At 46.2% G+C, this 71,294-nt stretch overlaps 3 protein-coding genes across 3 annotated transcripts; all 3 read right to left on the bottom strand.

The window, feature by feature from the left end:
- Window positions 1–2,308: 2,308 nt before the first annotated feature.
- On the bottom strand, window positions 2,309–13,023 carry LOC144151333 (uncharacterized). The gene is made up of 3 exons (XM_077682342.1): window positions 12,668–13,023; window positions 7,945–8,302; window positions 2,309–2,601 (listed from the first exon to the last, which is right to left on the bottom strand). The coding sequence occupies exons 1-3, from the start codon at window positions 12,735–12,737 to the stop codon at window positions 2,337–2,339; spliced, it is 693 nt and encodes a 230-aa protein (XP_077538468.1). The 5' UTR covers window positions 12,738–13,023; the 3' UTR covers window positions 2,309–2,336.
- A 13,350-nt stretch (window positions 13,024–26,373) lies between these two features.
- LOC144151693 (uncharacterized) lies at window positions 26,374–29,771 on the bottom strand. The gene is made up of 3 exons (XM_077682815.1): window positions 29,603–29,771; window positions 27,865–28,222; window positions 26,374–26,666 (listed from the first exon to the last, which is right to left on the bottom strand). Exons 1-3 carry the CDS (start codon window positions 29,670–29,672, stop codon window positions 26,435–26,437), a joined length of 660 nt encoding a protein of 219 aa, XP_077538941.1. The 5' UTR covers window positions 29,673–29,771; the 3' UTR covers window positions 26,374–26,434.
- An 8,785-nt stretch (window positions 29,772–38,556) lies between these two features.
- On the bottom strand, window positions 38,557–53,555 carry LOC144151698 (fatty-acid amide hydrolase 2-A-like). Its single transcript, XM_077682819.1, has 7 exons — window positions 53,323–53,555; window positions 48,338–48,557; window positions 47,553–47,762; window positions 45,941–46,060; window positions 43,843–43,997; window positions 40,269–40,364; window positions 38,557–39,365 (listed from the first exon to the last, which is right to left on the bottom strand). Exons 1-7 carry the CDS (start codon window positions 53,509–53,511, stop codon window positions 38,754–38,756), a joined length of 1,602 nt encoding a protein of 533 aa, XP_077538945.1. The 5' UTR covers window positions 53,512–53,555; the 3' UTR covers window positions 38,557–38,753.
- Between the last annotated feature and the right edge of the window lie 17,739 nt (window positions 53,556–71,294).

Raw genomic sequence — 71,294 nt, forward strand, 5'->3', positions numbered from 1 at the left:
ATCCCATCTAGTGGAACCTTTCGTTGTTACTGCCGTTGGATTTTTTAAATGCAGCCAGCAGGTAGCGCTGGAAACAGCAGGCGGCGGTTTTCTGCCATTGATCTAGTATTTCATTTGCTATCGCAAAAACCAAGCATCCATGTATGTTTAATAAAGAAACAGTGCAAATATTACTTATCTATTGAGTTGCTGCTTTATATTTGCGTAATGTCTTGTTCTTTGTCAACAATGAAGTATGAACACTGACACCGGACTTACACGTTTAGATTTGGCTGTGAGTATATAAGACTATTGCGCACCTTTCGTTTCCCTTTAGCCGGGCGGCAGAATCAAGTCACAGACAGACAGACAGACAGACAGACAGATAGACCAAAATTTCTGCGTTGAAGTATCTTTCTTTATTGTTCTGCCACAGTATTCCTTTGGGATGTCCTCCAACAATCACTCCCGAAAGAGTTTCCACTTAGCCCGCATGGCATACCTTTTTCGTGCATTGATAGAGAGCACGGTGTGCCATTTGACAGTGTCATGTTGTTGGGCCTTCATGGCATTTGGCGTACCCGCAAGGCTTGCCTCGGTTGTGATGTAGACATGCGACCAACGCGACAGTATTTTCGGGGAAGTGTGCCACAGTTTGTTGAAGTTCAGAGAGTGAAGAACCCTCCACCAGAGTGGTTGTCAAAAAGTGAACCTTTAACTATGCTTAGGGAATTTTAAATGACAACACCGGCCCTGTAGGACATGGTGGCATTACTGTGGTTTTTTTATTAGTCATTGCACCTGGTGCCTGGTGTTGCTGTCTGAGAATGGCAATAAAAAAAAGTAGCCCAAGAAAGGCTATCGCTTTAAAAGACAAAAAGAGCACCGGGGAGTAGTTGCGTGCGTTTTGTGTGTCGCGTGGCTTCAGCGATGAAAAAGTGAGCTCTCGAACGCACCTTTCTTGTTGTTGCTCCAAGCGCAGTCGCTTTCCGGAAAAGCGAGAAGTTCAACCGGCCGCTAAGCGTCGCTCTCGCAATTCAGGCTCTGGAGACAGATATTTCCCGTTACCCCTTCAAGAAGCCTTCAATTTTCCTGTCTACAGAAGGCACCCACAAATGACCATATGCCACCCCATAACTGGGAGCAGAGTCCATACACCGAACGGTTCGCTAGTGGTGACAAATTCATTGACTAAGTTCTTTATTCGCCTTCCACTATGAACTTGCCCCTTTCTTTCTAACCTGAGCAAAAAAATCTCTTTGTTTCAGTGTTGTGCCTGAACGAGAGTTTGAGTGCCTTTGTTATCTGCACGTTGTTGAATTTTGCGCAGGGGTTCTCGCCGCGCTCGCCTTTCCTCAAGGCGTAGCGAACACCCGCGAAGACGGGAAATTGTAATGGTGTTTATACGGCGGTCTCGCAATGAAGGCTCTTTGTAACGGTATAACGATTTACCCTTGTATTTAGCCACCATCATCGTATCTCTAAACAAAAGCCAACAATTCCTTATTGGTGCTTGATAGCTGAGCAAGGCCCTTGCATACCCGATTTGGTGATGAAGATAAATTTATGGACTAAGTTTGCTAATTTTCTCTTGCATGTACGACAGCATTTTTATCTCATTATCTGCACACCAAAGGGTGTGCGTTTTTATGTTTGTCTTACCTCAGAGTTATTTCATCTCCGCAATTAGTGTCCATAAATTACGCCCGGGCTAATGAGTGTATAAGAAGTATAAGATGTAATAACGCCGCCCCAATGTGCTCCTACGTCATTTTTTACCGCAAAATCTATGCAATCGTCCCAAGAAGTCTGTAAAATTGTCTTGCGTTTCACTATGTTAAGAAGGAATATCTAAGGACGTTGATTGTCAAATCAAAAAGCGTATCGACGCGGATAATCGGGATAGGACTACTCTTTATACCCTTCATGAAAGTAACGAGACAACCGCAACGGTCTTTCAAAATAGCGTGAACAGGAAGTATATCTGAACAACCCAAACTTTGCAATTTTCCTTGCAAAATGGAAAGTCTCAAAAGTGAACTGTAAACTCTTCCACGACTGACTGCCGCCTGTTCTGGAATAAATATAGACTAGAAAAAATTCCCAAACCTCTTTAGTCTTCGGCGAAAGTCTTGTACAGCACGACATATGTTCCCATGCCCCGACTCCAGCCGACCATGGTTTAAGGCCGAGTGCCCAGTAGGAAATACAGCCGCTTCACCCTCCCAAATATCAATGACTAAACGGTTTTGTTGACGGCCCCGCTAACAGAACAGCTACTCGAGGTCGGTTAAATAGAAGAAGTGATAGACACAGCAGCACTCGAGACTTTTGTGTGTACATTATTTAATCCGTTCTCAAATGTAGCGTCGACGCCTACGTGAAGAGAGGTCAAATTTTCCAGTTTCGACAAATTGATTTAGCTTTTTAAGGGCGTTCTCAACTTCGGAGTAAAGGATCTTTTCAGCAATTTTCGGCATTTGTGGCTTCAAAATGTTGGTAAGAGTTTTCAGTATACTATCGAGGAATTTGTCTTTTGGATTTACAGCGCGAAGATGTACCTTGATTCCGTCTGGGAAGTGTATCTTGAAGCCGACAAGCTTGAGTTTTGCCCGGGAGTTTCTGCAATACGCAAAAAATTGAGGATTTAGGCAGTTACCCAGGACTAAAAAATTGCGCTATGGTTTTGTTGTAGTTGAAGGTAAGTTTTTACGGCACATGGTCGCAAGCCAAGCCATAATATTTTCTTTACATAGAACTGGAAGTGAGAAATTATTTGATGTCTTCATCGTTTGCACCATCATCACCTTTTCGAAAGTCGACGTTGCTGCAAAAAAGTGGCCTTGCAGCTAGCACACAGATCGTGACGCAAGAACGACACTATAACAATAGCCAACAGATCGATAGCTCGCGACATGAAAAATAGAAGTAATAGCAGCAAAATATAAGACCGCTTGGAGATATTGATTTGTGTTTGAGGGAGAGAACTTTACAAACTATTGGCAATGGGTAGTTCACTGGGAAAGCATGATGCAAACTCGTTCTACAGTCGACAATAGATGTTTGGTTTCTCTTCCACCTACATCTGATCATTTCTGGCCACCTTTGTCCACTCCTGCAGTTAGAAGTACTGCGTCACTTAACTCCCACAGGAATAGGCCTTGTCTCAGTGCTTGCTAACAAAAACATGATCGTGGTAACTCGTACGGGTAGACCACGTTAACAATACTTAGCGTAGGGTAACTAGGCGGACGTGGTAGGTGAGACCGGGGAATCTCGTACGTGGTGTCTGTCACTAGACGCAACCCTCTATATGGTTCAGCATAAAGTTGCAAGAGGTTTCGGAGATATTTCTTGGCCGGGAGGAGACCTGAGTAGGAGGAGTGAATCCGGAGAGATGTGAATCGTGTGATTGCTCCCGACGTAGTGGTTCTTTTTGCTTTTATTTGTTTCCCCATGGCGGACATTACCGATGTTACGAATTCAATGAGCCCGAGTGATGACACCCCCGGTGTATTCAATCGATGAAGCAGGAATCATAGTGTCGAAATTAAAAGATGGCTCGCGGCCGAACACTGAATAAAAGTCAGACAAACTGGCTGTCTCGTGACGAGAAATGTTATAAAAAAAGAAACGGGACAGACGGCAACGCAAGGCCCCCATCCCGGTGGACATTTACATCCAAAGAATTTTATTCGCCGTCCTCTTAGAGGTCCGTAAGCTTACTGGTATGACATGATAAGCTAACTAACTAACGGCAGGATTTTGTCACTAACTTTTGACACAAAAATTGCAGCTCATCCGTGAGAAAGAGAGCGCCAGGTAGCAGAGGAACCTCGTGTAAAAGGAAGTCAGCTATGTCCGTGGCAGACGTTGCCCCAAGCGCACGACAGATCGCTTCAAGGATATGTAATCCGTCGGCACGGTGTCCCACTCGTGGCCTGATGCGAACAGGAAAAAAGGACAAAGTAAATCCTGGTCACCTCGCAAAGATCCTTTGTGGGAATTGTCGACAGGGTACATTTACCGGGCAGGATGACTGGAGGTCGTTTTAAGGCATTGCCGCAGGTCGCCTGTGACTTATTGAGCAACAGACCGGGCTAAAACACCGATGTCACGCACGGTCATAATTTTGCGCCAGGGGTGACCGGCAACTTGGGGATTCGTACAGGTTGAATATGACAGAATAACGCTGGTGAACAACCGGAAGGACGCAGACCTGCCCGTTACTTACAGTAGTCTACACAAGCTCGCAACAGGAAGGCACTGACCTCGTTGACTTAGCGTCGTAAGACCTTGTACATGTATAATGGTCGCTGGACGGCAGAAAAACAACGGCTAAGCGCGAGAGGGACAGCTTTGCTTTTTGCGAATAACCAGTCCTGTGTGCTAAGCCATCTTGAGCGATAGATGGTACTGTCACGTGGATATCGGTAAAGCCGAGCAATCTCCTTCTCGAGACTTGTATGGTCGCCGTTATCTGTAGAATCTCGCAGGGACGGGTACGTGCAGTTTTAGATGCAACGCATCTCATGCTCGCCCCTCTGTTCCCGCAAAGGCAAGTGGGCGTAATTTTTTTCTTCACTAGCCAGGAGTTCGAAGACCACGGCGTATATGTGTGCGCAGCGCGTTCGTGTGCCCGAGGCAAAAACCCATCTTCGCTGAGATCCGCCGTTCGAAAACCCCTGCTGCCTGACTTCATTGGTCCAGCGCCACGCCTAATAAATAAATGCATCGACATCCTACTGTTTACGTCTATGTCCACCAGGACGCAAGAATATTATAAAAGAATGTCAAGTCAGCCAGCGCTCATCCCTGCTGCTAGGGTTAAGGAATTCCGAGTCAGCAGGGAAGAGAACGAGGCGTCTCCGTTGCTAGACAACGCCCTCACTGGTTAAGGAAGCATTTGGTGACCCCTGGTCGCTTTTGTGGCAGTTGCGTGCCTAGTGTGAAGGCCTTGTCGGTGTGTTCCTTGACTAGCATGCCTTGGGACTAGCTATGCCGACATGGGCGCATGAAGGCTTGTGCTCAACCCCGCCTATATAAGCTTAGTGCAAATTGCTATGACCTACTTTCTCAAACAAACAGACCCCATTGCTTAGCAGTTGCTCCTGTGTTAGAAAGTTCTGCTAAACCACCAGGGAAACGCCTGAAACGATGGCAGAAGCCACGTCTTTCTGCCGACACCAATGTAGTACAAAAACACGCAGCCAATAAGCGCGCGATGCCTCGGTTAGCCTTGCCATACCTAACGACAGCTTTGATTGGAATTGCGGTATCATTTATCCACCTCGATAGATCGTTAGCAACCATCATCATGCAGCCAAAACAGAAGGTGTATCAAAGTGTTTTTAATCATCTAAACGCCGTAAGAAGTGGCAGGGGGACCAGTACGCCAATGCATTTCTTCTTAGTGTTATCAAAGCTTCCGACAGCTTGCTAGGAATTTATGCAGTATCTTTCAACCGTAGTAATATGGCTGTAACCAGTTACACGTGTACTGCTTCCGCAATACCACCGCGCCTAGCTGCTGAACAGCTCTTAAACGACTTGCTGTGGGAAGGTTTTCGCTAATTCGTATATGCCTAACCAAGGTTCCCACAACTACAAACTAGCAAAACTAGGACTAGTGAAGAATAACCCACTGAGAGCATTCAGCTCTCACAATGATCTCAAGGCACCACTACAAGGGAAGGCAAGTTGTTTCTGCCTTAGCATTCTCATTCTTTCCTTACCGTCTTTGTCTCCCTTCCAACTTGAAAATATTTATTTTTTGTGTATAATTTACGCGTTCTTTATTTCTACTTTTGTCTCCTTCCATGCGTGTACCTTCGGAACTAATTTTATATGTTTGATGAAATTTGGCCCTTTTGTTCTGGGACTCTTGAGCGCGCCCTGCGCTCCGGAAACGAGACTTTGAGATACCCCAGGTGTCCTTTTACGTCACGTGGATACGGCTCGCATCAGGCTCACCGCACTGATACAGTGTAGTCCTCAAGGCGTTCCTTGCTTTGGCGAAGGGGACGGGCTTCCTAGAGAGGCTGTAATTTCCAACCCTTCCCTTCTCGTCCTGCTACACTTTGTAATACCACGTGGTTTTCTTTCCCAACAAGAAATTTTACACCACCACCACCACCAACAACAACAACAACAGGTAAAGTTTGGCCAATCTTTATGTTTGGCACATTTGGTTGTTTGCTCGTTCGTCTCGAGCCTTTGCTAACATAATATGACAAATACAGTTTCGTTATTGAATCTCATTTATCATCACCTCTCCCCTGCTTCACTCCTACTCCTAGAAGTAGGCTAAAGCGCTAGTCCTCCACACTTATTTAAGTAGCCCTAATTGTCACCCGGTAGCTTCGACGAAAATTTCTTGACTAATTTAGGTTTCGAACTTATCACTTTACATTGTTTAACCCTCATTGTTGGGCTAGCGCTGTATAAGGTATGTGGTAACCCGGCAATATTGACGGGGAGCAATGCAACGGGATGGACATGTGCCGCGTGAGGATAAAGATGTGGCGCGACATGAGCGAGATCAGAACATGGCGGACTCGGCTGCATTAGGTGTGCTGAGCAGGATCGGTTGAGGAGTGGACCTTGGTGGAACAGGACCCCCAGTAAAGGTGTGGTTTTAGGGAGCACCGTGTCTTTCTGGGGAACCGCGGCCGGGAGAAAGAACCCCGGTACCACAGGTATCATACCATTCAGAACAGCGAAGATTCGGGCTGTGTGGCTGAAAGTTAGGAGCTGTGCGCAAACATTCATCGGGTGTTTTAGGCGTGATCTGAGGAAAGGAACAAGAAGTACGCGCTTGTGAGTGAAAGCTATAGCTTTCGACCCAGTGGGTGGTACAACAATACTTACGTAGGCCCTTAAACCGCATCGAACGTTCCAGGTCATGTCTGCCGCACCGAGGACATTTTAAACCAACTTCATAAATAACCCCTTCTGTTTATGGACGTAAAAACACAGTGTATCATTAGACTAGTCAACGATGAAGCGAACCACATGGAACAGAAAAGTGAGCAGAGATTTGCGAAAAAGGCCATACGATACAGATTAGTGCGATTGCTCATTTTGTGAAATCCTCAATCACACTGCAGCCACGACCGCTATACATTTTATGCCAACGTTTAGTTACTATTTGCAAGGAACACTTTTCCAACAATCTGCATTGCAGCAGCCACCCTTTTAAGTATTTTCAATCATACGACGTTTCCTTATTGCCCATATCGTGACTGATTCACCGGATGAAAACATAGCCCCCGACCGTTTATCTGAAGCCTCCCCCCGCTCATGTTATTCTTACCCAACCCGGTTCCCCACCCAACCTGTTACACCCATTGCGTATTTAGTTCCCCCTATCAATAAATTCGTCAACTATCATTACTACTTTTAGGACTACTCATTGGGTGTCTGTTATATATGAAGTTGTTTTTTATCGAGGGGCATTTCGTTAACGTTGATTTCTCAGTGCTACTACTTGATAACTTTGAAGATGCGTAATTATAATAGTTAAGAAACTATTTTTTTTTAAATTGAGAATCTTGAGTTCAACCTAGAGAGCATATTAGTATAATCCTCCATGTAGCGGCTTTTGGTGTGATGTGATGGGAGTTTGTGTATTCAGATAAAAGTAGTTACAAACCTGGTACGTAAACGACCTATGCTTTTTGCAAACGGGAATTAGCCACTTTTGCCGCATTATTTACGTGGGCCTCCATTACACCCACGAAGAGAGCACAGGTTACAACCACTTTACTCAATTTGGTCACTGCCCTACACGTTCCTTTTTCCCGGCCATTATATATTTAGGAGTCTGGAATAGCCTGTTTTCATGTTACTGTTTCCGAGTATGTAATTTATAATGGCTACATGTTGAAAACGATGTAGTCAAGTGTAAAAATATGAATATTACAAATAAATACAGAAAAAAAGAAAGAAATCACCAATACTCACTCCTTCACCTCCAGCCAGAACTTGGACGATGGCACGATAGCTCGCAGCTGAATTAAATGACGGTACCAGGCCTTTCCATTCAGCCTGATCTTGAATTCCGCTTGAGTATAGCCAAGCCCAAGGTTCACAGTAGCGGACACGCCTTCGTCCCCAGCAGAAAAGACGACAGGCCCTGTCTGAAAGACTGTACTCAGCCCACTCAGGACGCCGTCAAGAAGATATGCTTTGCCAAGAGGCGGCACCTTGATTTCCTGATCAGGTAATTTCATGGGGTCGAGCCTCTGCCAAGCGATAAGGGCGTGTAGAAGATTCACGAAGAATCTGCCTCCATTCGGAGTGTCCGGCTGGCTGTCGGAAACTGCACATGGAAGAATTCGTTGATAGTTTCAGTTCATGCGTACCATTTAAACGTTTTTTTATTAACTGAAAAGGGTGGCAATTTTTCTGGCGCATGAGAATGCTACATCGTAAAACGTTCACTACAGGTAACCTTTAAATAAGCGAACTGTTCTTATATACCTCGCATACAGCGCACAGCATCGAATAGAATTACTAATCAGAAAAACTAACATTGTATCATCTTTTTTACTGAATGCTTCCCTTAAAAATATTGGCCGCGGCGCTGTTTGCTTTGCGGCAAAAGGGTTCGACAGGCGAGTGTTCTGCCGCCCTGCCAAGTAACGGCTCCCCTCTAGTCCCCCATATCTCAAGCACTTTCCGCTCCCCTTCATGCCTCCTTTCGGAAAACAATGATTGTATTTCCAGGAAGATAGTGTATCGGAAAAACCATGAAGGTCCCGGCACACAAGGTGTTGTTGCTGAAGTTTGAAATGTTTGTTTGGCTTATTTCAGGTAAAGTGGTTGTTTTGACAGCGTGGTTGGCGTTATTAGGGGAGTGTGGTCGCGCGTATTATTTTGCTTAGAAGCTGGTATCTCAGAGCGCGTAGGCCTAACTTCGATCAGCGGGCGGTCATAGTAAAAAAAGCAATGGCTTCAGGAACAGATATGTAACGTTTGTGTTATGATCACGCTTCGAAGAAGATATTGTTGTGGTAACACGAACGCCGCGGTTAATTCGCCGCTCTTACATTTAAAGATGTAAACGGGAAGTGAGAGCCTGAAGTTGATTTTTTTTGTTTTAGAATGGGTTGAAAATTACAAATCAGACTCAAATGAAAATTTTATGACTGTCATTGGATTTCTAAAAGTGGGTGATTGGCCGTCTAATAAACTTAACAAAGCTGGACATGGAATGGTGACATAAAAATATGGGGGGGAAAACATGCTGTAGGAAGTCTGGCCACGCGTCCTGCTTCGCAGACAGACAGACGGACGGACAGACAGACAGACAGACAGACAGACAGACAGACAGACAGACAGACAGACAGACAGACAGACAGACAGACAGACACGTTTTTTCGTTCAGAGTGCCAAAGAACGACTGTTATGATTTCAAAGTTCAATTCCTAAAGCTAAATACGTCTCGTGTTGTCATCGCCCTGAGGTTGTCATACCTAACACTTATAGGTGTATAGCCGCTCATTAATTAAGAAAAAATATAATCAGAAAGAAACCTGACGCTGTTTGTTCTAGTTCACTGTTCGTACCGGAATTCGGGGTTCAAATGCGAAATGAAGCGCTAAAGTCTGCTCATATAACACTGAATATCATAGGCGGCGGCCACTCGCATTTCGTGATAAAAGTGGATGGAGAGAGAGAGAGAGAGAGAGAGAGAGAGAGAGAGAGAGAGAGAGAGAGAGAGAGAGAGAGAGAGAGAGAGAGAGAGAGAGAGAGAGAGAGAGAGGCTGGTTTCAAATTTATCATAGGTTTTCGCGCCTCGTATACACAACTGTGCTCAAGAAGGCTATGGGAGCTGGCTATGACGTAATAAATGCTACACTTCGGCTCAGATACACACCCATGCAAAGAAGCACGCACCCGCACACTCATGCAGAGACGCCCACTGTTAAGTTCGCGCACCTCACTTAATTAAAATCTCCAAGCAACTAGACATCGTTCGTTAGGTATAGCGTGTTCACCATTATTGTGTTTGTTTTTACGCCAACCGAGATGACTTGGGCGCGAGGGGCGGGAGGACAATCAGCGGAAGCTTCTTTTCGTTTGCCGAAATTTTGTGTTCACCCGAGGAGCGCGCACGGGCATGGCTTATACAAATGCGTCGGTAACCCCACAATAGTCAAAAGCAGTGCAAGTTTGGAGAAGGCTTTCCTGTAGTTCGTTTGGACAACCGGCGAAGGGATACCACTGACATTGTGACGACCGCGATGACCGACATGAGAATGCCCGAAGCGGGCGTGAGCTGGAGCTCAGTAAAGGGGTCAGAGATAAGAAGAGGGCACTATACGTTCTGTCTTCCGCGGTTACGCAGCTCAAAGCTACGGGGCGAAGTTGCCATTCGCTCCACGTCTGACCCTGGTGACTGGGTGGCTGGGATGCGACGATGAGTAGGCGACAAGGAGTTGTTATGCACTCGACGTGTTTACAAAGCAAATGAATTCTGGCGGCGTGGGGCACACTTATATGCGCGCATGGTATGGACAATTATTTAGGACGATCCACCCGATAGCCGATGGCCGGTGCTAGGTTTGCTTTTAGTTGGGTGGTTTTATTGGAGCTATGTTTGTGTTTTGCTGAACACCTCCGGCTTTTTGTAGGAAAGTGAGAGAGCAGGGTCACGTGACTATTTTGAACCCAAGTAACTATGTTTGTATCGGTGGACAATCAGTGGCCTAGTGTGGGCTAACCAATGAGCCATCCTCAGTTTTAAAGTGTGGCATCCCTGTTTCGGGCAGAGTTTTCGGCGTAAAACAGGGGAGTCAGATGTTTGTGGGGTGGACGAAAAATGACAGGGGAGCCCCGCTCGACGCGTGTCTTGCCCGACCTCTTGTATGCGACCATGGGCTTGGGGAGTGGTAACTACGTAGTGCAAATAGAGTGCACATATTGTACAATTTGTGCTTGTTTGAAGTAGTTCAGCTTTTGGCACGTGCTGTCGACTACGAGCCATAGTTTCATCGTAGAAGGAGGAGGAGAAAACTTTATTTCAGCATGTGGTCAGAGAAGCGCGGTGGCCATCGGCCTAAGGCTGGTGTCGACTTTGGTGGCTCTTTTGACCAGGTTTTCCACATACGTAGCGCGCACTTAAGCTGGTCACAGATGTGGTGCCATTATTCTCTGGCCAACTGTTTGGTGTAATTTTGTATTGTAACTTCTAATTCAGCGACCTTTCGGCGGAGGACTCTGTTGAGTTTTTTGCGCCGCCATATCTTTTGCATGCTGCGGTAGGCCATCCATAGCTGCTGCAGGCGAGCGTCCAATCTTCGTGACGGTACTACGAGATCAATTTTACTACTGGAAGCTTTAGCATCCTTAATTAGCTGTGGCGTCCACCTCTAAAAATCTATCTGCTCTGAGGGGTATTGGATGTTTGTTTCATCGGATCATCACTTCGATCAGCGGCTGACCGATCCACACGATCTCTTCGTAAATTTAACTCCCACGTATACAGACACAATAGAATATAGACTCAAACGAACGCATTCCCACTCACACACAGCTGTATTTCTTCACCATAGGCTCAATGAAAAAATATTTTGAACGCTTCTGAAGTAGGAGCGAGTTTTTAACCGAATCCGAGAAATATTTGCGATTGGATACAATCAGACTATATAAATTCTGCCTTCATTTTTTACTACCTTTAGGGTAAACTACAATCTTTTTGACTGAACTGTGCAGAATTTTAGCATTTTCTTGCGTGACTCACATGCTTGAATAGGTTTTTTTTCTGTTATTGTGCGTTTCGAAAGTTTATGGTTCGACAAAGGAGCGATACCTTGGTTCCTTTTTTTACAACAGAAACGTTCTCCCTTGCTTGCAACACACACGAAGGGCGATGGGTAAACAGATCATTTTCGCTATGTGCACGCATCGACGCACGCAAATTATTTTTTATGTTTGGTAAAATAGAGGCTTTGATATGAGTGAATTCGGCTTGCACAATTTAAAATAAATATCATTCAATAACAGGGTCTTATATTGAAAAGATAAATACCTACTTTGCTTCGGTGACCTTTCTTTCGAGCAGTTGTGACCAGCTCACCGACTAACCAGCTCGGACCTCGCTAAACCGGATATCTCTAGTAACCGGCGCATGGGCTGCAGCCAAGGCACAAAAGGGCCAGAGCTGAGGCCAACTGGTTCCACCAAATTACGAATTAACCACCGATATTTTCTCTAATAAACGTTCGTTCATTTCTTTTTCCCCTATTAATTTGTGGTGTTCAATAACAAAGCCGTTTGTCGTCTCAGGTTGTGTCATCACTCAATAGAAAATTTCCTAACGGTTACAGAGGACTTGAGAAAACATTCAACGTTATTGGTTTTGCATAAAATGTTTGGACTCCTTTTCGTTCGTTTTTTCTTTAAAATTAATTTCGTTTTTTCTTTAAAATTAAGTTTAAGTATACAAGCTTTTTTCTGCTCGACCCCAAGCAGAAATTTTGATTCCATCCAATAAATTTTGAACAAATTGTGCACAAAACAACTAACGGCTGCGAATAGCAATTCTCCTTAAAACACCAGTCCCCTACTTGCTATTTTCAAAACCAGCCGAAGCCTTTACGCAAGCTTTCAAATGACAGAACTATAGGGTGTGAAATTTCTTAACGTATTTTCAAACATAAATGCAAATTTTTCGTCTCACCTACAAGGTGGCAGCTAAAAGCGGCGAAGAATGCAAGCGCCACTATCCCGTGTCCTTTGCAAACGTTCATCGTAGCTCAGAGTCCTAAACAACCTGCGACCACTCTCAGCAAGAACGGACTTCGGTTTCGAAAAGCTGCTTGCACAAACACTTTTTCCGCGGATAATGCGCATGACGTCTGTATATCGCTTGCCCTGGTACCCGCTACTGTGCGGTCACTCGCTTCTTGGCTATTGTTAAATTGCGTAATTTACCGCTACTCACTACAGCGCGGCTTCTGTCCAACATCGCTGCCAATCCAACCATTTGGCCGATCGCGAACTTTCCCTCTTCGTTTTACAGGGTGATAAGTGCCTAGACGCGAGCAATAATTTAAAAGTTATCTCCTGCTTTTCCTTTGTGGAAGAAGTTTTCAGATCATACAAGACATGCTAAAAAAACACAATACAACATAATTGAGTGGCCATTCTTTTTTTAACACCTCGGGGCATAGGTGCTGCGCACAACGTGCTTATCGCTGTGCTTCTATTGTCTTATTTTTCTCCTTTAGGGACACAATGTACTGGCGGTACAGCTGTGCGAAGCAAGGGGGTTACGGCGTGAACACAAACACTAGAACGCTCGCTCGAACAGCGACAACTGTTTTATAGTGACATCCGCGTGCTATGAACTGCTAGGTGCTTTGGAACCTCAGTTGTTAAAAACTATCCCAGGAGGCCAAATGGAGAAAGGGTACAGCACAAAACCGAAATTCTGACAGCCATTATTACTCACTTGAAACTGCTTGATTAAATATTCCGAAGTACAGTTTTAGTCAATTCTACCGCTTACTGTATCTAAATATCCACCTGCAATTCGACAGAAAACACGGGAACAACAAGCAACGTAAACGTAAATGGAACAGTGAAACCATGCCGATAGGGCAGTGGTTTTGGATCAGTGCCATTGGATGGATTGTGACGTACAGATAGCGAATAGTATGACTAGATGTGCGGGGAATTCGACCACGAGGCACAGTTTGAAAAGTTCTAGGAGGGAAATGGTGTTTTTAAATTAAATTTTAATTACAATTATATTTACATATTCAAAGGTGCTCTGCAATAGTTTTTTCAACTTTTTTCAAACTCTCTACGGCTTGCAGACCGTAGTGAGCCACCACATCTGACCATTAGGTTAGGAGGTTGCAAAGTACCTCAACCAAAATACTGCTCTACGCTTAGCATCAACTTACAAACTCGCACAAAAAACGTTTCTTCCTTTCCGGGTCTTGGCGTTTTTTGACCGCTGGAATTACGTCATTACAGCGGTGTAGTGGCTGTTGGCCGGCCTTCTTTCAGTTGCAGCGAGGAACGCATTTGAGAGTCGGCTTGAAATAGAGCCACACAAACAAAGCAAAAGTTGAAGGCACATCTTCTGCGACGAGCAAATCACGCTGTTCCGCTCCGTGTTTCCGATAACTATAGCTTCCTCAGGGCTTCCAGACGCGAAGGAGAAAAAGTGCTTATCGTAAGTGTTTTAGGGTGTCTTGAAGTGCCTTTAGTTGCACCAAGGTAATACTCTTTTACTGGCGAAGGACAGACCATTACAATATTCGAATATTTTTCTGTCGTGGAAAACGTTTATTTAGCATGCGTCAAAAAATGCGTACATGTAATATTAAAATACGAAATAATGCAAAAATAGGTCCCGTATTACATACGTGAAACAATGGCGGTGCTTGCACTCGTGGTCCATGGCTGGAGAAACAGCATAGCTGGTGTCAACCTGAATTCTTTCCCCCTTGGATCCGCTTTTAGTGTGGGGTACCAATGAGTGCGGTAGTCAGGTTCTAACGCACTTCGCGGCCATCCAGGCTCGTCGACTCTGGCGCGAAAGCATGGTTAGATCGTAGCCGTCTTATATATTCTCGAACAAAGACACGATGGCGTTCGTCTGCGGCTGTTGTTTTTCGGGAGTTAGGTAATTCTTCGTCCTACACGTGCTTTCCGGGAGTGTAAACGATGTGCTCGGCGCAGATTCACGCGGAGCTGTGTGTCTCTGAGAGAGAGAGAGATATAAGAATTTTATTGTCCCAAGGGCTACTACAGGGTAGGGGTGTTGACCGAGGGTGGAAGGTCCCCGGTGACTTTGGCTGCCCGAGTGACGTTGGCTTCTTGCACCGCCGAGTCCGAGCTGGAGGGGAAGTGGGTTGGGGGGAGTTCCTATGGGGGGAGGTTTGAGGGGAGTTCCTATGGGGGGGTTGGGGGAGTTGGGGGGGAAGTTCCTATGGGGGAAGTGGGTTGTGGGGAATTTTGTCAGAAGAGAGGTAAAAAATCTGGACCGCCCCACAAGCAGAACAGGGGGGTGATGGATACAGAGCGGGGTACATGCGGGGTATGCGGGAGAAACAACTACAGGTCTACGTCTCCCCTTTGCACACCCGTCGCTATCTCACGCCGAAGAACGCCTACTGCGCGTAGTGGGTCGTCGACGCATCTTTTTTTTATGCTGCGTGTTCCCCGAGTACCGTTAAACACGGTTTCGAGGCTAGCTCTTGACGCTGCTGGAAGCTGAACCCGAGTAGAGTTGGGCCCTGCTGTGAGGCTAGGCTGGAAGGCTAGCGCCTGCCCGCGGCTGTGATCTGACGCCTCTTCCTCCTCGGGAGGTGGCACCAACTGCGCCTTTTCTCTTGTTATTCTTGCCCATACGCCACCACACCTAGCTCAAGCTCAAACAGCTCAGCTGTTAAAACTGCCCAGGGGACGTCCTGTTCAGGTGAAGGCAATGCAAGGATGTTAGAAAGCAGCGCTTTTTAGGTGTTGGCGGTAGAAACCTTTATTGTGCCCGTGATGGGATTAAAAAGGTAAGGGACGAATGAAAAAGCCATGTCTTCTACTCGTCTTCCTTCGCTGTTCCTCAGTCGTCAACCAGAAGTACTTAGATTCTGTCGGTGCCCTCGGCCATCTGGACGACCCGAAGTCGCACTTACGGGTCGGGGCTGAGCAAAGCGGTCTCCCATTGCTCCATGTCCATTAAAGTAAACGAGTTCTAGCATTTGCTTCACCATTTTGATTCTGTCTTGCGGGGCACGACTATAACATGTGGTAGAGGTGCGCCCAAACCGCGCATAGCTTACAATCTTCCGTGCATACTTTGTGTTCGTCTGTAACTGCTTCCACCATACAGAGTCCCGTTTAGTGAGGCTGCGGTGCGCGGCGGGATACTTTCATTTTGTTATTCTGCAATGATCTAGATTTCTCTGTATGACACCATGCGATTTTTTTTCAGGTCTGACGAGGTAAGGTGAGGTGGGGTCGACGTCTGCCTGGTCGATTAAACCTTGGGCCTGTGAGTCCCGAGTGCGCTGTGTCCACGCTATTTGAATTTTTCTTACTTTTTTTCCCCTTTCGCAAGTATCCTCGTGGTTCGCGGCGCTACCCTGCCTTTAGCAGAATTTCTGACTACAGATTCCGAATTGCTAACAATAATTTATTCGCTGATGTTGGATATAGCCATGGCAATCGCCACCTTCTCGCCATCCGTAGGTCGCACCGTAGCGAGTGATGCGGCCGTGATCGATCGAATATCGCTACCGTCATGGCGTCGCGGACACGTTCTTCGGCTGCGTCAACGTAAACTACGTCTTGTGATCGTTCAAATCGTTTGTCGAGCGCGCGTGATTCTTCCGTCTGCGCCTTACGCTATGCACAGAATTCATGTTTTTCGGGAGCGTGGGAACGTAGAGGCGCACTCACCATTCATGGGGGGTATCCTCTTTCGGGCTCGCTTGAGTTTTGTGTGCTATTCCTAGCGAACGAAGAATGTGTTTTCCGGTCTGACTCTGGGATAATCTTTCGTAATGGGCCGTTCTCTGTGCCTCCACCAATTTGTCGATCGTGTTGTGAATGCCCAACGCTGCAAAACGATCGTCTGCAGTACTGAATGGAAGACCAATTGCTTGCCTGAACACGTTTTTGATGGGACAGTCGATTTTTAATTTTACATCTGCTTCGAAATTGAGAAAGAGTGTCCCATAAGTAATTTCGCTTAGCAAGAACGACTGAATGAGTAGTATTAGGCTTTCGTCTTTAATGACTCTGTGCCTGTTTGCTACCCGTGAAATCAATCGCATGGTTAGTTGCGTGCTTTTTTGCTTTAATTGTTTAATGGTTTCCTTATTGTGGCTGTTATCTTGAATTTTAAGGCCAAGGACAAGGATACTGGCAACTGTAGGAACGAGTTGGCTGCCCGCGTTGAGCTGAAGGTTCGGTGTGGCAGGGTACCGTTTGTGTCCTCTGCTAGTGGGTCTGTATATCAAGAGTTTGGATTTTTTGGGGGGCGCACTCGAGGCCTCGAGGCCGGACGTAATCGATTATCGCGTCTATTCTGCTTTGTAGCATGCCTTGCACGTGTCCGTCGCTGCCGGCGGCGACCCAGAGGGTCATGTCGTCGGAGCAGAGGCTGCGATTTAGAGTGGCTCTCTCATTTAGTTTGTTGGGTAGTCCCATCACGGCGGCGGTAAATAGGAACGGTGAAAGTACCAGGCATTGCAGCGTCCCACGCCTTCCCGCCTAAAATTGGCTCGATTGGATGTTCCCAATCACTAGGGATGCCCTTCTCCCTGAAAGAAAATTTCCAATGTAATTGTAAACTCGTTTCCAGGTCTCCTGTCAGGAGGCCCTCGATAATCGCCTCGTGATGAACCTGGTCGAACGCCTTGGTGAGATCAAGACCAAGAATCGCCCTGGTGATGAACGGGGAGCAGCCTTCGCTGTCGATTATCTGATGTTTGATGCGTAACCTGACGCCCTGGGTCGATAATTTCGCACGGAAACCTATTATGTTGTGAGGGTACAGGTCGTTTGCCTCCATGTCGAAATTTCTTCTGTTCAACACCACATGCTCGAGAAGCTCACCCAAACACGAAGTAAAAGATATCAGCCTGAGGTTTTACACTTGTAGCTTTTTCCCAAGCTTCGTTGTCATCACTATTTAAGCCGTTTTCCATTGGGTATGCGACTAGTCTCCAAACAATCGTTCATAAATTTGGTTAGGGCATCAACAGATGCGTCGTCTAGATATCTCATCGCTTCATTCGTTACGCCGTCCGGACCAGGTGCGGATTGAATGCGTAAGTATTGTATTGCAGCGCGAACTTCGTACCTGGTAATATGGCGGTCTGGTTTTGGGTTGCCAATTCCAGCATAGTCTTTGAGTTGAATCATTGGGTTCGTTCCAACTTACCTGTCCTTGATTTCTGTACGTGCTTCGGCCTCCGTACGTCTGTGCTCGTGCACTAGCGGACTCATGTTTTGTCGTGTTGTTTTACCGCTGTCTGGGTCAAAGAGGCTGCGTAAGATGTTATATGTTCGTGATAGCCCCATTTCAAGGTCCTTGCACTCGTAGGCCTCATTCCAGCGTTGACGTGAGAGCTGATTCGCATAGTCTTCGATGTCTCTGTCCACCTGCGCTATTCTCCTCCTGAGGGACCAGTTGAATTTCTGGTCATTCAAACGTTTCTGTAGGCTGGAGTTTGCTTTGCGCATTTGTAGGAACTTGGAATCTGCTCATTGAAGTTCGCCTCCTACGGAACGGTCTTCGTGGAGCATTTCACGTGTAGCCTTAACACTGCCGTCCATTCGACAATGTCAGCGATTTCCATTGCATCGTCCCCCGTTCCCAGTTCTGTGTGTCGAAGGGCATGACACGCGTCCGGTTTCGCTATTCTTATTTTGTTTACGCTTGGTTTTGACGGTGCTGCCTTAAGGTTCGTAGAAACAATGTAGTTGTCGCTGCCCATACTTTCCTGCGTATTGCCCCAGTACGCAATGGGCACGTTTTCAAGAAAAGTCAGATCCGGCCTGGTATCTGCGCAAAAGCTGTTGCCGATTAGCGTGGGAAAGAGGGAAAGAGCAGGTGTTTTAAGACGATTGTTTTTCTTAAGCTACTTAAACGCAGAAAGTTTGGTCTGTTTGTATTGCAGGTCTGTCGAAAAGAGAATTTATTTAATCTAGTTACAGCTAGGACTTGTTGAGGTTAGCTATTTCACGGGTCGACAGGGCACAGAATAAAGCAATGTGCTGCAGAAAAAGCGAAGGGAAGATCCCACGTTTTGTCTGTTTGTGACTCGATTCAGCCACTTGGCCAAAGTGAAATACAAACTGCACTATAGTGTTACATTTCCACTGCCAAACCTAAACATCTAAGTTCTATGGCAGTGTTCATACTTGTCAATATTGTTGAACAATAACAAGACACTACGCAAATATAAGGCAGAAAATCAATACATAAGTGGTATTTGTAGTTTTCCTTTAATAAAAAATTCATAGATGCTGCATTTTTCGGATACGAGATGAAATACTACATGAACGGTAGAAAACCGTCGCCTGCTGTTGCCCTCACTACTACAGCTCGTCGCGGCATTCATGAAATCGAATGGAAACCGCAACGAAAGGTTCCCCTAAAAAGGATCCCCGTTCCGGTTTGAATGCTTGTGGAGTTGGGCAACGCGGTTCTGTAAGCGGTATAGTAGGGTGCCTCAATTCACTCGCATCTCCACCGTACGGCAGCGCTCACATCCAGACACACGATTCGGAGCAGTGGAACACAGCAATTTTAAATTGACTTGAGCAAACCTCTAGCGTGCTATCTTTGGAGGAACGAGGCGGGAGGGGAGCAGCATGAGGGGTGAGCGGGAAAGAGAAGGAAGGCATTTACTTACCAGGGCTACTAGTCGACTATCGTCGACATTTGCAACAAAAGTAGCAGATACGCGGCCATTTTACTGAACTGCAGTACTCATCGGGTTCCCAGCTGCAGTGTCACAAGTCGCAGCTCAGTGCAGTCGGCGCGAAATTCACCAGCTGAAAAATATGCCGAATGAGGCGACGTCCGCTCATCGCCCACCTGTACGTGTTTGCATGTACAGCACCTGGAGCGGCCGCAGGGATCACATGTTGGCTGCTACATAGGATCTATGGGCCACATGGCAGCTACATGGGATATATGGCTTTAAAAAGTATTGAGTTGTAACTGTTGTTCAACGTAGATTGTGGCATGGGTTAACAAACTATGAAAACTACCTTCTGCCGAGAGCCTGTCTACAGGGGCTTAGCCAGGGAGGGGGGCCCACCGGGCTAGTACCCTTCCCGAATTTCTTCATACTGGGTGTGCGGGAAGTTGAATCGGCCTGAAGGCCTACCTAACGTCGCGTGCAGAGACGAAAAATGTTTTCAAGACAGCCTCGTCTATTTTAAACTGAAAGCAGACCAGCCCATTATGTTATCCATTCAGCCGCTGCCTATGCTGCACCAGAAAACATATTCAGGCTCGTACATCGCAAGGCTCAGAATGGCTTTAACTGCTCCATTTCGCGCTTAATGCGCCGAGCTGCGGTAGGTTACACTGTAGCCGGGCAACCCACCCGCTACTGCAGTTCAAGGAAATATGCGAAACCACTGCTTTTTGCCCTTCGTGTACTGCCTGCACATGAATAAAACTATACAATTCCCTTTATTGCGGAGCTTTGCCTTTTTTGGCCCTACTCCCTTAATCCCTTGACCAGCCTCTTGGTTCGAATCAGCATTGTGTATTTTTCAAAGCGCGACTTTGCTGAAACGATGTCTGTTTGACTAAAAGGCGGCAAATAGAATAAAATGTAGGGAATGTGCAACAAGGTTAAAACTGAACAGCAATGCAATCAGGTGTTCTTCCGAGTATGCTTAGTGGTGTTACGAGCACAAAAAAGACTAACAAAAGGCGATTACGGTAGAAAGAACACGCATGTTTCGATCTTTCACTGCCATGTTATACGATTGTGCCGAAGGTAGAGTCCCGCGCGATTTGAAGGTTTGCGCGGGAGCTCTGATCAAGAACAGCAGCAGGGCCACTGTCCAGAATCAAATTTCATTGAGAAGAAAGTACCAAGCCACCTTCTCCCATTGTTTGGTTCCTTAAGCTCGGATCACCCTTCCTTTATAAGCTAGGTATATATTAAGAGTGAGCTTTTTATGGGCTCGCAATGTCCGTTGATGCCCGTCACGCCAGGCGAAGGGACCCCGCGTGGCCAAGAGATGGCGCCAGCGCCTCGACGGCCATCCAGGCAAAAGTTCCCCGTTGTGCCGACAGATGGTACCACCGACCCGACGTCCGTCCAGTGCGTGACATTGGCTACTTAGACGGGGAAGAAGAGTCAGTCTAGCCCCTATATATGCACCTATAAACTACCAAACCTTCGTGGGTCAGCTACGAGGGGGTGCAAACGGCGGCCAATTGCGTTGTGAGCTACCCCCGCCAATGCGAGAGGTGGCTTCCAGCGTGCCGCATTCGCCAAATACCACTGCCGCAGTGAAACGAAAAGCTGCTGTACCCGATCTTGAGTTGTCGTACTCCTTCGGCGGTACGAGCCCTCTGCTCACCCGCCACCATTGGACCCTTACGGCGGGCCCAGAAGTGCTCCCGAGACAGTGCGACGGCCGTGCTGTGCGCCATCTCGGCTCTTGCGCGAATGCATGTGCTCAAGCGCCGGGGCATGCGGTGACCTACCACCCCAAATATATTCACCAATATACTACCATGTATACCTCCGTGGATCGCTTTCGAGTACGTACAGACGGCCACAAAATAAAACGGACCAAGCGAGCGGTGCGCGAAAACTATGGCCGATACCCCAGCGCCTGCTGTCCGGATTGCTGAACGGGTATATGCGGGTCATTTGAGATTTAGTAACGGCAAGACAATTTCCTCAATTTCAGCGGGAGCGCCTCATTTCTCCCGAAACCGTGGGACACCTTACGCTGCGCGCAGAGCCGGCGTGACACGAGTACTTGCAGCGGCCGGCAGCGTGAAGCATCTTCCCAAGCCGTGTGATGCTACCTGTTAAGTTTCGGTATAGTGCGTGCGCTTGAGCTCGTTTATCGACTTTTTGTTGGATCTGCCCTAAATTGGTATTAGAGGAACCCGACCATAAAGGTTTATGCGTGACTGAACGGTTGCCCGCTGGCACGGGACGAGCGGACAGCTAATACTAAGCATTACTGCGCTGCGTATCGTCATAAATTTGTTATTCAGGGCAGTTATTAAGCGTCGTCGGCTGTGGTTTGGCGTCGTCGTTGCCTTCAGCCTCGCTCTAAAAGGGAGAACGAAAAGGGTACCGAAGATAGCTGGAGCAGGAAAGCAAAGAAATAAAGTATGGCGAAAGTGTGCGGCGTTTGGGTGGGGCTGTCATGGAGAGGAGAGCGCGAGACACGCTCCGCGGCGGTTACACACTGCGAGATAACGCCAGATTAGAGTGCACCCTCACGCCTTCGCTGATAAGGGCATCAGTTCCTGAGACGATGGAAGTGCTGCCCGAGCAGAAGTTCAGCTCTGCCAACGCCAGAGTTCCGAGCTGCGCGCCGCCGAATCAGCAGGTATGCGCCGTCACCGTGAAGACTCTGAAGTTCGCGCTGTGTTCAGAGTTCGCCTTCCGCAATGTCGTAATCGTAGGCCAATTTATTTTCCGTCGACTAATACTTTTGTCTATTACCCGCCGCGGTGGCTCAGTGGCTAAGGCGTTGCGCTGCTGAGCACGAGGTCGCGGGTTCGATTCCCGGCCGCGGCGGCCGCTTTTCTGATGGAGGCGAAAAGCAAAAACGCCCGTGTGTACGAGATTTCGGTGCACGATAAAGATCCCCAGGTGGTCAAAATTAATCCAGAGCACTCCACTACGGCGCGCCTCATCGCCTGCGTTGCGTCGGCGCGTTAAACCCCACAATCAATCAATGAATACTTTTGTCTATTACATTATTAGACACATCAAACGCTTTAATTTTGCCGCATATGCCTTTTTCTGCTAATTTAGGATGTAAACGATTGGTGGCTTTCGCGTTCGTTTTTCCTGGTTTTGTTAGCTTTTACACGTCTTTTTTTTGACATTTTAAGGCGGTGCAAAATTGACAATGCAAATTTTGGTATTTCATATTTATTCTTTTATTTTTATTTGGTTTTCATATAGCAAACGTTTATCGACCAATTCTATAACGATTACATGCGCTAAGTGGACCGATCATGCATTTTTGGGCACATACACGGAGTTGCAGTGTTTGTGTTGTGGGGTACTCGGCAAGGTATGCTTAGGCGTTGAAAATGCATGATGAACATCCGTGAGGCCTGAACGTGACTCTTAGGCTATGTTCAAACTACCGACGCAAAAGCCATATAGTGATCTATGGACGTATAAAAACGGCGCATCACGCAGTTCGGTTGGCTGAGATGTGAAATGACGTCATTGTCTAAAGCTATAACGACAGTTGCGGCAACAGTTTGAACCTGGCCTTACTTGGCTTTAGCGCATTCCGCACTCTGCCAGGAATAGTGCCTCTCGCTCATGGTCCCGTGTAAGGCCAAGCCGGGTGCCACTTCGGAGAGAAAAGAGGCCGTGCGACTGAAATCTGATTTGCATTGACAGGCGAAAGACACGTATGCGCGCTTAGCTATCGCAACAGCAGCCGCTGCAGTAGTCCGTTTTATTTTCTGGCCGTCCGTACTTACCGCGACAAAAAGATCCCTACAATCTATGTAGGGAGCGCCTGCGTACAATGGAAACGACAGCTACAAGGTAGGGTAAATGGATACCGCCATATTCTATGTAGCGTGGCAGGTGTTTTCCCAGGAACCCGCGAAGGGAGAGAAGTTAATTTATACCTCAGCTTCAAAAGAGATGTGCTAGTGTAGTATAGAAGAAGGCGCATTATGTTCTATGGCAGGGAGAAGCTCACTTAAAAACTGCGGTGGAAAAAAAGAGTTCTCTTACGGGTTGCGGTCGAAGCACTTGTGCAATAGCGCTTGCTGCAGGCATTAAAAAGTTTAACTTGTCCTTCGGCTTCATGACTGAAGAAAACAACAGGACAATTAATGCATTATAGACAGCTTGGCAAATACATCTCATTCCTGGCGTAACATTACAGGTAGAAAAAGCACGCGGATAGGAAGATCAAAAGAACCGACTTATTTAGACAACAGATGACACAGAGCGACCATTAAACGAATTTTATTTGCACGGGTATCCACTACACGATGATGATGATTACGGCGCATCCTCTGGAGGGGATTTAGCCACGAAAAAGAAAAAAAGCATCGATAATGACGCTTGACTTGAAAAAAAGGCAGGATAACACCTTTTGGTTCACACGAGAAGGTAGGGTGTTATAAGCTTTAGTAATCTCGGCATGATGGGGATCCACGCACAAGCTGAGGACTTTGATTATATCAGTCCGCCAGTTTCCGTTGTTCTTGAAAGTCCCCGAAAAAAGTAGCTATCATGTGGTGTACAGTCCCGACCGTTTATTCGGACGCAGAAAATTCGGAAACGCATGTTTATTCGAACTCATTCGCGGCACGGCCTAGTTGTCTCATTGAAGTACATGTATATCCTAGACCGATAGTTCGGACGCCGCACAGGACACGTTTTGATTTTTCGGGCTCCAGCTTCGGTTCTCTCACGGCACCTGTGTGTCCACGTGGCATAGGCGCGGCCCATCACAAGGGAGGTGTCGGACTGCCCGAACTGTAAGAAATGTGGTTGATCCTTTTTTCACGGGAATCGGTCAAACACGAAAGTGAAAGGTGCCTTCACAGGAGCATCTGAATGATTATTGTGCATCGAGATGAACTTTCACATAGCTATTTATATTTCGTCGGTATGGCACCGTTACACGCACCAACATTAGGCACTGGCTCATACGCGCCAGAGCATTGCGTAAATCCGATTGAAACCCCAGGCACTCGCAAACCCTGCGAATGAAACCGCACGGGTTGTCAGCGAATCGTTTGGTGAAGGCACGGTCCGCTACAGCAAAAGGAGCATGATTTGCGGGTCGGCAGCAGTTTTGTGGGTGTACTTGGCGAGCGACGTCCTGCTGGCGGGTCGCTTCAGCAAAATTGCGACCACATTGGTCCTACTCCGTGGTGTGTGCGCCAGACGCTTGCGTTGAGGCGAGCTTTGCTTGTGGAACGCGGCGGCGGCGTTTCACAAGGGAGCGGCATTCTACTTAGGCGGTGGACGGATAAACACAGCAGCTTCCGCTGCTGTCTGCTGCCCTATCGAGGCGCCAGCTATCGGCGCTCATTAGCGTCACGACGCACTACGTCGCTTCACCTCTCCTAGACGGCAGCACCATCTGAATGGAGAAATCCGAGGGAAGGACATAAGCGCGTTCATGCAGCTGCCCGGGCGTGACCTCGTGGCTCAGTTAGCAAAACGTTTCACACTTCCCGGTGCGGTCGATTGATAGTGGGCTTGAATCCTAGCGCAGCCGCGCCGATGGGACTTTTATTGGGGATGTCATTTCCGTGACAGATATGACGTCGGTGGGATTTATGTACCCCGGAATAAAACACTTTCGTGCTAAAATCGAAGAGGCCCGTACGTGTTTGCGCATTTTGGCTCTTGTGACGGTCAGTCGTTTGCTATGCTTTGTGTACCATTGTGTCTGCTTCATGGTGTACTAAGACTTATCTTCTGAAATGTCTCCGACACTCCCCGTGCCACCACGGCCACTTTCGGCGTCTGGACTGCGCCCTCGGGAGCTATCCGGAGTTACAAAAAATGAGGCAACAACCAGACACTCACGGTGGAGAAAAAAGCTGCCATTATCAGTCAAGTTGAAAGCGACCGACCGGAATGCGAAGTTGCTTGTGGATTTTCTGTGGCAAAGCAAACCGTGTCCAATTACTTGAAGAACAAGCCTGGTACATGTTTCGTGGTACATATACAACACAAGGGCATTCTCTGTTAATGTACGGAGGTGACTCGCCAATAATTAGCATCTTCCTCTTCCTCCTGATCATCATCATCACCACCACCACCACCACCACCACCACCACCACCACCACCATCATCATCATCATCATCATCATCATCATTATAATCAACCTCGTCATCATCATCAGCCTATCTACGCCCACTGCAGGAAAAAGGCCTCTTCCATTATTCTTCTATTATCCCGGTCCTGTGCCAACTGCGACACATTTATCCCCGCAAACTTCTTGATCTCATCTCCCATTCTAACTTTCTGCTGCCCCCTGCCACCCTTGCCTTCCCTCCACTCTGTTACCCTTAATGACCAGCGGTTATCTTGCCTTCACATTACATACCCTTCCCACGCCCATTTCTTCCTCTTAAATTGAGCAAATATGTTCTTAACATGCGTTTGTTCCCTCCCCCACTCCGCTCTCTTCTTGTCCCTTAATGTTACACCTGTCATCTTCTGTTCCATTGCTGAACAGTGTTCAACTGAAGTGTTCAACTGTTGAAAAGGTTTAACAGTTCAGTTGAAAAGTGTTCAACTGAAAATTTACACACTTTTAGTGAGCCTCCAAGTTTCTACCCCGTAGGTGGGTACCGGTAAGATGCAGCTGTTATACACTTTCCTCTTCAGGGACAATGGTAGGATGCTACAAGTAGGATGGCTTTTGCAGGATGGGTTCCTTCCGCTAGCAAAGTTCTCAAGGCTGAACAAAAAACACCCCATGACATGGGCTTACGAACAAAGTCCTATACACTGCTAATGTTTGCGTGTGCCATTAACGCGTGGTCAGGGCTGTAGGCCAGTGGCTGGGAACCAAGAACAGCCAGCCCCACAAAATAAACACAAATTATTTACAACATTTCTTGAAGGCCTAATCGGGAATTGTCAATCAAAGTGAGAAAAAATAAACAAGTGATTGACACGTCCGTTATCCGTAGGTTTCTGCGTACGTTGTTTTAATACAATCTGATGAGATGAACCGGCGTCTTCAGGCGTAGAATTAGAAACTTCCGGTTTCGACAAATCGGTTTAGTTTTTCTAGAGCCTTCTTTACTTCAGTACGAAGAAGCTTTTCTGCCAGTTCGGGCATTTGCGGCTTCAGGAACTCCATGAGCGTTTTGAGTATGCTATCTAGGAATTTGTCCTTAGGATTTACAGCACGAAGATGCACTTCAATTCCACGAGGAAAACTCATCCGGAAGTTGCGTAGCGTGAGCTTCGCTCGGACGTCTCTGCAATACACAACAAAAATGAATACATATAAAGGCAATGCTCTGGTTTTAACGCTTGTGGCTACAATATCTGCTGCAGACTAGGTGAAGTAACAATTGTAAATATTTATTGCATGACATGGGCATCTGATAGGAGCACGAACGGCACAGATGCGGGCCCCATTTGCTACACGGACAGCTTTATCGTAATGAAAACGTTGCGCATCCGCTACACAAATTTTCTTATTCGTTCGTCTTCGAAGTGATCCGCTTGCAGTTGACAGCTTTCGGGATGCTTGGACCACCTTTTTGGCTCCCAAGCCATCTGAATTTGGAAGTTTTCGGTCAGCGCAGGACAACCCCAACTTCAAAACAATGCTCTTCCACCGCCACCGGCCGTTCCGCTTGGCAGCGGCTGCCTTGCATGCCAAGAAGCCATGTAGGTATTTCGCGTGGCAGCCTTGCTTGCTACAAGGCTGTCATGCGGATACAATCAAACATGGATACCTAATGCCGAGTCTGTAACATTGGCAAGATTGAACCTGTCCTGGTCCAAGGGGAGTATGTTTTGTTTCGAGGGATCCGACAACGTGTGTCCCGCCCTCTGACGCAACACCAGAACACCTCACTGAACCTTTTACCCACTTGTCGGTATCATATACACCCTCGGGACAGCCTCACAAGCACCTTCAACCCCTTTGATTACAGCGAGCACGCCTAAAATATTTGAAAGTCTATTAAACAAGACTTAATTTAAGTGGTCTGTGGGCGTAGCCGACACGTGTAGGGACTCAACCGCAGCCGCCCACTGCCTGATATCCACTTTTTTTCGTTCCCTTTTTGCACACAAGGCATTCGACCTCTCCCTTCAAAACCTATTTATTGGTTGTGTTTGTAAACAAGGAGGCTCGTTGCCCAAAGGGGGTTAGGGATTTAAAGGAAGGGGATAGCTGAATACACTCCTTCATTCATTCCTAGCTAGCTACCTGTCTAATCCTTGGAAACCGCATACGATTCCCCCTCAGGCACGAGAAGTACACACAATGCTTATTATACCCTTTTCCCAACACCGGCTGTTACCGTACCATTTATTACTGACTACTTGTTTCATAGTCAAAGATAGTTTTCAACTTTCAGATATCTGAATACGCAACTTGCTCAGCTAGTGAGTGGAAAACAAGGTACCATAAGTTGGCTAAAAAAATGTATTTCTACTCACTCCTTTAGCTCCAGCCAAATCTTGGCTCCTGGAAAGAAGGCTCTAAGCTGTATTAGATGGCGGCTTAGCACGGGTCCGGAGAGCCTAATCTTGTATTCCGCCTCCGTACGCCCAAGTCCGAGGTTCAGGTTAACCGCGACGCCTTCGTTTACGGCAGAAAAGAAGACGGGGCCAGTCTGATAAACTGTACTCAGTCCCATCAGAACGCCGTCAAAAAGGTGCATTTTGCCGGGAGGAAACGTCGTCGGGTATTGATCGGGTAATTTCATGGGGTCCAGCTTCTTCCACACAACAACAGCATGCAGCAGCTTCGCGAAGAACCTGCTCCCTTTCTGAAGGTTAGGCTGGTTGTTGGAAGCTGCAAATAGAAGAATGCGGCGAGAGTTTCAATGTCGATTAATGTAGCTTAACGAGGAAAAAAAGAACATTGTTTATCCCAACGCTAGGCAAGGCATATATATTATACAGTAAATGTTCGCTTGAACGGGCTTCACTTAAGCTAAGATTTCAAACAAACGAATTGTCCTTAAGCGCCTCGCCACCAAGATAGAGCACCGAGTATAAATATGCTTGAAAAGGACACATTTTTTTACCTTTAGTGTTGTACGCCTGACTGAAGGAAAATATTGCTTACACATAGTTACGTTGCGACATATTTGCATTCTTTTAGTTACCTATTCATAACCCTTCCGAGCAGTTCGTTGGCAGTCCACAGGTGCACTCGCAATAGAAATTTAAGGGGAAAATTATATAGGTTGGCATTAAAGCAGTTCTAATAGTCCAACACGGCAAAAAGACGAATAAACAAGGGCTATTGGCTATTTTTAGCGTCTTTATATTGCAACGCCTATCCGTAACTGCAGATGATAGGCCCTGCCGTTAGGAAAATAGGGGGGAGGGGAGCAGCGGTGCGAGGAGAAAGAATCTGGCCCCTATCATTAGAATCCAACTTTGATACCGCTATTAAGGAGAGGAGAAGGGAAATACAAGCACCGTGACCTAGTCATACACGACTGTGTTTTAACAAGCAGCGGCACCCATCTCTGCGAAAGTGTGGATGGAGTAGACGGTAGCGTACAATTTCGAGCCGATTTGTGTTACTGATACAAGCTTCTAAACGTTTTCGCGCTTTTTGCGTGATTTCAAAGATTTACAATTTTCGATTTAAGCTTACATTTTGAAAGCATGGGCTTTCGCGTGGAGAAATTTGCTTTGCAGCGCGGAAATTCAGCCATATACACTAACAACTGCTGCTTTAGGGTATGACGGCAAGTTGTTTTTAGGTTTGTTGTGAGCCGTAATGCAAAAGATTAAGAGTCTTCGCCCTTCGGTATAGCATTGTTTGACTACTCTCATGGACTCGGCTTTTGCTTGAGAAGATTGCGGTTAAAGTCGGTGGCTCCTCATTTGATTTGGGTTATTCAAGCCAAATTGAGTAATGCTGAACAAGCACTAAGAATAGATTTCCTTTTTTGTCAATTTTTTTTTGGCGAAACCGTAGCAGAATACTCGCTGTTGTGACATCATGTAAGATCCTAAATGGGTTACCTATGCGAAAAATATCAAAGATATTTGAAGGAACATTCACTCAAGAAAATAAGAAAAGGACGCCCCAAAAACAAATCCCCACACATTAGTTTAGCAACACTCCCCACGGCGCAGCCCTACAAATGCCACAACTTCGTTGTGTGAAATCCCACTGGTATTTTCGGGAGTACGAACAAAACCTTGATCTTACCTGCTTTATGGCTGCAAAGTGCGGCGATAAATACAAACGCCACTATCACTCGTCCTTTGCGAACCTCCATCGTTGATCAGAGTCCCAACGTTTCGACGACCACGCTTACGGAGGCCAAACATAGGCTTCTAGAGAGTGTTTTTGAGAAAAACGTTTCGGAGAAAAAAAGCGCATGAGCTGTGAATACCACCTTCGCTCGTGCACACTGCTTTCATGGATGTGGCTAGTGGGCTATTGTTATATTGCTTCCTTGCTATTCAGTAAAAGAGAAAAAATCACCTTTGCGGCATATTTGGCCGTTGCAGTTAGTGAGAAAAAAGTTGCTTTCCATAACGAAATTCGTATTAGGGTTGATAGTTGCCTTATAACCCGCTGATAATTGCCTTAAGGCGACTGAAATATGAATGTTACCGTCCACCCCTGTATGCCTGAACAAGTTTGCGAATTGTACGTGAGACGTTACAAAAATAAAGCAGTTGTGCAGCATAATTGTGTGGCCATTTTCTTATATTTTTAGATCATCGCGGCTTCATCACGCGTGCGCCTCCTTGAATTATTATTCGCACATTCTGTTCCGGCGAGGCCTATTGTACTGGCGACACAGCTGTGCTAAGCAGCAGGCCTGTCGGCTAGCACACAAACCCCAGAACGCTCTGACAGTGCACCGTACTTTGAAGTGAAAATTGCTTGCAAAACTCAGCTATGCGCAGTAAAAAGTTGGACTCCCTTCGCCGTTTTTGGTGACCAAAACTACCAAAGTTCTTCAGAACACAACGTAACTCATTCGACCTTACTTATATATTACGTCGTTTATTTTACTGAAAAGCTCGTTACGGCTGTGTTCCGTGCTTTTTGTTCCGCCTAACAAACACACGGTGTTTCCTCTCTTTGCCGGCGCTTTATACACGGGGGTACCCCGTTTCTTCCGGCTTCCCCAAGGTAGAAGTAGTCACCTATTCTTAAGCACAAGCCGGGGGCTGCACGTGTCTTTTCAGCGCGACGGGTGCGTGCGTGTGCGTGTGTTTTACTGTTTATTTGCTTCCTGGATTTCTTATTCGCCGCGAGATCAACCTGCAGGTTTTATACGCTGGCGTGGCGCGCAAGCCGGCAACCATGTGCGTCGCCATAGCGACGAAGACGCGACGCTCTGGCGTGGCAGCGAAAACATTTTGCCGTCACACCGAGCTCTAAAGCATTACCCCGATGTGGACTACTGTTTCACGAAGCATCGCACAGCCTGCCAGTCGCAAGATGGAAGTCGTTGGCACAGGTCAGCTGATTTCCAGCTGCCGTTTTTTGGTATCGCCTAAATCGGCGCGTGCCTTTCCTTTCGGCCGCTTGCCGATAGATGTCGCTAGTCGCCCAGCTAACAGTGCCTGCACTGGTGTGCCGCCTTCGTATCTCAATCGGCGTGCCCATGAACATCCGCCATTGCCTCGAAACCATTATTGGCTTTTGTACTAAACGACGCTGCCGTGGGCAAGGTGCGGCCGCACATGTGTTGATATCCCTGTTTGCAGGCAGCTGGGCTGCAGTGTAGGCATTTAATGGGTCATGCTGCTTCCTTTCGCAACCGTGGCTCCATTCTCCAGAGGTGATTCGGAGTTCTGTACGGCAAGTGTTGCATCAACGCACAGTTTTACTGCGATTACTGATATCTCTTGACGCCACAATACAAGATTGGGTGGTCCCAGCGCAGGGGACGGACGCCTGCACCGTTTATTTTCTGTGAGCTTCGGTGGGCACTGTCATAACGGTTTTCAGGGTTGACAGGTGAAGAAATTGCCGGCTAAACGTTTAGGTGAATATCATCGGCAGGTGGCGACAGCGTCGCTCTGCTAGTATGGATGGTCCGCTGAGCGGTAACGTGTGAATGCACGCAGCCCTCGCGTGTCGTGTTCATTTTGCGCTTTATGTGGCATAAAATGCGTAGGAAATAGTGGTGTGCTGCAGTTCAGTTCATAAAAGTTCACAATATTGTATAGAAGCAGCAGTAAGCTTGCAATACTTCTCTGAAAAAGCGGCGACGCGTCGAGAATCACTTCGACAATCACGCGTCGAGAATCACGCGTCGACGCCTAGAATGGAAGCGCTTTCGCGACGATGAATTCGCCGAAATGAATAGCATGGCGCATAAGTGCATTTACGAGACATGATTCATTACAGTGGCTTGCGATATTCGTTAGCATTTCGATGTCAACCCAAAATTTCTCAATCTTTCTGAGCCTGCAGATATAAAGTTTGAAACAGGAACCTGTTGCGTCCAGCCATATGTCGAATATTTGTGACGTTGAAGGCAGGTTTCATTATTAACGCTGTAATATAAGTTATGTCGTGCTTCCTTCCTAATTGAAGTTGTTAATGAAAGTGTTAACTCTTTGATACCCAGCGTTGCTGAGGAACAGCAACCAAAACAAGATTTATTTCGCCCGGTCTTCATGGGGATTTTGAAATTTAACACCATATATTGACAGCCGTAGGTACCCGAACTTTCAAAAAGTAAAAAGAAAACATGGCAGTACGTACGTTTGACGGATAAAAACCACATTTGTTTTTGCGGGTCGACTCGCATCCATCCCGGTGGCAGGGTGGGCTCATGAGCGGTAAGCGAAATAGTGTGATTTTGTTGTTATTACAAATGGGAAAATGCAAACTTTACGTGTACAGTTGAACCATTCGGGCTCCACTTGAACCATTATTCATGCTGATAAATGTAGCATTCCTGTTGAACTGGTATATGTTGCAGCAAGTGCCCAGTGAAACATCATTGCGTCCGTCCTAATGAACGTATTGGTTTTCTCGCTTCATATTTGTGATGTAGGGAGTACTTTTAAATCATAAACATGCTTTCGCGATCAAAAGCAAAATATTTAAGATTCGGGCATAAAACGGTTAACGCGCCTACCGCAGTCAAGATCTCGTGTCTTCATTGATTAGTGCAACGTGACTAGTGAGGATACACTGTTGTGAAGCAATCTTTTTGTGTGCCTACCTTAGAGTAAGCAGACCGGCCACGATTTTGATTATTCCTGTTGTCTTTCAAAGTTTATATGTGCCTGGAACAGCGAGATTTGTTTGGCACGCAACAAAAAGTAGCTTACACAATCTGGCATGCAACAGTGAGTTACAAAACAAGCATCACTGCAAAAAATTTGCCCAGTCGCTGGCGTGGTAAAATGCCCCCCCCCCCCCCCCCCAACGTGCTTTATAAACATAGCGCAACAGGTTCCCAAACAACTGTGCTATGTTGTCGATTGAACATCGTGTTTGTGCTAAAATGTAATATTTTAGTTCGGATAAAAAATACGGGTACAAAAATTATGCACGGTTTTCTTTTCCTAAAGATCCGGCGGACGTTCCAGTCGCAGCCCGACGAGAACACGTTCAACGCTAAAACCGAAACGCTGGCGTGAGTATTACGTCGCGGTCGAAGCACACTGGGTAGTGGCGTAGCCAGCAAAAATTTCGGGGTGCGTTACACGCCACCTGTAAAAAAATAAAAAGAAAGAGCTTGCCCCAAACAATGTCTCAGTTTTTTTTCATCTTTCTCCTTGTTATTTTCGCGTTTACGTATGGAAATGTAGTGGCGTATCCCCTTCTGCATGCGGCAGAACTATTCTATTCATGAACGGGTGCCTACCATTATTATCAGTGGTGTTTGCACTGCACCGTCAGTGCAGCGCGACATTGGAGATTGAACATGTCTGCGAGCCTGGGCGGTTGTTTTTCATCGCTGCTTCCTCTCATAGTCGGACGTACGCGTCAGCAATTAATGCACATTTCTTGGATTCTAACATAAGAAGCCACATCCGCTCTACCGAGTGCACGGCTCCCTACCACAAAACATATTGAAGCGGCGTGTAAATAATATGAACGAAAGATGGCCGAAAGGAGGGGTGATGTGACGCTCAGAAAATTTGGAGAGTTTTTGTGACATCAAAACACTCTCCCCCACCTCCTCCGCACCCCCCCCCCCCCCCCTTCCGCCGTCTACGCCCTGAGCCTGCGCCTCGACTGTGTAATGGTGAAAAGAGCAGGCCCGATCGAGGAGTATGGAAAGCATAATAAATATCAGGATTACTTAGAAATTAAACCGCCCGTCTGTTTTTAGGAGGTTGTTCAGACTTAATGGCTCGCCTTTTGAGAACACAATTTAAAGCCGGCATTGTGAGAGCAATAAAAGATATACAGAAAGTCTGGTGTCGGCGTCCGTATTGTTCAAATTATTTGTGTTTTGCCTGAGTTGACGATTAAAATGAGGTTACACTATATCCTTACATTTTTTTTTCTAATTTTCGGGTCAATTGTAAGGGGTTCAGACCAGGTCAATTTTAACCATACGGTTATGCGGAGCAAAAAACAATTTTGGACCAGCTGATTCATGTCGAGATTTAAAAATAAGCTGCATGAACATGAGACAAGAATGGAAACAGGACAAACCCATACTCATCAGTGCTTGATTCGAGCGAAATTACTGGCTGAAATAGCCTAGCACAAATAACATGCGAAAAGGCACACAAAAGTTTCTTAAACTGTCAGAAATGTATCACGGGGGATTATAACGGCGATTACGCAGTAGAACCTCGATATAACGAAGTTCAAAAAAATTTGCAATTTTTCGTTACATGTAGGTTTTGAGAAACGGCTTTCGGGAATGAAGCAGAAATGAAACCACAATGCTAGGCATCAGTGACGGCGAACTGATCTTTCAAGAAGTAATTTCACAGGGAAAAACGACGTGATTTGTACCGGCTGGCAGCTGCCCTCCCGCGAGCTTGACACTACACGGCACTACAAAGAAGTAATCTTCCTCACCCCCGTATTCACAAACGCAACTTAAGTATGAGTTCTGCCTTTGACACTTTTCAGTGACTAACGCGTTTCAAGGACAGAACGTATACCGAAAGTGCGTATTTTCGTGAACTTGACGCTGATTTCCGAACTCAAGATAGGTGAGTGGGCACTAGCTGGTAAACTGTACCGGGCGGCTACGATCTTCTTTCGCGCCGGCGGAAACGGCTTTAAAATTGCGAGCTTGTCTTGGAAAGACCGGACGCTTCGTTTTATAGAAGCAGAACTCACCATGGAAACACGCACGATAATATACGGTGCGGACGAAAATCGCTCAGTCAGTGCATTTCTCTAGCACATTTTTCCGAAAGAGTGCAAAAAACAATTGCTTGTCAACGCGGCGAATTCGTTACATCAAGGAGAACCGTCGCAACGCCTGCGTTACATACAGGTCTCAAAGACATGGATTTCAATGGGGTGGCAGTGGGGAATAGAAAAACTTCGTTAGATACAGGAATTAGTTGCATACAGGTTAGTTAAATCCAGGTTTAACTGTATAAAAAATAGGGCACTCGCCTGAACACCAGCTTCTTACCATGTGTAAAGTACGCCTCCGTAAATAATTCGTGATACGCTGCTCCACTGCAAAATATTTGGTTTTTGTTACGCTAAATTTTCTCTGTGTTAATAAATGTATGTACTTACGCATGAACCTCGTCGTCTCTCTTGTCTATTTTATAGTACTTACTTTTGTGCTTCCATTACAACAACGACACCTGCTATAAAACACCCTAGTCCATTCCCGAGAGGGCTGACCTTAATTACGCTCGACAAAAATTAGCAGTGGCTTAGTTCGGCTATGCTAGGATATACTTAGCGGTAGTTAAGGTTCAACTGGTTATTCTTAGCTTTCCTGGTTGTCTAGGACTAGCTCGATTATCATGCTTACTGCTGCTTCAATCAAGCGGCTCCGGCGCAGCGTCACCAATCGCCCCAGAGCTAAGCTGGTTCCACAGGCGCACGCCGGTGTTGCTGTGACGCAAGAACCATCCTTTCCACACCCGGCCAGCCCTAGCATGATCATCAAGTGGACCGGGCCGCCACAAGCCGCGTTTGCGCAGCACGGCTCTCCAGGAGCCACGTGAAACAGCTCAACCTCGGCCAGTGTATACCTTACGCTACAATAGTACAATGTTGTGAGCTGGTTTCACTCGGCAAGCGGTGACCGCGGGGAATACGTTTCACGGAACTAGAGGAGCGCGGGATGCCACGACAGCCATTGATTATTATGTTCCGCAATGAATTATGCAAATACACGTTACCAGGTTATCGCTCACTAGCAAACAGGCAGTCAAATTTGTTTTTTTTTTTTTTTACCGCAGGCCCCTTCGGGAAGAAACATTCCCACCTCCCCTCGCGGGAACCCCTGTGTAGATGCGACGCATAGGCGGAGCGGCGAAGGGACCGCGTTTTATAGCGCGCATAACGTTGAGCGGACTGCGTAAGCCGGTCCCAGTCGATGACGACGTTGGCGTACTTGTAAAGCGGCGTGGACTCTAGGTGTTTGAGCCAAGCGTGGATGTTGCTTCGCCGCAGAACGGCACACCGGTTATATGCGCAGCGCGGTCGAAGGAGAGGAAACCGTGGAAGAAAGAGTACTGCACATGCGCCGGCCCCAGCGCGTCTGCCGCGGCTATGACGCAACGTGCCGCGCTATGACGCACCACAATCCAACACAATCCACTTTAATCCAATCCAATCCAAATCCAATACAATTCAAGCCAAGCCAAGCCAAGCCAAGCCAAGCCAATCGAATTCAATCCAAGCCAATCGAATCGAATCCAATCCAATGCCCCTCGCGAGAGAGTGTTCGCTATCGGAGAGGAGAGGGGGTGAGCGGCGGAGAGCGCAGGTTGCGCGGCGGGGAGAATGGTGGAGGGGCGGACAACGCCGACGACAACGCCGGAGGGACAAGGCGAGTGAATCAGATGCTCTGCATCTAAAACGTCCTTCATGCCGGCGCCGTGAGGTCTTTGACGCTGGAGTGCTTGGTGAGGAGGTGTTCCACCTTCTGACGCGTTTCTGTACAATTGAGACTAAGAGCAGTGGCTCAGCTTGAGGTGTTTTGCCTTGTGACGCTTTCCAGCCTTGTCACTGTTGCGGCCTTTGATATAAAAGTGAAGTCGTCGCGTAGTCACGTAACAGCTAATTATAATGCCTTGAGGGAACAAATATGCCGGAAGATATGATTAGGTCGTCGGAACGGTATCAGCCCTTAAGTGGGTTTTACAAGCGGTATCCTTACTCCTTTACCTTCGATGATGTGCACGCGTAGTCTTTGTTCACATAACATGGTTCAAAATGCAACTCGCAGACTACGCTGGTGTCGTCAAGGGGCTTGTCGGCTTTGTGCAGATGGTTTTCTAAGAACCTCCGGCGCTTTTAATCCTTACTGACGGCAAACAAAGGGATCTTTGTGCGCCCTTGACGAACGCGAAGCCTGTCTGGCATCGGGGTGCATGACAGTGGTCCTGTTGGTGCAGCAGCATGCCCCATAGTTGGGGAGATATTAGAAACTACGCGAAGAAGTGCACAAATAATTGAAAACTTGCGCGTTGGTTTATACACGACGAACAAGACGCTGAAATTACGCCATCGCAGTAGCCATCAACTCATCTTGTGTTGCTGTCTTACGTTGAACGAGAAGGAAGCGGCGCTGCGCGGTCAATCGTAGGAGGTAATTTTGTCGAAGTTTCGTGCGCCGCCGCAAAGCATGGCGTTCACCGCGGAGTAAGCCCACTGCCCTGTTGCACTAGAGTGTACATCGGGTATGAGGTGCGCCGTATGGGAGTGATCCGCAATATTTTGGCCATATTGGACTCTGTACCTTCCTTACATCTTCATGTTTAGATAGATATAGATAGTTTATTACACATCGTAGTGGTACAAGGGTTTCATTGCCTTCCTAAGCACGCAGTGCTTGTGGAAAGCACGGCAGAACAGAAGCACCCGACAAGACGGGAAGCCGAGGTAATTTAGTTGATAGGGAAGAAATTACAAGCAAAAACGTAAAAAAAAGAAAAAAAGATCGCGATGACAAGCAGCCATTGGCGTATACAAGGCTTTTCCAAGGGCGATACAAGGGCATTTTTGCTTTCCGCCTCTATCCGAAAAGGAGCCACCGTGTCCAGGATCGAAACCGTGCCCTCGGGCTCAGCGGCCACGATGGAGGGTCACCAGTTTAATCGGATGGGATGTGCTTCACACATTACAAACTATATATGGCTGCATGTTTCAGCCAATAAACCACCAGGCAAAGTTGGGAAAGTGCATGAACAAAAGAGTGACTTGAAACAATTTCTATTGAGTGGTAAATTTACATCTCCGCGTGTCTTGGATTGCACCGTGGTTATAATTCACATTTGGTTTGGGTTCTTCGCGCAGGACATAAATCGTAGTTCATAAACATAAGAGCCTCGACCATATAAAAATTAGTGATAAATGAATTTGTTTAATGGAATTACGCACAGGTTACAAAAATTATAAAAACATTCTGCGGGCATTGCTATGAATGGCTCGTCTTTTTTAGCTACCTCGCATATTAAGTTTTCTTGCCTGACGTAATTGCGTCACCTAAGGCAAGTTACATCTGTGTGACGTCACAAAATCTTGGTTGAACGATTGGCGGCCACTCACCAACGCCACCGCCAAAAAGTATTACTGGCGATTGTAGGGGTAGTGACGTTTGATCGCATCACATGAATTCTAACATGCAGTTAATACGCTGCTACCTGTATTTTGTGTTGGTCTTTATTGCGTCACTGCTTTCAATAATGTGTCCTTATGACCCAGATCTTGAAGTTTTGTCAATTCTTCTTGCATTTTTTAGGTAAGAAAACGTCTATTGTAACAAAGCAAGAGTGGTACCAGGACAGTTACTAAACCTATTTCTTTCTCACTGAACAAAGTTGTACTTCGGCTTCGTTTTCTTTCTTACGTTTTGTGAGCAAAAATGCTGAAGATTGCAATGTGATCGGAACAACCTGTATAGATTCTTTTGAAACAGGACGTGGCGTTAGTTGGAGCAGCGACGTCGTGTTCATTGTGTGTGTGAAAACATAAAAACCATCGCTGAACCAGACAAAACCCCCTTTCACTCCAATTCCTTCTGGCTGCAGTGTGTGCACATGATTTCATCAACTTTTCCAACTACACCTGCAGCTGCCTGCAATGCCTGGGCGCACAGCGGTGGTATGAACAATCTTATTATCCAAAATATTTGTTTGACTTTCTTAGGTGCTTTGGATCTTTCATTTTGAGAACCAGACCTCAAAAGTTTTGCCAAGAACACCAAACGCAGCTAGCGGCGTCGTGGGTTCCTGGCTTTGGCAGGGTCCACCCAGCCTCCAAACTTCCCCTCGATTTCCCGGGCAACCGCAAGGCAGATTGCGTCGTTACCCCTCTTTGCCGCCACTTGGACAGCGATGGGCAGTCCCTGGCCACCCGTGTGCAATACGGGGCACACAGTCACCGGCATTTGGAGCATGTTGAAGACGCACGTCATGCTGAAGCCATCAGGGAACAACAGGTCCTGGTGGTGGTAGGTAGCGGGTCCTGTAGCTGCCGGCAAGATTATTACGCCGTCATCACCCAGCAAAGCTTCCAAGCGCTCCCGAAGGTAATGCAGTGTGCCACGGAAGGCAGCCAGTGCTTCTGGGGAACTGAACCTCGGAAACGTCGACATCCAGGAGAGCAGAATGGCAGCGGCTGTGTTGGGGCACGTGCCGGTTAGTAGGCGGAACAATTCAGCGGCATGGTTGATGCTTGCCGAGCCTGGCCGGAAAAGATCGTGCAGGGGCCGCGCTTTTGATTCGTTCCAGGCGCGCATCCACTGTGGCAGACCGTAGTGCTCCTCTGGTATTTCGATTCTACTAGGCTCAATGCCGTAGCTGTTCCGTATGAAGTCTACCACCTGCGGGCGGTAAGAGGATAGGGAAAATAGGTTTTTCAGGAGAATTTCAAAATAAACATACATTTTTCCAAAAAGGTTTTAAGCTCAATGTCTTCAGACAGTAAAAGTTTCTTGACCAAGAATTTGACTAACAAACGTGCTACGTTGTTAAGAGATAAATTAGAGAATATAAAACGGAGAATCAAAAGAAAGAGAGATGAACGATATTAACACAGAGAATGTACGCACAATATGCACTGGGTTCTCAATACTCAACGGCGACTTAGAAGCTTGGGTAGCTGTCTGGGGTAAGAAACAATGGGTGGTTTAATACAGTTTCAGATTTGGCAGTAAATGTCTTTACAAAACCAATCCTTATAGTTTAGTTTTTCTGGTTCTATTCTTGCACATGGACGTCACAAATATATAAAATAAACAAGTCGCGTTGCCGTGGGAAGGATTATGAAAATTGATGTTATGCAAAGAATAAGTGGACGCTGCTGCTTCATTCCACTTCTAAACAAACCATGCTATATTTAGGTTTTTATATATTTAGCTTAAAAACAAGGAGGCATTCTCAAACAGCAATAAGTCAAACACAAGAATTATGATTCAACAGGCACAAACATTGCGTGGTCGTAACACAGCGCTTTGTGCGGGCGTTTTTGCATGGTGCCTTCTGCTTGTTACAGGAATGTGTTTAATTGCGTTAATGAGCACTCCATTGAATTTGTTTGGGTGCTACTTGGGGAAACATATCTCGTTTAGGTCAGTTATTTATTCGATTATTTGAGCATTCAGCGCCCATCCTGCAATTATTTAAGAATAACTAAATAGAAACGCAGAATTCTACACCGCATTTGTGGACTTTAGATTTGATGGGACACAAAGCACAGACCCCAAGGTTGGAAAGAGGCAACATACCTGGCGCACAGCTTGGCGGGCTTGCCACTGTACTCGACTGAACAGTACGCTGCCTTCATCATCCATGAAGAATACTTTAAGGTTGTGCAGGAGAACCTGCAAATTTAGTAGGGTAAGCAGACTGCCACTCAGGTTGATGTATCTGCCTTTCGCGTCTTATATACAGCCAGAAATCAGCTAGCACTAGATTGACGTGGCTGATGATCTTTGCGAGATGCCTTCGTCCTGCATAGGACATAATCAGTCTGATGGCGATGATGAATGTGTCAAATGTGGCCAGTAGTTTTGGAGCCCTAAGACTTTTTTAATCCTTCAAAGACGTGTGCCGATACAAAGTGCTTGGGTATCTTTCTTTTATTCCTCTCAGAACCTTTCCGGGGATGCGTGAAGGGCGGCAGCAATAGCCCTTCGCACATATTTGTTTTCCTGAGAATCTTTACCGAGCTTCATATTTGCGGTGAACGTGTGTAATCTTTTGTACGCTTGAAGCCCGTTTGGTGGGCCCATTTCACGTATAAACACCTTGTACTTCGTATATACGTATCAGCAGAACGTCAAGCTCTCAATATTCGATGGCTTTGCGTCGCCGGCGTCGGAAGTGAAAACCGGCGCACTGTATACGCTATTTGGGCGTTTTGTTGCGTACACATAGGACTTTTCTGTTGGACTCGACATACAAAGCGTGGCTCTACGGCGGCCAATATACTATCATTCCCGCGATTTTGAATCTGAATTATCGCTGCAGAAACGGTCGCTTTTTCAACGGTAGCTAGAAACACGCTGCTTTGCAAATTAATTATGATCAAACTGCGTTGTGGTTTGCTTCGTGGACTGAAGCCAAAACCCAAGCTGAGCTTCTTTCTTACGCTATGCTAAATAAAATTGTCACGTCAGATTCAGTGCACAATATCGACAGTTGACTTGCTCAGCACAACCAGCTTTCACAATAAAATAGTACTGCCACCTGACGCAGAGAAAAAAGAGATATCTAAATGGCATTGAGTAGCCGCAGATGCTTGACTCTAAACTCTGAAGGATCTTCTAATAGGGATATTTCGGAAGATCACCTATTACTAGAATAAACCCTTTGCTGGTAGTCAGCACCATATATGCCTCACTTGTCTCTCTGTTGTGTGTAGACGCAGTGGTTAAAAGCCTCTACAAGAGCACCAACATGCGTGTTGCCGCGCTTTCATTATTTTGTCCCATATTTTTTTAGTTATGCGCAAGCCAGAGAATAGCTTAAAACTGCAATTCGGTTTTCTCTAGCGTGCGTACTTGAAGAGAAAAAATTGCAAAAGTGGCGCGGGTGACGCGCTATTTCCGGCGGCTGCAGTTTTTTTTAGAAATTTGGGGTTTGCCTACGGCAAGGTTTGACCGTTCACAGTAAAATTTGTTTTAAAACAAAATCTATACTAAGCTGAGAAACATGTCAACACCTATTATGCGTTCGGCCGAGAACAAAAAAATTAAAAAAAAAATTTGAAATTGCGCCACACGCCAGAATGTCGCTAAATATGACGCTCCCTATTTACGCATCTATATTTGTGATTATCCTGTAACTTATAGGAAATTTGGACCAGATATTTGTGAACACAATTGAAGAATATTCTTATCTAGAAAGAATATAAATATACGCAAAACAAGGTTGCCAGCTGTGCTTTTACACATGCGTCACGTTATAGTAAAATAGAATTTCAAAAAAAAAAAATGGCCCCGATTTCCTAAAAATAGGGGAAAAGAAACTACTCAAGAGAATCAACAATACTGCTGAAAAAGTACTTGCAATATTTTGTTTGTATTGAAGTTATGTGCGGCTTAAATCACGCATTCCAGACTCGTCTCCGTGCCGTAAGATGGGCTACTCTTCCGTCTTTTCTGGTTTCGCGCTTTGACAAAAAAGTGTGCTCTGCTTCAGCTGCTACACATGAAACATTTCAGCCTTTACGTCCATCTAAAGAGAAATCCGCGTTTTTTTTTGTTTGCGGTGTTTTACTGAATAAGCGCTAGAACAGCTGCCTGTGATGAACACCCGGCCACCCAAAAACCATGCCTTTGTGGACATAATTTTTTTTCCTTTTTTTGTGTGTATTCATATTTTTTCAAGAAAAGCGATACTTTTCAGATATGGTCACCAACATTTTGTCGACATTACATATCACTTACAATGTGGTCACAGGGAAATAGGATATAGGGGGGTCAAAGATAGCAGAAATGCGGCGCCTGCCATGAATCACCATTTTTTTCTGATTTTTTTTTTGTTCCCGGCAGAACAAAAACATTGTTTTTGCCTGTTTGTCAGTGTGGTTTAGGTTTTGTCTCGATACAAATTTTAGTTAGAACAATAAAACCTTGCCGTGCGCAAATCCTCAAAGTCGGAAAAAACTGCATCCGCCGGAAATGGCGCGTCACCAGCGCCACCTTTGCAACTTTTTTTTTCTTGGTAAGTACGCATGCAGGAGGAAAACAAATTTCCGTTTTAAGCTTTTCTTTGGCTTGAGCAGAACTTATAAACATATGCAAAAAAAAAGAAATGCGCGTGTAAACGCATGTTCGTTATTTCGTGCAATGACCCTGCCCCAAGCAGCCGAATTTTAACATTACAGAACGTGTTTCGAGGCAGCCAAACGTACATTCAATTGCAAATAACACTGCAGTAATTTGACGTGGACAGTATATTTAACGCTGCCATTAGGCTGAACTATAGCCGCCTTTTTTCTGTCCCATCTGCTCGGTGCCGTTTCTTTTGATTCCTAAACTAACCTGGCGATGTTTCAGATATAACAAGCGCTTTTGAGGGAAGTTGTGAGGTCAGTTTAATTACCAGAAACCTTACCCAGACTTACTTTGGAGTGTATTCTGCATCAGAAGGTTAAATATCTGATTTAACTGCTGCAGGGAAACGCTCCCGTGCGCAACAACGTCAGCGCAACTCATGGAAACCGAAGTCCTGCATATTTCGACGTCGAGCAGCCCTGGCGTAGCTTCTACGCATTCAGTGCCTGTTGGATTTAGATTTCATATTTAGCGCTTGCATGTATTCATGTATAGGAATTGTGCGTCGAATAACTAGTGTCCACTCTTTGCTCAAAATGAAGTTGCCCACAAAGAGGAACGATCATGAGGAAATCTTTGTGTCAGGCAAGGAGGTATAGCATTGTTATGGGTGTGCGCATAAACCGACTACTCAGAAAGAAAACAGAAAAAAACGTACACTTTGATGTGAAGACGTCGCACTCGCAAATGGTTTGTTTGAAAACGATTAAGAATGTATGACCCTTGTATGTGGTTCGCGTTCAACCTTGAATATTTACCCTTCTCAGTTTTGGTTTTAGTTTTTGTTTGCGTGCATTCGCTTGTGTTTGGCGTCATTTAGAAAAAGAAACAGTTTCAAGTGGACCGTGTTCCCGCGAAAGTGTGCGTTTCCTCGAGTTGCCTGTCCGCGTAATAACTTTCAATACACGGGGACCAATCAGCTTCAAGTGTACAGAGAAGCATTTCCAGGCGTCGTATAGGTCATTTGCTCTTAATGAATTTTTACCCGTGGAGGGTGTATGTCCACAGAAAATCTTACCTGCCTCTCCAGATGCAGATCCTGCACTTTGTCTCCACCCATCACCGTAAGCATTAGTGGCAGGTCTTCGGCATACCTACACATGGGCCCTACGCAGTTGTACTTAGGCATACTACCGCCCACGTCAGGAACCACGCCATCTTGAGAAACGATTCCTGCAAAGAGCACCAGTATATTGCAGAACCAACTGGAAGCACTGCAACCGAACCTAGAACCTCATAGCCTAAATATAAAAAAATGCGCATAGGCACTCCCCACTGGTGGTAAACCAGTGGAGCGGTAACGTGAGGCCAGTGTGTACCCGCGTGTTACTACTTATCGTGCGTTGGGCCAGCGCTGAAGCATCGGCACAGAACATACGAGCTAATTCCCGTTCATGGTCGCGGAGGCACCGATCGTAAGCTGCCTCTACCTCGGGAGTAAGTATGACGCGTAGCCTACTCATACCGAAGTGACGTGCAGCCGGTGTTTTCAGTGCGACGTTAGCGGTCCTCCCGCACTGCCAACCTCCCTTGCCCGCCATTTTCGCCGAACTTGTGCTTCACGCAGCAGCTCCCTCCGCGGCTGCCATACGTCCAGAGAGATAAACCCTGCCGCACTCTTTGCCCTTACATACAGCTTTTCTCCAACGTGCTTTTTACACGCATGCTTAACGTGTTCCGCTGGAGGACTTGTCTGCTTACACAGGATCGCCGGATTTTCGTTTCGCCGAACCTTATCAAGCTTCTCTTAAAAATGAAGCCGTCAACAATAACCTTCAACAGGATTTCTTGCGAGGGAACGAGGTACGATGTTAAAATCTCGAGTCGTATCATTAGCGGAGAATAAGTGAATGTGACACGGTGGATGTTAAACTGGGTTGTGAGGAGGCAGGGGCCACAAGACGGCTATGTCTTCGTGAGCAGGGAGCTAAAAGCAAAGCGACTGCTATTTCAAATCTTTCATTCACACAGCATGTGTCCTTCCTCCGTGCTTATTTTTCTCCAGGGGAAATATTTTTTTAAGTAATTTGCAAACGTTGTCAACAATCGACAGGTGTTGTGGGAAGTATCATCCCGCCGTCTGGGTAGTTAAAAAAACATGGGGGTTAATATTCAGTTGAATTGCAGGTACGCCGAGCTAGGTTTACGAAAGCCTTGCTGTGTTTCGATCTCCACCGTCTGCGAAAATCGGTGGAGAAGCACGTATGAATTTTCCAAGGTAGAACGGCCTACGAGTGCATTGCAGAAAAGCCAGGGCAAGCCTCCGCAAGACAGCGGGAAAGACGAGGAGTGGAGGATTGATTCTATACTTGGTTTTATACAAAAACATTGTGTACAAGTTATTTGTTTATAGAACTCGTATACAAGAACAGGGGTCAGGGCTCCTCAAGTTGTTTTCGCAGATTTGACATGTCTGCCGCGTAGAATTTTTTTTTTTTGCTGAATACTTGCGGAATATCTTTTTATTCTGCTAAATTCAATTGAAAGTAGCATTTACAGACCCACTGTAGTCACAATTGAGCAGTGTGGGATTCCATCCAAAATGTTTTACCAAAGGAAAGCTGACTTAGTGCTAACGAAATCTTAAGCCTCTAATGGTCATGGCTTTTGAAACAGCACCCTCTTCAAGGAGCTTGGTGGAATATGTTTTTTGGTAATGGTTGTGGTACACAAACGTGCTGATTTATTTTATTTTAATAGCTCTTAACTTTCTGAACAAATAAATGTTTGCGAAAGACAAATTGTGCGCAGATATGCTGGAAATAAAATGACTGCACTTATCAAAAGCATAGCAAATAAGACGCTGAACCGGGCTCTAAACACTCCGGTTACACAATCGGAAGTCTCTATGGGAGCGTTTATCGGAATAGCAAGCTAGTATACTTCTCAAACTCGCTTAGATCGCGTGAACATCAAAATACAGTAATATAACCTAATTGGCCTAGGGTATGAACGTGAAGTTGCAAAGTTGATGTTGCACTAATTTGACACCGCTGAAATGGTTTCTTTCTCTAATTTAAAATGGGTGCACGTGGTGGTACCATATTTGGTTATTTGAAAGCCAAGTATCAAAACCAGGAACCTAAGAAATAACAACTGCCTTATTTTCTGTGTACCAGCTGTAGGCTTGTGCCCAAAGATGCCACAGAATGCTGCCGGCACACGGATGCTTCCTGCGATGTCCGTGCCGATTCCCATCAGCGATCCAGCGGCTGCAATCAGGCTTGATTCACCACCTGCACAGACCAACATCACCGTGGTTCTAGGTTACCGAAAATGTTTTTTTATTCATCATTGCCCCAGGTTCCACAGACTCTCCCTAAATTAGCCCGAGGGTTACAGCTCAAGGGATACAAGAAATGATTGATTGATTGTAGGGTTTTACGCACCGCCGCTCCACAGGCGATGAGGAGCGCCGTATAGTTCAGTACTCCGAATAATTTTGACATCCTGGGGACCCTTGACGTACGCCGAACTCTCGAACACACAGGTGTTATTGGTTTTTGTTTTCAGCAGAAATGCAAGGAATGCCGGCAACAGTTAAGGCAAGATGAATGTAAAAAGCTGAGCGCATGGTGTTGAATTCTCGGTAAACTAAATCTGGCTTATGTTTTCTCTGGTTTACCTCTAGTTCATATCTTTCCCGTTCAAGGCTTTTGAACAACAAAGAAGGCACCGACCAATGAAAGAATAATGAAAACTTTTGAAGACTGTGAACAAGGCCCCCGATTCTGAACCGAAATGTTTTTAAAATTTTTAATTTTAAATAAATAAACATGCTCAGCCTTTTAAATAAACCTTTTTAATTAAATAAACCGAAAAAGAAATAGACTCTGAAAATGTAAAAGATTTTGAACAAGGCTCCCGTGCAGCAGCCGAAACTTCTTTTAAATTTTTCAGTTTTTATTTCTTGGCCGGTGCCTTCTATCTCTTTGAAACACACCCTCCGGACCCTCAAAACCTGCACTCCCTCTCTAAAGCTATGTCAGACGGCAATGGCATTTCGAGCAGTACTGATTGGGATGAAACAAACGTTTTTGTTGAAGGAAAAGGTATTTTCAAGTCTCCTCGCCCTCTGTCCAAGACATTCGTGTTTCTGTGAGATGCTGCCCTATACCGTCCGGGACCAAGTAAAAAGAACAAAAAAATTGACGTTTCGGGGGCCGGCTCTTGCCCGCTTCATTGTGAACAAGGAACCCGTATGGGCTCCGAAACGTCTATTTGTTTTCTTTTGACGGCCTCTTGCCCGCTTTATTGTGAAGAAGGAACCCGTACGAGCTCCGAGACGTCAAATTGTTTCGTTTGACTTGGTCAGTGACCACGATTTTATACTGGTAATTATGACCCCTGACCAGACGAAGTTTCGTCGAACTCTTGACTTTACCCGTTAGAGTAGGCTGGTAGCACACGACATTTTTGGCCTGAGGGAGCGATGGGGTTTGCAAAGCATTTGGTTGCGCCTGGAGGTCATGCAACACTCACTTTATAGCTGCACAAAGATGAGGAAGAGCTGCCCCCCTTCAGTACTGAACACTTTTCCTCATGTGGTCACCAGTATTACTGATCACTGCAACATTATTCCAGCGAACAAGCCCAGCTCACGCAGAGCTCATTTAAGCGACTACACTGGTATGTGGTACCCTCCGAAGGTATTATGCGCCCGCAATTTATGTATCCACTCAATGGTCAGTACTCGCTTTTGGTCATCTACGCATCTAAAGAATTCACCGCTGCTCCCTCCTGGGTTGCGACGTGTGTCATACGGGTTGCACGTGGCTCCGTCGAGCCTGTTTTCGGCATCGGCCCACATGAGAAGCTCTGGCACGTTGGTCATGGCCACCAAGATTGCTCCGGCTCCTCGAAGGTTCGCCACCACCATGGCGTCTTGCGTAGCACGACGACCCTTGTTGAAAGCTGATCCTGCGTCGTGCCGCATGCCTGCACAGAGAGATACAAAAATCCGATTTTAGGCAGAATGCGTTAGTTTGAGTCCATTAGAGGAGGTGGAGAGATGGCTTAGGAACTACTTAGCAATTCTTGAGTTTTTTTATTCGAGACAGACTGGCGTCCTGCAAGGCAATTTTAACGTGTGCCTCAGTAGCTTAACGTAATAGATCCTACGTTTTAGTGCGTACCATGCCAGTAAGGAACTGGGATGGCAGCATACCGGAATTTTTTTAGCAACCCTCGCATACGCATAAATTGATTTGAATGACAATCTTAAACCCTAGTTTCAAAGCTCGTAGTGCCACGTCTATTTCGCTCACAAGAAGTGAAGCTCTGAAAAGAACGCTGAAAATTTGAAGTTTGAGGTAAGGTTTAGATTCTGAAGTACTGACATGAACAGTGTGATAAGAATTGGTACAAAGCTCAGCCCACAACACATTTTATGCGGTGGTGTTAAACACAGGCATCATTCTTTATGCAAAATCCATCTTGCAATGCAGTCTGAGCAATGGGTGTTTCATCTTAAGGCACTCTTCATCTTAGGGCGAGAAATTTGAATGTCTTACCCTTGACGCCCACACTGTTCTTTGTCGTGAAGGGTACACCAAGAAGGGGCTTCTCTCGTGCCAGCTGCTGCACAGTCCTGCTCCCTGAGGCCACCAGCTGGTCGGCTTCCTCGGCCTTGCGAAGTGCATCTTCGAAGGCATCTTCTATGACAGCGTTGAGCACGGGTTGGACCACTTTTATTCGGTCTATGTACGCAGTAACTACGTCGACGCTTTTTACCTGAAAAATGTAAAAGAACGGTTGTTGTTTACGTGCCTCTGTGTATACGGCGGGGCAATGGGTGCATAGATTGCCATGAAACAATATAAGTCACCACGAAAAGTTCGGTGTCTGTGGGCTCTTTTATACAATTGATTTTATAAATGCGTTTACTCGGAGTGCACAACGGCGCTGCAGGAAGGGACGCAAAGTAAATATTGGCCGCGTATCTCCTTCTGTTGCAAACGTCGACGCAAGACTATAGTCCACTGGCGCCTATGGCAAGTAAATGCATTCCTTTTCTCTCCAGCTCACCTCTCGTGCTGTTCCTCTCCAGTCTCGTTCCTTCCAAGACAACACGCTAGAGGCTTGCTCAAGTGAATTTGAATTTACCTTGCTCCATTGCTCCAAGTCAGGTGCATCGATGCCAGCGCTGCCGTACGGTGGAGGCGCGCGTGAATCGAGGCATGCGAAATGAACTTTTTATAGAACCACATTGCCCTTCTCCGCGAGCGTTCCAAGTCGAATGCGAACCTTTCGTTGCTGTTGCCATTTGATTTTTTTCAATTCCGCCAGGTAGCGCGGCCAACAGCAAGCGAGGGTGTTTGCAGTTGATGTATTATTTTATTTGCTATCACTAAAATCAGGCATCCGCACATATTTTAATAAAGAAACACTGCAAGCATCACTAATGTATTGATTTTCTGCGTTATGTTTTCCTGATGTCTTGTTCTTGTTCAACATTGTTCACAAGTATGAATATTAGCACCACACTTAGACGTTTGGTGAGCATATAAGACAATTGCGCAGCATCAGTGTTGCTTTGGCCGGCTGGTTGAATCGAGTGACAGACAGACAAACAGACTAAATTTTTCTGTTCAAGTAGCCCAAGAATGACTATCGTCTTTAATCATTAAGTAGGTAAAACACAGCAGGCATAGCACCGCGATATGGTAATAGGTTGAAACGGATATGGTATTGAGTAATGGCATCGGAAGCGCAATTTGAAACATTGTCTTCAGTTTCTCGCGCTGTTTCACGCTCATAATAAAAGCAACAGAGCTGTAAATGTTGATTACGCAGCCACCAATCGACCAGATTATATGAAATACATCGAAGTGAGAGTATTCAGCGGAGGGGCCGCTCCCAGCTGATTGACGAATGAACAGCAGCTATAAATAATGTAGCACGAATAATAGTGATAGAGAAACGTGAAATATCCTTTTTTACTCAGAATCTACTCCTTTTTCGTGAGATTTCACACAAAAGCAGCTGCAATGTTCATGTAGCCGCGGAGCGTTTAAAAGATGGAAATGACTGATGGCTGAAAAGGAATTGTTCATTATTTCATTAATCATTTTTTTGATATTTTTACGGCCTGCAATTGATTAATTTATCTGCCCGAATTATTTATCGAGTTTTTACATCCTCGGCTGTTAGTACTTGGTGTTCTTACTTTTTACTGTGGGCGTGTTTTAACGGTGACTACAAGGGTGTGGTGGATATACGAAGACAGCGCAGTTTTTTACTTAAAAAAATACCGGTGCACTGGTTGGTTGCACAATAAAATATACAGTTATTTACATTATACCTACAATCAGAGGGGTCACCGTTGTATGCGTCTGCAATGCGGTCCCTCACTCCTGATTCAAACGTCCACCGCAAAGCTCTCCTTCTCCCTCATCTTGCTTCTGCTCCGGCATAATTGTATTTTTTTATTTTGATTCGCAGCAGCTTTTGTCGAGTATTATAACAACGGTACCTACTAATGCCCTGCATTTTCCAAAAATGGATGAATGGCGGAGTTAACACCTCTAATTCTTATTATAGCGCAAATAGATATAGCTGGTTACAGAGAAAAACAAAAACAAAACTGCAAAAGTAAAGAAAAGACAAAAAATTACAAAATTGAATTCCCGAAAATAAAAATATGCGTCTGATCAATCTCCTTCACGAAACGAAGACCACGACAAAAACAACTGATGCTTTCGGTTCTGTGAAGAAAGATGACCGGAGAAGCTCTCCGCAGTCCTTGGAGTGCATGGAACAAAACATTTTTATTTCCAATTTGCGATTGAGCATGATTCTAGGCAATTAGCTCAATGAAACGTGGAACGACTAGAGATTGATTGTAGTGGAGAAACCAGGAATTCCAGTTTCCCTGGAACAGAAGCCCAAATACTGCAAGTAGACAGGGATTATACTATATTTGCCACTTCACGGTCAACTAATTAAATATGAAATATAAGTTAGTGTTGGATAAACCCTAAAATGCTTTCAGGAGTTCAATTTTTATCATTTGTTTCGTGATAGTTGCGATAAAATACGAGTTAAAGCCGTTGTCTGTAAATATAATCTTTGCGCAGAAGCTAATTTCTTCATCGCAGAGCGGAGCTCTTTGGTGTTTACAACTAAAATCATCATCATAATCATCAGCCTGTCTACGCCTCCTGCAGGGCAAAGGCCTCTTCATAGTTGCGACAAATTTATCCCCGCCAACGTCTCATCTGCCTGCCTAACATTCTGCTTCCTCCTGCTACGCTTGCCTACTCTAGGGCTCCTCTCTGTTGCCCTTAATGACCAACGGTTATCTTGCCTTCGCATTACATGCCTTGTCCATGCCCATTTCCTCTCCCTAATTTCTACTACTATGTCCGTAAAACGCGTTTGTTCCCTAACCAACTCCGCTCTCTTCTTTTCCTTACTGTTACGCCTATTATCTTCCGTTCCATTGCTCGCCGAGTCCTCCTCTATTGAAGTTGAACCTTTTAGTCAGCTTCCAAGTTTCTGTTTTGTAGGTGAGTACCGGTAAGATGCAGGTGTTATACACCTTCCTCTTCAGGGCCAATGGTAGGCTGCCATCCATTATCTGAGAATGCCTGCCGAATGCACTCCACCTCATTCTTATCCTTCTAATTATCTCTGAACCATGCCTGGGATCCGGGGTCACTACTTGACCTGAGTAGATATACTCACTTACCATTTGCACTGCCGCGCCCCCTATCTCAAAACGCTTGGCTCTCCCTAGTTTAAAGGGCATTAGTTTAGTCTTCTGCATATTTATTTTCAGCGATTCGACTAAGCTGGTTCACTGCGGTAATCATGCTTTCCAATTCGACCCCTGAGTTACTTGGCAAGGCAACGTAATCTAGAAACCCGGAGCTACTGAGGTATTCTCCATTACCTATTACACCCATTTGGTCCCAACACAATGTTCTGAATATATTTTGTAAACATGCTGTGAATAACATTGGTCCTTTATAAGGAGACCATAGTACTGCATATAGAGAGCAGTAAAACACCTATAAGGAAGGGCGTCACACAAGGAGACACAATCTGTCCAATGTTCACATCTATACTCTGGACTAACTAATCGTTACAAGTGAATGGAAGCGGGCGTAATGATACAGTCGTCTTAGCGGACAGTTCCCTCATAATTTGTTTCATTTAGAGCTCTCATTATACAAAAGTTACAACTGGTTTCTATAACCATTCTCCCTCCCCTGAATTGTTCGCTCCACGGATATTTGTTCGCGCACACTATGTGAGGAAACCGAGACATACACAGCTTTTGTGTAAAACTTTTCTGAGTTTTACTCGCTGACCCTACACCTGTGCTTTGAGGCATGCCGTAGTGGAAGCTCAGGATTAATTTCCCGACCTTGGGATATTTACGGGTGCTGAAATCTCGACACCCGAGTGTTTTTGCTTTTACGTTACAGTACAACTATAAGATACAGAAACATGATCGGAGAGTTAGCGTTACTACTCGACCCAACTACTTAAATGGGCCGCGTTGATGTACGCTAAGCGCATGCTCGGCAGGCTGTCAGCCTACAATCAAATCAAATCAAATCGTTTGTTTGCCTTTTTTTACAAAAGGAGGGCACAACCGCAAAGCCACTGTTACAAGCGGCTTGACGAGGCGGCTGCCCCGGTTTCCGGCAACAGCAGATATCACGACCGTATGCGAAAATATTTCATTACACATCTTGTGGATTAACCGAGGGAAGGTCTCTTCATTTGGCCCCACTGACTGAACTGTTGTAGTCAGTGCCGGAAAGGCGTGTTCCAGTTCCTTCAGGCTTCAATTGCGGTGATGAAGACAGGAACAAAAGAAGGCGTAACCTATGAATTTGTCACAGAACTAGAAACAAAGTGCAGATTTCGGGTAGAAACAGACAAAAGTTCAACACTGGTTCTGCACTATGAATGCACTGGCTCTGAAGTGAACTGGATGTAATTATACAGATACGGAATAGTTTTAAATGCACCCAATACCAGCTTTAAAAAACTCGTTAGCCACACTAACGACTTTCATGTACTTTCAAAGGCTTCTTGTTACTACCAGTTAAAAGTGTCCACGTCTCTATTTTTTTAAACACAGTGTTCATTTCACCATCCACGAGTGAATTGCATTGAGCTAAATGGCGCTCTAATCCCAAATACACGAAAAAATGCCCCCAGGAAGTAAGTAAAATGGCAGAAATTTTACCGCCATAATGTTTATGCCCATCCTATGTAGCCACGTAATGAAACAGACATCAGATTTGATTGTATAGCTTTGATGTAAAATTTGTATCGTAACAAGACACCGCTGTCTGTTCCCTTTTCGCTCTTCATAACAGGATAGAATTCTGTCCCTGTCCCACTTTTTGAATCACATTATTTAGATGTCTTTGACTGGGAAACATTTGCATCCTTTTCTTTGCGCCACACTGCGTCAAATGTCCGAACAAAATTATCCTACGTGCACACTGTACGAAGAGCATAGTTTGTTACCAACCTTGCCTTCCCTGATATCCACGGCCAGTCGCGTGGCGGACCGAAGAAGCAGGCCGTTGGTGACTGGTGGCAGCGATTTAGGTTTGGCCCAGTAGTACCGCAGCCAGAACAGCAGCCTCACGACATTGCACCAGAAGAACACAACCGCTTCCCAGCAAAGCGCCACAAATCCCTCCCCGAATGTCGCCATCGTTTTTCCGCGTGCGGGCGCAGTTTCGTCTCCCCTCACTGTAAATGTCCCGAAGGACTGGCCTGCCCCCAGAGACAGCTGCTCCCATGAAAAGATAAATGTACCGTTATGTTGTCGCCTCAGATAGGCTTTGGAAGGAGAAAAAGAAAGTCAGAGACGGCATCCTGCGTCGGGACGTTACCCTCCCCGTCGCTCTTATCCTGACACGAGTGGGGCTTATCGAGCGACAAAAATACAAACACAACCAGGAAACGGGCGGGAGGGGCGTATTTGTTCTGTTCCTCTGACTGTGTTATCAGCTCGCCTTGCACTGTAACATCGGTGGTTCTTGTGTGCAAGAGCTTTGCCATGTGTGGAACGAGGGACTGTCGGAAAAGAAACTATTTCTCGGGTAATTATAGAAGTTATACATTAGCTATAGGACATTCTAAACGCTGCTTTGCACGAGATATACAAAACTTTAAACTTCAAAAAGGAGTCCTCTTCATGACCCACAGAACAGCGTTCCTGTGCCGGTGTTCCTGTACAGTAATGCTTTTTGTCTTTATTGCAGAACAGAGATAACATACGTGTTTTACAAGAGTGATTTTAGCCGCCAAAAGCCATGATTGTGCGGTTAATGCTTATAACATTAAACATCCGTTAATGTCGAAGAAATATCACAAAGGCACTATGCAATGGCCGTAAAATTGCCGTCCTGAGAGGCGTATGTACAGTCATGAACAAATGAAATGCGAACGTGCAAATATTAACGAAAACATACAAATAGCGCAATTTTTTTTTGCACATGTCAAATTGTCTTATGGTTCCACAACAGCAGCAACGTTTTTAATCGTTACTTTCCAAATATAGCACAACACCGTCATTGCGTCTTCCCGCGAACCTAATTCTTCGCTTTTGCGTGTTCGGGGTTATGTTTTCGTATTCTCTATTTATTAGTCATCCCTACGGTTGATCTACAGAGGGTACTTTAAACTGAATATAATTTATTTCTTGGGAAATAATTGCTCCGTGCAGTCAAGCTTATATTCCGTTCGGCGACAAGAAGTCACGAATACACCTGGAAGCCACAGTCTTCACTTGCGGCGATATCGTTGCAGGCGGATGCTACATTGCTCAAAGGCGCTTTGGCACCACGCTATTGTGCATGTATTCATTACGAATGCAAAAGTCTGAATTTCGCAGCATTATACGCGTTATGAGCACTTCGAAAAAGGCGAGGCGGTTGGAATTTTTTTGTAGCCATACAGAAAAGCGTGCGTGATAATCCATGTGTAGCTTCTGTGGGCAAAGCTGTGATTTGAAACTGTAATTTACTGAAATTTGCGTTAGTAGGTTCAATTTCTGGCTGCAAGTGGGATATTTCGTCCATTACCTATCGGGTTCCTATTTTCCGGCCGCCGTGATGGCTCTGCGGCAAAGGTGTGTTTATGAGGACAAGGACACGGCTTCGATTCAGGCCGCCACTGCGTTTCTATTAGAGGCGAAGCCCCTTAGTGCCCGGGGCTGTTGGCGTCTCGTGCCATCGTCGTCATTGCCGTTGTAATCGTCTTTTGTCTCATGCAGTCGCCGTACTAAAACACCGGGAAACTCGTTGGCGCCTCGCTCTGGACCGTAACGCATGCTAACAAAACCCCGTGGCACTCGCTTACACCTCGCGCTGGAGAGCTCCGTGCTTAAAAAAAAAAATCACGCCAATCCACCCCGTGAATGTGGTTGGAAAGCAAAGCTGTAAACGGCACCCGTTTCGATTACCCATGCGACATCACTTAAATTCACTCACATCGCTCTACAAATAGCAAAACCAGAAAGAAGTAAAATACACTTAGCCACACCATTTATTACTTCAAAGAGATATTCTTGGTAAGGTGAAATTAATGCATGATGCATGAACGGAGTTTTGTTGAGTTGTATTGTTGTAGCACAAGAGTGGAAACTTTTTTTTATAAAATAAAGTAAGCTCCAACCCGGTGTTAGACGATCTGACTTCTCCGTCTCTGTGCCGCGGATGGAGGCGCCGAGATTTGTGGCAGAGAAGGAGGAGGAGGTGGAAGAAATACTTCTGTTCAGATTTCTGAACGGCCCAGAGTGCAGCCCTGGGGAGTGAATCCTTCTTCTGTGGGGCCCATATGCAGTCCGCGCGGCCTGTGTTCGGTCCACCCGCTGAAGCTGGGTAGGTAGAGAGGGCCTGGACAGCAGATCTCCCGTTGCTCTTGTTGAGTAGTTGACGGAAAGAGAGGAGGGTTCTCAGGGCTAAAGTCGCACACCCCGATTACTGGGCGGAGTGTTCCTACTTCTGAGCAAAATTTACAGTAAGCGTCGTAGCGATTCGGATACATTAATTGAAGACGCGTGGGCTGTGGGAAGGACCCGGATTGTATGAGCCATAGGTTAGTTTGTTGTTCTCTGGAAAGGTCAGGGTAAGGCGAAGGTACGGTCTGTCTGAGAAGGCGATAATGCTGGGCTATCTCCCTGAACGTGACAAGCGGGTGACTGTCCTCGTGCAGCTCCATAGCACGGGAGGTAAAAGCGCAGGCTTGTTGGGTGGTCGTATTTGTTGCCCTCCATTGAAGCGTAAGGGGATGTCCAGATGAGCTGAATGGAACCGTTTGGGGAGTGGTTTTTTAGCACGCGCAGTGCAGGTCAGGACACCTAACCCGACTGGTAAATCTAGTAGGCTTGCTGGGAATCGGTGACTACCCTCCGAAGCCCTGGTTGAGCGAGAGCCAAGGTGATGGCTGCCTCTTCTGCTGTCATCATTTCTTGGGTCCTAAGCGAGGTACACGCAAGGAGGTTGGTTCTGGAGGTAGCCACGATGATGGCGTATCGCTGCCCACGATGTTTGGAGGCGTCTGTATAGATAACTCTATGATCCCCACCGAGGGTGGTGTTTAGCGCTTGAGCCCGTGCTTTTCGGTGACCCTCTTCATGTGAGGGGTTCATATTTCTAAGCAAAGGGAGCATCTTTAGTTTTAGCCGCCAAGAGTCTGGGAGTACGTCAAGCGGAGTGACAATCTGGGCTGCCCAGCCAATCTGGGGAAGCATGCGGTTACCCACCGCAGTTCTGAGTCGGACCTTCTGGTTAGAAAGATGGCCTTCTATCAGCTATTCCACCGTGTTGTGGAGCCCCGTGCTAAGCAGCCTCTGTGTGGACGCACTCATGAGAAGACCAATGGTTGCTAGAACGCCTTTCTAATCATTATATAAAGCATCTCTATGTCTTCCTTGTCGAGAAGAAGACAGGGGGTGACGTAAGTGACTCTAAGGAGGACAAAAGCTTGAATTAATCGAAAGGTACCGGATCCCTTTAGGCCTCGCTTCTTGGTGGCAACTCGGCTGATCATGTGTATGATTTGATTAATGCTGTTTTTGAGGCGCTGCAAGGAGACGTCACTCTTGGTGTTAGCCTCGGGATGTAGGCCCAGGATCTTCATGCTGGGGCTTGGAGTGATGGCCGGTCATCAAGGAGTATTTGAATGTATTCCTTGGTTTGGCGTGAGGCCGGACGACAAGAAGCTGTGATTGTTTACGTGAACACTGGAGGCCACAGGCTGTAGCACATTTGCGTACTAGAAGTGAGGTGCCATGCATGTTTATGAGCTTCCTTTATTTTTGTAACTCAGCACATGAGCAAGGTGCGCAGAGGGCCGCTAGACGTCCGTGAGTTGTCGCGTGACGCTTTGACGTGGCATTCAGCGAGAATGCCGTGGGTAAACCCGTACATTTGCTTGGTGAGTACACCACCTGTCTTCCCCCTCTTCGCGCGGGCTCGTAGCTAAATCGGTACGACAACGGGCCCTCGCTTTGTTAGTCTATTAGTTCCAGGTTCGATTCCCCGTGGTGCCCGTAAATTATTTTGTTTGTTCGCTGGAGTTTTCTAATGACACCAACGGTTGCGAAAGAACCCTTGGGGGGTAGAGGTAAAAAGCTTTGCTTTAAAACAATAGATTTTTAATGTGCCTGTACCCTCCAGCGGTTTTATCTCGGTTGGGAAAAACGCGAAGGCGACAAGAATACACTTATACACTGCATGCTTCGCCCCTCCCCAGGCTCCACGTTAGTGGAGATGGCCCGGGGTTTTTATTGATGTATTCTTTTATTTTTAGTTATTTATTTATTTTCCCATGGTATAGCGTTAGCATTCCTCAACAACGGCTTTCCTAATATAGCGCTGGTGTAGTTTAGCCGCGTAGTTCCTCCCCCAGTATGAAGTGATAAAAATGCTTATTGGGAGCGTTTTAAAATCTTCCATGCGGGTTCGATTACTTGGTAAAGAGCAGCACGAAGCCTGTCTATTGTCTCACGTAACAGCGGAACTGCTATGCCGGATCTAATCTTTACAAAACGGCCGAAGATTCTGAGTAATTTCTGGGCTTAAACAAGTCACGCACTTTTGCAAGCAATGCTGTTGATAGAACATACAAATTCATACAACAGTTGATAGAACATACAAATTCATACAACAGACGGGACAATCGCACTGAAAGCCGCGCGGTTGATATACGTCGTCATTGAAGAATGTTAAAGGCGTCCACCATGTTTGCATCCTTTCGAAGCGCATAATAGAGCTTTCAAATCACACCTTTGCTGGGTTATATTTGATAGCTATGGTCGGTTGGACGGGCATGGAAGGGTAGAGAAATATGGGTAACTTTGGTGTGGTTGCTTTCAGAATGTATGCGCCACTCTTTAGGGTAAAATGTTTTCGTTTCCCCGGCATCCCGGCGGTAGTATGGAACCCAATCGTCAGGGTCCTGTTCGTTTGGCAAAATTATTTTGATGAGAATGCCCAAGATGGGGCTAAATGACGAGCTCGAGGTGATGAGAAATGAAAACCTTACGCAACTATTTACCACACATTACTGAGTACGTGAATGATACAAGAAAGCCTTTAAACTGCGTACTCTAGCGTCAAGTGCATACATATCACTTGAGCGCCTGAAACTCTAATCTTAACTGTTGGGCTCGAAGTCCACAGAAACTCTTGAGCTAATTTGGCTGGGACACGCTTGTACAATTGCATCCTCAACATCTCTGCCGAACCCTTAGTCTAGCTCTAGCTACAAGGGATTATGAATCCATCTAGCCGTTACGAAACCCCACATCACTCCGGGATCTGCCTAGCTCAAACGCCTAGATAATAAGGCATGTTTTTTCCAAAGTTCGGATTCATAAAACTTCGGCGTCTTTCCTCACCAGGAGCGCTCCTCCAGCTGCTCTGTCTGCATAAAGGAGGGGTGGGGGGCAAAGTACGCATGGACATCTGTCAATTTTAGCCTGAAGCCGCTCAATTCGCGTCCACATAGTATGGATCACAGTCCTGTACGTTGCCCGTGCAAGCAAACAGGCGGAGGTGGCTAGGGCGCGCGCTGACTCTGGTGATTGAGGGCTGCGTGAATAGCACCCATTGCCACGGTCAATACAAATAGAACCGAACTTCGTCGCATTCTCTGGTGGGCACCGTATGCGTCGCCAGCCGTTTACCGAGGCAAACGATGTGGCTGCAGCGGGGCTCCTGGCCCGAAATTAGCCGTAACTGCCCCCGCCCCCCACCCCTCCCTCTGGCCCCATTCCCCACCCCGCGATTTTCCGCACCTGGCGGGAAATGGTGCTGTTGCGAGAGAACGCTCTACCTTTCAGAAATCACGTTCCTGATACCTTCACACCTAAGTTACCGTAATGAAGTCATCCGCAACGCTGCGTAGATTCAATTGCGCTATGCAGTCAGACAGCACGTCGGCTCTTTTCATAGATTCGTGCAAGGCGGGCGTGTTCAGTTACTGAACTCAGGAGTCGCCTTACACTTAGGTCTGGCTATAGCATCCAAGGCACCTAGACACAGATAACATGGAAAGGAAATCACCTTAGCAAGGGCGTATGCCGGGGGCACGTTTCGGTGTCAGAATACCGGGTGAAAGCAGAGCCCTGTATGGCCGCCTCGTGTGATGGAGTGTTTTCCCGGGAACGCTTTCAAGGCCTCCTACGCCGACTTTTTTGCACAATGGGCCGTTCAAAACCTTTCAATTAAAACTTAGTGGCAAAAACCGAACTCGTCAAAGCCGCAATAGGATTGTCCCGAAACACCCATGCGCTGATATAAAATGGTGATGAAGGAATTTGGGAGTATCATTTGGGCAAGTGGCACAGGGCGTTTTCACCCAATGTGCTGTTTGTGTAGCGATGCGAAGGCGTGATTGCGACGAGTCGTTCCAACCAACAGAAGAAAAAAAAGCACGAAAGAAAGACAAGGATGATGATAATAAAAATTGATTGTGTTTGACATTAGACACTAATGCTTTCGCCATGCATACATCATGATTAGTGATAAGCTACCCTCGTGGTTTTCTGTGGTGCTAATAAAGGCACAAGGGAACAAAAAAGGTGTCACATTTTTGTGAAAACGAAACGATGTTAGAATATTTTAAGAGTCACAGTGTATGCTACTAAATACCTAACTGTTTTGTTGTGTCTTACATTATGGCCTGCCCTGAGCACATTAGCTCGTTGGAATTGGTTCAGAGTCGATGGGTTTATTTTTTTTGCACTCATTACCGCGCTAGTGCGAGTATGCCCAAAGTTATATCAAATCCAGCAAGAGTAATAATGTACGCGTAGAAAATATTAGGCGCCTTTTTCTCGTTCAGTTTATTTTGCAACGCACTTACACTGAAGCTTCTTTCGCAATCATCATTGACTCCAAACATGTTGCCCATCCTCATAACCGTAAAACATTTTCTATTGACGTTTATATGGAGGACACGTGGCGAGAAGAACCACCTTACTTCTTTAATGTTACCTGATCACGTTGTGGTATAAAACAGCGCAAAACACACTGATGAATAAAAATGAGTGCACATCAGCGCTGTCGTCTTAAGATACTTCGCTAATCCTCAAAGTAACATCTATTCAAGAGGAGTATGTGTGAAGACAGCAATTGCTAAGTATTTCGTGCAATTATTTCCATTGTTTGGTAGCGTTTTATTAAATGTTTTTTTTTTTATTGGTTGTATCTTTCGACCTCCTAATTATTTGTGTTTCGTACTATGTTTTTGAGTGCCATTAATGTACACCTACCTTCAATGCCCAACCTGACTTATGCAACAAAGTAATTATAGGTGAAGAAATAAATATTCAAGAAAATCATTAGGTAAAAGTATAAATCTGCTTTCAGAGACAAAAAAAACTGTATTTGAAGCGATCTATGTGCGTGTTGCCAAAGGTTGGATTTTGTTACGTACGCGAAGGCGTCCCCGAACCGGGCGTCGTCGTTTCCGTCATGTATGTGGCAGCATGATGGTTAGCGGCCACCAAAGGATGCTGCCTTGGTGATGACAAGAGGCCGAAGGCAGACCTAACTAGTTTACCGCATGGGAAGAGTTCAGTCAAAGCAATACAGGAACAATGCCCTTACGGGTGAGATTACAGCGAGAATCGTCAGGGTGAAGCATGGATTCCCTGCTCCAAAACTAATGCGAACTATCCACCGAGAGGGTGGTTTTATAGTCAATAGCCGTTACGGCTTCGTTGCTTTCATAATGCTACTGTGCACACGGCCCAAAAATTAAACAGACACTCACGATACTCTTTCAAGAGTTCGTGAGGGGGCCGCAGTAGCGGTGCTCATTGAGTCTGAGGGGAGAGGAGATCTCGGCTGTGGCGTCTGCTTGCAAGGGAGCAGTTTCAACTTGAAGAGCCATTTGCAGCCGCCGAAGTGTAATCACCGACAGCGAGGTGCCCACTCGCCGGCCGTTCTCCGTCACGTTGTGACCTGTTCGAGGCAGCTTCCTTATACAGCAGCAGATCACTTCCGAAATATGCAGCACGCGCAAACATGGTAGCGCCGCACGGAATCGTAACAGTTCTTGGAGGTCGAATAGACGCCATAAGGGTGGTCCGCAGAATTCCGTGTCCGCACATGTGGAAATGTTACGGGCGAGGCAAAGCCAAATGACCAGGCGAAGATCAGTGGAATACGGCCCAGACGGAAAATGGAGGAATGATCGCCTGGGGCGAGGACAAGTCAAGTATTTAGCCTCCTAGTCAGGATAGGCGCCACACACATGAAATGGGGTGTGTAAGCACTTTCGTAATGTGGTGACTAACGACGTCGTAAATTGGAGAGCGTCTGTGCCGTGCGAACGTAAGTGCCTTCGCAACGTTTGTAAGGCGTAGGAGGGGAATGGTTGTGGTGAAAAAGGCGGATGTCTTTAAGTTGTTGCTTCCGAGCCTTGTGATAGGCAGCATGTTCTCCGTTAGAGCATGTTCTCCGTTAGAGCAGCATGTTCTCCGTTAGTGCCCGGAGCACATGGTTGTGTGTTGGCTGGAGTTCTCTGAGCACGAGTAAAGGCGTTAACCCGTTAACAGTTAAGCCGTACTCCAGAAATAGTACGTCCCACTTTATGAAGGCGGCGATATCACTGGGGTTTGCTTCGAAGCGTGTAAATTCATGATGAGCGTGCGTGGGTAGGAAGTTATAAGAGCCTCCGAGGACTCCTTCACTCTCTGTGCGGATGGTTGTATGATCGGTGGGTTGTGGCTGAAACATCACTGACTCGTGAATAGATTATTTCGCAGCAGCTCTAGTGAAATGTACATGTGAATTTTCACGGTTGAAGTATTCCTACGCATCTACTGTGACAGTTGTAGATGCGCTATCTGTAAATTACGTCTATGTGGTAATAACTGGAACCCGGACCCCTAGCGGGGTCCGGGTTCCAGTTTATTTGACGTGGGATGCGCTTGACTGCGATGATAAGAATTGTGTCTTAAGGTGGATGCTTTTTCGACAGAGGAGAGAGGAGAGAAACCCCAAATATAATATCAGCCAGCTTGACGTCGGAAGTGTTTGCTGTTGTACAGTGCTATGAGGAGGAATATTTTCTTCTAAAAAGTATTCTGAATGGCAGTGTCTGGAATTGAATATTTTGGGCGTACTTTTACTCACCGAGCTCCGTTGAGATGCATTTCCGGAGGGCCGCCTCCAATTTGTTGTATCGAATTCTTGCGAGTTAAAAGTACGGAAGGACGTACACAGCTATCGAACTGTTACTTTTTTCACTATCTTGAGAAGTTGGCGTCTTTGAGGCCTGTGTTGTAGTTTGGTCATTGGGAGAAGCATGGCATTGATAAAGTTACTTTCTGTGATGAGGGCTGTTATCCCCACGCTGCTCCTCTCACCTTGTCGGTAATGAAGCGTATGATGCCATTAGGGTCACTGGGAATTCAGTTCTCGTTCACAGATAGCATGATGTAAAAATGATAGACGTCCTTATGTTTCCTGCTTTGCTTTACAAAAACAAAGTATAATATTTTCCAAGGAAATGTTTCCATACCTACGTATAGAGCAGAAGTTTGATTATTTTCCAAGACATCCGGGAACCATGACCTACGTATCAGTACTCTATCAGGTTTGTCACCAAGAAAAGACACGGCAGCATTAAGGGGTACGAGTCCAACGCTAGAAATATGTGGGGAGGAGCGGGCCCGTTAGGTTTCTTGCTTGTTTGCTCTAATGCACAATTTACTTATATGACTTATCTGGTTTCTCATGTATGTTATATATTTACAAAATCGAGCGTGAGAGGAGTCAACTTGCCACGTCAAAGTGAGCGGGTCTTTGTCCTCGACGTTTTCCTTGTCCCGTTTAGTTATGCAGCGTTTTATTAAATAATAACAACCAAGCTAGACGGAACGCAATCTCTAGTTATAATTTATACTGTGGGCATTTGCGAAAGCCCGATGGTAAGAAACTAACAAGAGAAGTAAATGAGCTGAATTATTACAAATAGTGACTACAAAAATTGTCGAGCAAGAATTGAAAGGGCCACTAAAAGCTTTGTGCACACTTCATGGTTAGAACTAATACGTATGTGATTTGAATGTACAACGTGTTTTATTACTGTATATGCTGTGAAACCCCAGAAATAAATTGACAGCGTTACGAACGCGAGCGTAAAGCGTTGGTGCGCTCCATTTTTCTCGTTCACGCACAAGATCTGGTGACCATCCGTCCTATGTACGCGCCTGTTACGATGAGAGAAAAACACCCACTAGGCAAGCTGTGTTCGTGGAAAAAAAATTTCCGTCCGATACACTTGAGATTAGCTACCGGGTGGGTTTTCTTACTAAGTAAAAACGAAAAAGTATGGAGATCCTCTCCCGACTGTTGCAGTTCGCCAGTTAAATAAAATTGAGCCTATCATCGCCTAATCGTAGCATACACGAGGGCACAAAATGACACGGCTTCCCGAGATTATTGCTCACACGCACCAGGACTCAAATATTCCGGATGAAAGTGGCTACGTATCCCATTGGGCCTAACTTTTAGTTTATGTGATATTGAATAAAGTGTAGTTTTCGTTGTTGGAGACCACCTCACACCTTTTCGAAGATTTTTACTTACCTGTAAAGAAAAAGTACATAAGAGCCCACTGGGCCATGTTGCTGAAGTAGTGCAGAGTGTACACTCTGTCCTTCTCACCTGCTAAAAAAAAATAATTGTCCAGTTTGTAAGAAAACCGCATATTTTATTGGTTAAAAAGGTGCATTTAAACGTATTTTTCAGAATATATGTGACCGTAAGCGTAAATACATGCACAGTATGTATGCGAACATTTGTGTGGAATATACCAAAAAATGCAGCCTGTCAGCTGCCCATTACGAAGTAATAAAGCAATAAAAGCAATACAATAATTAAAAAAAGCCTAAATAAAAAAAGCCTAATTAAAAAAAGCATAAAAAAAGCCTACACTAAATGTGAAACCTGTCGGCAATGCAGAGCACAGATTCGCCATAATGGGCTGTAGCACCGTTATCCGCTCACTGCTACTCCAACAGGGCAATTCAAATTACCCGCCTTTGCAGTGCTCTCTCGGCCCCTGCCTGTAACTGCGCCAGCGGAAGTTCTGTTCTGTTTGTGCGTCCTTTTTTTACGGACGTGCCGGCATTGCACTGTCACGTTTTTCGCTTACTATTGTAAACACCAATCCAGCCAGCATGCCTAACTAAATGAACGCGGGCGCTGCCTGTCAATTACGTATGTTTTGCCTCAAATGTACCCAACAGTTTTCGTTGCGCTGAACAACGGGAATATGTATGACAAGCGCTATCGGTTCACGATTTTTAGACGCTTATGACTACATAAACCACTTGGGTTTCCAAGCATCTGGGTTACGCCGCGACGACAGCCGGTACAACGGAACGCCGTGTGGGTCTACTTGGGTCCAGCGAGCGAGCTACGACAAGGTGACCACCTCTATGCTCTGAACTTAAACGTCAGCATCATTTTATTCTGTGAAAGTTGATGACCAGCGGAGCCGTTTGTGGGTTTTTGGTTGGCCACAGACTCTCGCTAAACTCACCGCGTCGCACCGGGGAAGGCCTAGTATTCTGAGTAAGCGTTACTGTACACCACATAAAGTGAGAAAGCCTGCTTACAAAAAAACAAGCGCACACCGATTTTTCTTGCGTTGGCTTTGCTTCTAAACTCGAATTCATTCCTAAAAAGACATTTTTGGGACAAAATGCCGGGGCAGCTTCACTAACGTGAAACCTGGGTACGGGGAGAATCATGCAGTGTACAAGTAAGTGTATTCTTGGAGCCTTGGCGTGTTTGCCCACGGAGATGGAATCGTTGGGGAGTACAGGTATACAGCTTTGCTGCAAAAGTATATTGTCTTTGAAGCACAAAGCTTTGTAGCGTGAGGCGGAAACGAGTGTAGCGGTGTTTTTTAGTACTCGTTACGAATCGCTCCAGCGCGAGGCGTAAACGACTGTCCTAGTGTTTTTTACCACGCGCGATATGGCGCCGCAAAATTTGTAGCCGACAAAAAGAAAAAGGAAAACGTACTTCGACGAAGACAAGATACGGCAGATACGGGCGCGTGTGTGCGTCCTATGTTGTCATCGTCCACGACTGTTTAACGCCACGTTTTCTTTTTTCTTGTTAAACTAGCTGGCGGTCGCGGTGCACCGATTCACCACGAAGGCAACGTTTTCATAAACACGTTCAAAAAACTTTCGAAACTCTTCAAACAACTTATTAGAGATAATGGTAAAATTAATAAAATCACAGTCTCTAATGAGTTTCCTCCCCAAATATTAACATTTTTCGTAACTACCACCTTGGCCTGCGAAATAGCCGGCACAACCGTTTCGGAAAAAATACGCTTTACTTCTTTTTTCCTTAGTTTTAAAACAGCCTGTTTTTATTTTACACTTACATAGTTGCACACTATTCTTCGAGTTTTTGTGGCACTTTGTTTAAATTTGCGGTCACTAAAACGTTTCAATCCAAGCCAATGATGAAACTAAGGCGAGCGCGATGTATAATGGCGGTCCATGACGACACAGACGACCTTGATGTGAGCCGCATAGACGCTAGCGCCAGATTCCTCTCTAGTGTATACTGTAAGAAACTCTATGGCTCGAGCGATAGCTTGTTATCGCTCCCAAAGGCGCAAAAAAAAGCTACACAAACGAGAAAGGGGATAACGATGTGATGGCAAATTGCATTTAAAATCGTCATCTGCGGCTTTTGCGAGAGCGGCAATCGAATATTCGCCGCAAAGTTAAGCCTTAAACCTATATGCGGGTCTGTAGGCGAACTGGCTGACTGCTCCACGCGCGCGGTCGCCCCACCCTCTGCCTCCCGAGTCGCGCGCCGTTCTCTTTCCGCGGCAGCGCCTGCATCGCGTCCGCGGCCAATAATTTTGCGGCTCACAAGATCAGTACGTAAGGGCTTTAGCAGAAATTGCCGTCGTGGCGGAATCGGCGGTGCTATGGCGGCAGCCCTGCTGTCGAGATAGGCGACGGCAAACAGTGATATCCGTCCGACAGTCGCATCCTTTGTGTGAGCGAAGGAGCTGGACGAGCGCAAGTAGACATGCTGTGACGTCAAGATGTCCCTCGGATTTCTCCGCTGAAAAGCTCCGTCTTGTGAATACCGCTTAAGGGGAGCAATCGCGCTCTTTCTGAGGCGGTGGCGCCCTCTTTGGCATTGAACCGGATTTGAGCAATTTGCATGCCCCATCTTCCCCAGTTCGGGGTAGTGGCCGGGGTTAACACGAGTCAGTGCGATGCCGGCGCCCACCCTTGTCAAATGGGGTGGAGGGTGGGGGAGTAGGGGGGGGGGGGGGGGCTGATAGGTGAGGTCTCGCCCTGGGGGTCGAAAATAGAATTTATTAAAACTAGTTACACTTACGACCCGCTGTAGTTAACTACTAAACAGGTCGACAGGGCGCAGGATATACGCAATCTGCTACAGAGGAAACAAAGTGAACATCAGACAAGTTCACAAAAAACAAGTGCCACCGCACCGAAGGCTGTTTACATTAATGTCCACGGCACAAGTTCCGTCCTCAGTGATCAACGAGGCTTCTCCACTAGGTAAGTATACCTTTTATTGCTTCGCCCCCCCCCCACCCCCCCCCCCCCCCATTCCCGATCAGGCCTAGCGATAATAGGCGGTGGGTATTTCCGTTTAACACAAATTATAGACCGTCTACAAATTTCTTCTGCTTGTGCTTGAGGGTTGTTAGTTTTGCTAGTTTTGCTTGAACATGTTAAATTTGCTTGATCCAGTTTTATCCATTATACCCTTTTAGAACGCATTACTTTGCAGTGTGAGGGGTTGGTAAACGATTGTTCCGGTGTGTCCCTTTAGTACGCGACAGGGGAGGCGTTGGAAAACGAGTGTCCCGGCGTTTTAGAACCGTCACCACATTAGACGCCGAAAGCCCCAGCCCCCCATGGGCTTCGCCCCTAAAATTGTGTTCAGTACCAAAAAACGTATACACAACTTGAGGGTGCATAGTTGACTACGGCTTCAACAGTTGAAGAAAAATGTGAAAATGGTTGAGCTTTCCAGGGTAACAAAACATGCGCATGAACCGGCGGAAAACAGCTGCGCGAACTCGGCGTATGTAGCACGAGCTGTTCTGGGCTCTGCACTTCAGGCGGGAACGAACGTGAACTGGCGCGGGGAAGAGCACGCGAGAGATGACGCGACCAACGCTGGGAAAAGTACTATCGAAGGTCAAGCGGTGCCGTCGCGCGCGATGACGTCATAGTTAGGCGAAGCTTGGCTTCGCCTACCCGCCTGGGTGGAGGTCATGTCGTAGGTCATAAAGGTGCATTTATAACTATCTGTACAAACGTCGCCATACTTTTTGTAATTCTCATGGTTTAAGAGGAAAGTTGTTCACAAGTTGGTTTGAAGGAAAGCTCTTTCAAGTGTTTTTATATTCAGGTTTAGTGTCAGGCCAACCTTTCACTGCTTGCCCACCATGGTGGCTCAGCGGATGAGGTGTTGTTCTGCTGAGCACGAGGACACGGGTTGAATTCCTGGCCGCGGTGGCAGCTGTTTTAATGGAGGCGAAAAGCACAAACAGCCGTGTGTACGAGATTTCGGGTCACGTTAAAGATCCTCAGGGGGTCAAAATCAATTCGGAGCCCTCACATACTGCGTGCCTCAATGCCTGCGTTGCGTCGGCCCGTTAAACCCTAGAACCAATCAAATTTTCACGGCTAAAGCTTTGCTGGAATAGTTTTCCACATTTAATAAAATCAGAGACAGCACCCCATTATTTTTGTGATTGTTTCTTATATAGTGCTTGTTGTTTTGTGACAGCTACAGCAGCTTTGGCAAGTTGCAGCAAGGAGGGTGCGAATTTCAAGCAAAACTCTATGTACACTACTGTGCTACTGCTTAGGCGGTGCTTATTTAGACCTGCCAACTTGGCAACACAAAAATTGGGGAGACTGCAGTGAGGGTGTAGGTTTTGTTTTAAATGCAGAGCATTTCAGTAACTCACGATGTCACCCGCGTTGACGTCCGTAGTCCGCACCGCACCCCTCCCTACTATATAAAAAAAATACTATCCGGCGCCAGGTTTCGATCCCTCGACTCTGCGGGCGGAACGCAATGTACATGGAGCTATACCCACTGCGCCACAAAGCCGATTTTTTTAAAAACACAGAATGGGACGCTACGGACGCGCCTTATATCGTTGACTCATTCAAATTACTGCTGACGAGCGCTCTGTCGTCAGCAGTTGCCACAAGTGCAACAACATTAACGTAACGCAAACTACCTAACGTCGTGCGCCCCCGGAAATGCTCTGCATTTGATCGTGCCCCTCGCGAGGGGGATGTTTCTGTGTGTTTGGAGGGGCGCGAACGAGTTGGAAGCATTTCTGCCTCTAGGCGGCCGCGTGGCGCAATCTGCATGCTTCTCCGCGAGACTCGTAGAAGCGGCCTCAGGGCGGGAGATTCACATTTTTGCCAGTTTTCCGGCAGTTAAAATTTGACTTGTTTTTTAGTTTAGCATTTCAGAAATTTCCAGGACTGGAAACTGACATCAAAAAGGCTTAAGGGTGTTTATTTTAAGCTTATTTCTTCTTTCATCGAGAGAAACTCTACTCCTGGTTCTTGTTGCGGAGAGCGCGAAGCGTCTTTATTTGTGGAGGTACCTACCGAAGAATTCAGCAGCTCCCCCACCCGTGCAAGGGCGCCCATAAATTTACTGCTTATTTGAAATTTCTGTACCGTTCTGGATAGGGCCCCCCTCCTTCGCTCCACACTGTCCACACCCTGAAATCCACCATATCCAGGCAACACTGGCGTGCCACAGCCAGTCCATAATTAAATTCAATCGTGGTTAGCAGTCTGATAGCCCGATAACTACGCGCGATTTGTCATTTTTTCATTCGTAGTGTCAGTTTATTTTGGCGGAATTATGTGCTCGAATTTGTTGCCGGAGGCATGGACCGCTGTACTCGAAGATGCTGTGGTACGGTTCTTTGGTAGCTGTGGCATAAGGAATGCACTGGATGGTTCGGAGGAACGCAGCCTGTATGGTTTACTGGAACGGCATGAGGAAATTGGGGCAGACTTCAAGCGAAATTTTGCCAATTTTTTTTTTTGTTGAAACTGACTCGATGAAACTGTCTCGGTGGTTTTGAAAGCGATGACTAACATTGGCGAAACGTGGCGGGCATGTGCATCCTGTATTTTTCCTGGTGAGGGATCGTTGCTGCCATCTTGAATTTTGGTGTTTCGGGATAGGATTCCCTCTAAACTTTGCCAGTTATCTCGAGTTGCGTGCAGAGGAGCACTTGCTCGAACTTTTACAGTAGCAGTTGCGGGATTCGCATGCTTCCAAAACTGTTCGGAATGCTTGTGCTGAAGACATTGTCCGGTTGAGTGACTTTTCACCACAAGTAAAGCACACATTTACACACACACAGCCGCCTCGATCGGCACCGCTACCATAGCGCATGTGCCCCCCCCACCCCTCCCGATTCCGAGTCAAGAGGTCCAATGAGTCAAGAGGTCCAACGCGTCAAAAGGTCCAATATTGGACCTTTTGACGCGTTGGACCTCTTGTCTCTTTGGACCTCTTGGCTCACCGTGGACCTCTTGACGCGGCTGAGGCGAGTCAAAAGGTCCAACGAGTCGAGAGGTCCAAGCTTTAACAAATCACCGCAAGCTGCCAACCGCACTGCGTGAACGTTTGTTGGCACTGCAGGTTCTATAAAGGATGCTACACTTGCATCCATGCTCGTAGAATTGTTCAAGCACACTTTACGAATATTTATTAGGCGCCAAGCAGAGCGCGGTAGACGCAACCATGCACAGCGTTTTGTTATTCCCACTTACGCAATTGTGTTGGGAGAAGTGCGAATAATGCGAGTAAATAATAATTTTGTGGGCTGTCTTTACAAGGAAAGCTCCAACGGCGTTTATGCAGGTTACAGGTAATAATAAAAATACCGAAACTAAATATCAAACGCTGACGCCTCTACGGCAGGGCCTGTTACATCAGCTGTGCTGTGCTTTCAGCGCGCTGTCGGAAACGACGATGCCGCAGTAACAAGTGCATTTATTTATTATAAATACCTACATCGTCCATTCCTGTGGGGGTTTGAGAAAGAAAAAAAGCAGCAAATTCAAAATAGCAATCACACATAATGCTAAAAAAGAGAACGAAGCACAAACAAGTCAACAAAGCACGAAATGCAAGTGGAATGCAGCATTTATTAAAAGAAACCAGCACGTTAATCAGAGAACAATGACGTTCTCCTGTTTGTTCTTCGCTTCACTTTCTTCTCGTGCATGCGCATAGGAATGTTATGTGGCGGTACGGCGGCTTTCTTCAACCGCGGTTTCAGAGGCTGCAGACCATCTATTAATAAAGGACACACCCAACATGCACGAAAGACACACCATCAATAACAAGAGAGTGAACTAAACTTAGGATTTTGCTCCAGAAGAAGTCAGCTTTCGTGAAGTGACTACAGCAAACCCCATTGTGTTGCTGACACATTTTCCAATGGGAAGTTACTAGATGGAAGCTGAATTATTTTACTTTACAGGGACGAAGAAACGCGTAATCGGTGCTACGCGTTGAAAGAATATTATTCGGTTTTGGGACGCATTCGGCAACCTTTGAGAGGGGCCCTGATCGCTATAGTCACGTTTAAAAAAAACAGAACACACGAAATCCAAGGACTGGTCATAGTTACGCAAGGAAGTAGTGGTGATTAAGAGTACTGATATACTAAACTGGAAGGCTGAACGTAAGATGCTGAAGCGAGAATTTCTATAGAATTAGTATAATATGTGTCATAGAACGCATATGCTGGAACACAGACCCTAAATTATAAAAGACCAAAATATGTCACTCAAGCAGTTAGTAACCGTTACCAGGAACCGTTATACTCTAGTTACACTGCGGACGTAACCGCAGTTAAGCCTAACCGCGGTTTTTTAACTTTAACCGC

This window comes from Haemaphysalis longicornis, unplaced genomic scaffold (genome assembly GCF_048455015.1).
Source record: "Haemaphysalis longicornis isolate Haplotype H1 unplaced genomic scaffold, Haemaphysalis longicornis Haplotype H1 scaffold_9, whole genome shotgun sequence".
NCBI lineage: Eukaryota > Metazoa > Arthropoda > Arachnida > Ixodida > Ixodidae > Haemaphysalis > Haemaphysalis longicornis.

Coding starts and splice junctions, on each gene's coding strand:
- LOC144151698 (XM_077682819.1), bottom strand. CDS start 53,511: ATGGCGACATTCGGGGAGGGATTTGTGGCGCTTTGCTGGGAAGCGGTT. Junction 43,998..45,940: donor TGGGCACAAGCCTACAGCTG/GTACACAGAAAA, acceptor TGCTCTTTGCAG/GAATCGTTTCTCAAGATGGC. Junction 40,365..43,842: donor ATCTGCATCTGGAGAGGCAG/GTAAGATTTTCT, acceptor CTAAATTTGCAG/GTTCTCCTGCACAACCTTAA.
- LOC144151333 (XM_077682342.1), bottom strand. CDS start 12,737: ATGAACGTTTGCAAAGGACACGGGATAGTGGCGCTTGCATTCTTCGCC. Junction 8,303..12,667: donor TTTTAGCTGCCACCTTGTAG/GTGAGACGAAAA, acceptor TTCCATGTGCAG/TTTCCGACAGCCAGCCGGAC. Junction 2,602..7,944: donor TTCTGGCTGGAGGTGAAGGA/GTGAGTATTGGT, acceptor TGCGTATTGCAG/AAACTCCCGGGCAAAACTCA.
- LOC144151693 (XM_077682815.1), bottom strand. CDS start 29,672: ATGGAGGTTCGCAAAGGACGAGTGATAGTGGCGTTTGTATTTATCGCC. Junction 28,223..29,602: donor ACTTTGCAGCCATAAAGCAG/GTAAGATCAAGG, acceptor TTCTATTTGCAG/CTTCCAACAACCAGCCTAAC. Junction 26,667..27,864: donor ATTTGGCTGGAGCTAAAGGA/GTGAGTAGAAAT, acceptor TGTGTATTGCAG/AGACGTCCGAGCGAAGCTCA.